The sequence below is a fragment of the Xiphophorus maculatus genome, chromosome 4 (genome assembly GCF_002775205.1).
Source record: "Xiphophorus maculatus strain JP 163 A chromosome 4, X_maculatus-5.0-male, whole genome shotgun sequence".
NCBI classification, from domain to species: Eukaryota; Metazoa; Chordata; class Actinopteri; order Cyprinodontiformes; family Poeciliidae; genus Xiphophorus; species Xiphophorus maculatus.
Window position 1 is genome coordinate 16,887,702 of NC_036446.1, and position 72,089 is coordinate 16,959,790.

Consider the following 72,089-nt stretch of genomic DNA (forward strand, 5'->3'; position numbering starts at 1 on the left):
GTACTGGGTATTTAGTTGGTTGCAATCTGCCTCTACATCCTGCCCATATCTTGCAGTAATTCAGTGTAGAGTCATGTAAAACAGATACTTTTTATTGTTCAAAGACACTAAACACAGGAACAAACTCATATACTATTTACCACGTTCTCTAAGTATAAAAACCCTTGTCACACCCTTATCAGTATTTTGAATTGGGGGTTGCTTAACTGTGATGTGGCATTGCATGACTTTAAATTCACCTATTGCATACTTGATGTAGTTCACTGTAATTCCCAAGTCTGACCCATCATGGTCTTTCCCCAAAATTTTCCACCATTAATGTCCCTTTGTTATTTTCTTAAAATGCTTGAATGCTAATTGACTGAGTATTTTTAAGGATTTCTTAAATTAATAAGTCCTGTTTTAATTTCATTGAAAGAACTGAAAAAAAGACAGTTATTTTGATTTCTCCTGCATGTACCCACATTTCGGTGTACCTCGGTTTGCAGGTAACCCTTCCTGCCTCTGTCTGATTTGTCTGTCGACTCCTGAAGGTTATATCACGTCTGGACATCTAATCAGGGCGGGTCTTCTGGCTGAATATGCTTTGGCCCTCACCCTCAAACTCTGTGCTTTTTATTCTTTGGCCTGCTGTTACATATTCAAGTCTTTGTCCTGTCTCCGCCACTCATCATGCTGTGATAAATGAACATGACCTTAGAAAATAGGAAGGTGGGAGAACAATATAAAACACTTTTTATGAATTTATTGGTCCGATGTAGGACGAAGTTCAGTAGAAACCAAAGTTGCCCATTTAAAAAACATTTTTATCTGAGCTTTTAAAAATGTGGGTGACATTTTTATTGACAAATATGAACAAAACATTTATAAGATGTTCTTCCTTGTGCTGCTTAAGGTGACCAAAGTCTGATACGCATACTCATTTTCGTAGAATCCTGGTGACGGCAAAGGTCATAGCATCTTATTAATACATATGTTTACTCATCCCAGAAAGTTGATTATGCAACTTCCTGGTGTTCTTGAAATGTGTGTATAGTTATTCTGGAAAAAGACTCTCCTCTGGAAAAATAATACTTCATCTCACAACCAACATTATTATCATACTCGGATCTCTCAGGATTACCCAAAGGAACCATTTAGGCATTTAGATTTCAGAACTGAATGACAAAGTTGATCTGTTAGAGTGATGATTGCTCCTTTGCAAGCATCTGTGGGATGAAGACTTTTTCAAACTGTAGCCTCAGTAAATACCCATTAAAGTTGATCACAACTAAATTTCATCATTTATGCTTATCAGATCACTTAATGCTCCCACTCTATTTCCTACTCCATATTATCCATGTGCAGTTTTGTTGAATTATAGTGGGGAAATTCAGGGTTACCAGCATTAGCTAAAGGTAAATGGAAACATGTATATTCACATTAAGGTAAAAAGAAATATATAAGATAAAAATAAAAACAAACAGAAAAGTAAGAATAATACAGTAAGACCATACATCAGCTCTTCTCTGAAAGTCATACAAATGTTTCATTTTCAAGTAGCTGTATTTCTGTCTAAGTGGATAATTTGCTTAGAAGACAGAAAATATTTGAGCTTCAGAATAAAGCTTTCTCTACACCTCTTCTCTTGTACCAGTAAGTCTGCAGTACCCATGTCTGGCCAGTAGATGGTGGGCCTAATTCAGGTTTCCCTGGGTTCCGGTCACGGAACGTTGCTTGCTCACCCGTGACTTGTGAAAGTGCTTTGGGGTAGGCCTCCCCAACCTATCATTCTGCACCCCCTCCCTGAGCCATAACCTCCTCGTCCCCAACATGCACCCCCACCCCCTACACCCCTCTGAGCACCCCTTCCATCTTTGCCATCTCCCCCATCCTTCCCCCTTCCCTCTCCATCCAGGGGGCAGAGTCACCGAGGTGGCAGTTCTAACAAGCTGCCGGGGACTGCACTGCTCAAATGAGCCAAATCAAAGAGAAAAGGGGGAGCGGGATAGGTAGCGCCATGAGCCCCCTGCAGAGAACAACCACTCTGATGAATATGAAATGAATTTGTATTGCTCTACATGATAAGCCCAGGGATAAGACTGTGCTCTGCCGACATCTGCACCTTAACATCCTGCAGACATTAACAGATTGCCACAAAATTATCAACAAAATAGTATTGTGCTAACTGACAATCTTGAGATTATTTGTTTGTGTGCTCACTTTTTTTCCCCCTTTTTTGAGGTTATGGCTGCTGAGAGTCGCCTGGTGCTTTTTTGACCATTTGTATAAGAACTCCAGAAGGATGGATGATGCACACAGTGCAACAACACAAATATTTGTTAGATTCATTGACTGCTGGGGATGGCATTAATAAGAGAGCAATCCTGTATTATTTTCTGTTTATCTGTCAAATTTCGATCCTGTTGTCCCCTCCTGCCTTCCGTCTTCATTCCCTCTGCACCTCCATGATGCCTCTTAATCTTTTGTGGTGAAGTTGCTTCTCTTCAACATTACTTGTATTTGTCTCAGTTTGTCTTCCTAGATTTGGTGTTTGTTATAAAACTGCATCACATCTGCCCAGATAATGATTGAATGAATAAATAAATAACCAAGCACCCCCCCGGTCTCCCCAAAACAACAACAAACCACTGTCATGGACAAAGTAACACCAAATCGTGTCCTCCCCCATCCTTCAGCTTTAGTCCATCATTTCCAGAACCCACATTTAAACATGTGTGAGTGACCACCACTTCATACACACACACACACACACACACGCACACACACACACACACACACCCCACGCATGTGTGTGGACAAACTCTCATGTGGCAGCTGCACACTTCATTTAACACATACAGATGCAGCTGCTTTATGGTTTTCTTCAAGCCAGAAAACAAGGAAGTGCACAGAAATCGTAAAACCCGGTGTTATCATTTCTGTTCACAAATGCTCTTGGCATGGAAGAGGAGCCATTGAAATTGCCCATCCAAGAGAAGGGAATAGAATACGTTATGTGTAATAACGTGCATCAGTTTTTTTTTTTATCCCTGCTTTGTCTGAGTGTGTGCAGTGTGAACCCAGGTTTTACAATGATTTTACAATATATAAAAATGTAATGCATACAGAAAACACATTATCAGAAATGTTTCTTTCTTTTCTTTCCTTTTGGTTCCTTTAAGCACTATGTGAACTCAAAGAATTGCACAACCAAAGTGTCTTACCTGCAGTATAACTATTATTTCTAACAAGATGTTCTTTTGAATGAGAAAGTCCTTGTTTTCTAAAAGTAATGCAACATACTTGTGTGTTCTTCTCTTATAAAGCAGTAGAACTGATAATTCTGCTTACATATGAATATTTTAGTACTCTCTATTAAGTTTTTATTTATGTGGCATCAAAACTTTTAAAATTTTATTCTCCTTATTGATTTTTTTGTTATTCTTTATTAATTGTTTTTGTGAACCTGATATTTATTTATGCTTATTGTAAAAGTAATATTTAGTATTCAAATATTTTTTTAAAAAATTACCTAAAACGTTTTTGAGGATAAATCAGGAGGTGTGATATAGGTTTGATGGATATATTTTATTTCCTTGCCTGCCAGTCCAGTTTTAGATATGGCCCTTATGGCTCACTGCCCAGGGTGTCTTTGTGTCAGGGAGCAGCTAGAGAACGGGTAAAAAAAAAGGAAAACTGTTATTTACAACCCGAACAAGTTTTCTGTAGTTTACTGTTATCTTGATTCAACCTGAAGTGTGTGTCCCCTTGTCTTGTTCATAATGCGAGCAGTGTAAAAAAATATTGATATATTAGTACTGGTGTCTAATCTTCCTTTTGGTCCAAAATAAAAAAGGTTGTTTTAGTAAACTGTGTTTGAGCTGCGTAAATTCATAATCTAAGAGATGGTGAAACCTGATCAATAGTAGATAGTTGCAAACCTTTATTCTGTTTGTGAAATTACAAAGAAGTTAGTCTTTCTGGAGTGGTTTTTAATGAGATAGAAGATGTATATGTACTGAGTGTGTTTTTAGAGACTGGAATTTGTGAAACCAATTTGTAAAAAAAAAAAGAAGAAAAAAAGGGTGCGTAAAAAAAGATTATTTTTGGATTAAAAATATTGTTAGGGTCTTGTCTCCTGTATTTAATTTTCATTCAACCCAAATGTGTGTATTGTACAGTGGACACAGAAACAGCACTCTGTTATTCCTGCCTGGTCAGTGCATATGCATTAGCCCTCATGTGAGAATTGATGATGTTGTTTGACTGATGATTTTCTTCTTTCCTCTAATGTCCTGTTTGAGTACAATCATGTTCAGCATAATGCACCTCGTCATGCTTTAAAAAAACCTTTACCGGGAAGGAGCAACATGTGTTGACATATTCAATCTTAAATTCCCAGATATTATTTAGAAAAGCAGAGCAAAAGTGGCACATTGTTGGCTCTCTAATTCTAGTTCGTAAGTCATTTCCTCTGCGCTTTTGTGAGCATTGTCTCTGGACTAGATGCTGGAGGTGTTTTTTTTTTTTTCTTCTATCTTTTTTTTTGCTTTTGGTTTTCCTGAGTGGACACAATAAAAGCAATTTCTCTATAAAGCCACTCAAATGTGGAGTGATCGGACAAAAGGGATTGGAGAAAATCTGGGCCACAGCAGAATCCAGCGTGCCCCTCCGCTAACCTCCGCTCAAGCGCAAACAGCAGCCATTTCCTCCCTCTGTCCCTGGAGCCCCTCGCCACTTGCTGAAGAACCAATTCAGGGCTGCTGCGGCACAGGTGTCGTGACGTCTGCCGTTTTTACCCGCATTTACAATGTGGTGAAAAAGCATTTTGTCACAGCATGTTGGTAACATTTATATTTTGTGGGCATAACACTCTTATTACTGTTAATTGAATTTAAATGTGCAGAAGCCATTGTTAAAATAAAGTCCACAACCGGTAAAAATTTTCACAGAATAAAAAGCAAAAATATAATATATGACTTGAACAAAATGTACTACATTTTTTCTTCTTTTTGTTTAGAAAACATGAGACAAATTTGATATAGTTTTAAGCTAAATATTTACATGTTTCTGAGCAAAGCACGAGAGCGGCACAAAATATCTAAACTTGGTTAATTTGTGCTATCTTTCTTAAAAAGGGATTCCTCCCCTCTGTTTTAGCATTTACTGTTTTATTCACACACTTTCCCCCTTGGCTGAGAGCAAGGCTGTATTTTATGTACAGATGCATCTGGTAGGAATCAGCCGGCAAAGCTGAGGGAGCTAAAAGTGAAAGGGACTGTTGTGCTTTAGCACAGGTCGAACTGCAGAAGTGACTGCCCGAACACACTAAATCCCTGGCGTGGCAAAGAAATCAAGCATGGAGTTAACACTGTGTACCACCAAAGAGGAAAAAACATGGCCACCAAAATAAAACCAAACAGCAGAAACCCCCCCAAAACAGATAAAGCTTTGAGATATTCTGGCTTTATTTACATAGAGTCCAGAATCCCTCTCACAAACCCACACTTTCCTGCATATCCCCCTTAAATAAATACAATGTATGATTGAGTTTCTGGTTAAAATTATTTTTATAAATTACATAAATAATAAAAAAATGTTTGTATGTTATAACTGAAATTGATATCATGCATTAGAAAAGGCAAAAATAATTAATGTTAAAATAAAAATTAGGAAAAAAAAATTTACAATTAAAGAAAGAAAAAATAGAAAAATTAAACAGAAAAAGAAAAAGATGGTGCATTTATTCATTTTCTTTTTGGATCCTACAAATCTGAATCCCTATTCTCCTTTGGAAGAAATAGAAAAATCTTTTTTTTTTCCCCAGAAAATGTTTTTTTTTTCTTCCTTTTCTCCCTTTGCCATACAATTTTCCTCTACCGCTCTGATGGCCATGAATCTTGTCACTCATATTTTTCATCAACTCATGTCCATGGAGCGTGCTGCAGCTCCTGAAGATGGCCGCTGAAGCGAATGCAGTGGTCAGAATACGGGAGTCATAAAGCAAACAGGGGGAAAAAACACAAATACACCCAAATAATAATAGTAATAAATAACACTGTTTCCACAAGATCAAGCTGGAGACCTGTTCTAGCACACAAATATACCAATGGCAACAGAGGTTTGAAATAAAACATGACAGTAATATGTTTTCACGTCTGTGAATAACACGAGCGTCTGTGTGAAGTGATTTGACTGAGCAGACAGAAACTGGAACAGTTGACAAAAACACTCATTCGTACGGACTTTAGCTTCTCCTATCAAAATATTTGTAAGCCGTGCAGGAATCTGGTAAGAGGAAAATCATGTTTTCTTGTGAATGCTGGTAAAAGACGGCAGAAAACAAGGGAGCGGCGCGTGTACGCTGGTTTCCTCCAGGTTGGATTCTCAGATGGCAGGAGCCATATCACCGGCTCTCCTCTTTGCATCTGGGCTCTGCTGCCTGTCAGCTCAGCTGCTGTTGGGTTCATATGGGTTCACATGTTTCTTTTGGTGCAATTCTTTCTGCCTTCCAGATTCTTTGTTCTTTCAACCTGAAACTGACATTGTTTTCCCTACTTATGTTCAAGGCTAGAATGATTGGCTGTGACAAAAGGGCTCTTTCCCTCCATCTTCAGAAAAGAGTGATGGCCTCTCAGACAGCTGTCATTTACTATTAGTCTTACACTCTCCCCTTTATCTAATACGATTTCGTATTGTTTTTAACTCCTGCAGAAATGTGTTTTTCATAAATAATACAAAGCACATTTTGCACAATCTCTTATCTACCCGTTAATGCGTCTGCGAGTGGCATAATCACTTGTTCTTTAGGCGTTAATTGTGATTTAATTGCCCTAATTACTTCATTATCTCATGCATGGTTAAGATAATTAGCCTAGTGTTAAATACTGTGACTTTTTTCCTGTTAGACAGGATGAATTCCCCTTGATTATTTAATGAGATTAATTACTCTCACAGATACACCAGGTATATCAGAGGAAATTCCCACCTGTAATTTAATTTTCACTTCATTAATGAAAATTATGTGCGAATAAAGATATACATGTGTTTTTTTTTTATCAGTTAATTAATTACAGATAATCTCTCACACAGTCTAAATGTGAAATTTGGATAATTCATATATGGAAGAAGGGTACATTTATTCTCTTATATAAATGAGGTATTTCTGTGTTTTGGATAAAATGTTTTTTATATATATTTATAAATATATAAATGTATTTTTATAAGCTTCATACATTTTTCAGATATCTTTGCCCAAACTGGATCTAAATTGTAATTGCTTGATAAGCATGAGGCTGAGTTTGAAAAGTGACCTGATATCTGTCTGCCTGATGAGTTTGGAATTGATATTAGGCCTGTTTCACAGAAACTGTAGCTTGAATAAAGTCAGCATGGGTTGAATAAGACTGAATCAATCAGCATGGTTAGCCTTTAGTGGAATTTAGCAGTTGAAAGAAAAAAAAATAACAGCCTAAGCTGAATATTGGATGCAGCTGCAAAATCTGACGGAGAATCAGGGTAGCAGCTTTGTCTGCCTGTATTTTTCTGTCTCTCTCCACCCTCCGTGTCTTTCTGTCTGTGTTTCGGCACTCAGTGGGTAGACTCAGTTTTACTGTCACTACCTGTGAAATTGCATTCCATGAAGATGGATGCTTTCTCTTATATTCATGACACCCAGGGAAGCACAGTCACCTCTAGAGCTGTTTAATATGGATGCTGTTACGACGGACACGTATACTCACGTTTGCATATGCGAACACGATGCATGCATGCGCATCCACAGCAATGCATAGGCAGGAAGTTTCTTCTGCAAACCAGCATGCTCACAAACATAGCTAGTTTTTGCCCCACATACGATGTATGGCTGGTGTTTTCTTCGCCTCCTGATGATGAAGAGTGGTAGTGACAGTGCCGCTCTCAGTAGGGTTGATGCATTACAACAGAGTGTTGCCATGTTGCGTAAAGTCTGTGTCTGCTCATGGAAAACATGGCGGTTTCTTATCTAGCATGGGGCACTCTACTCTTCTAAAGGATTATCTCTGGGGTTTTATGTGAACATTTAGTCTCTGATAGTTGATTACACATTGTAATGAAAGAATAGTTTTGCTTTTTGGCTTGGATGTGTAAAGGGCAGCACAGACATGGTGTTAAAGCCACCTGCAACCAGCTTATCTTACATAAGGGTTGACCAGTGCACAGGAAGCTACACAGGTTTGCTTGAAAACTATATTTTACACCTTTATAGTTTTGGTAATGTTGCAACCTGAAAAGTCAAGGGCCGTTTACATCGGCACGTTGTGCACCAGCTATGTTGGCTGGGAAGTCGTTTTTTATGTTCTACTCAGTGTACTTCAAGAAAAAGTGGTTATGTGAGCAATAAATAATATCAATCAACAGGCAGTCAATTAAAGTAATCATGCTTTGATTACTGTTCCTGTTCTGTCATATTTCAAAAGAGTGAAGGGACCCTGGAGCTGATTCGCTGCCTGCGTGCCATGCGTGTGGTTGACTATTTTTGTATTTATTTGCACTAAAAGAAAGGACAGAGTGTTGGTGGTGCAGATGAATGGGTGGTCTGTAGGTCAAGAGAGCAGGAGACTCATGGTTAAGGGGTTTGTGGGCTACAGCCACAGAAGTGTGCAGATTAATAAAACAACACTAAGCACAGTCCAGGCCTCTTAGGGGCACCAGCAGGCCGTCTCTTCCCTCCCTTTTTAAGCTAACCCTCCCCTCACTCTTCAACTACTACCCTAATATAACCAAGACATGCATCCCCAGGAGTCCTTGAGAGTGGGGCTGGAGGTGTGGAGGTGGTGATGGGGGAGCATCATTATTTTTCTTTTGGGCTTTGTTTTCCCTCTCACTGTTATTCTATAGTACATGTCCCACACCCTGCTCCCGTATGCTCGAGGCCAGTCGGGCCGTCCATGTGTGCAAGTTTGCTCTTCACCCCGGACCCTCCAGTGTTCTCTCTTGATGCCCTGATACAACACGACAGTCAGCCGCTGCTCTTCGCCGAAGTAGATACAGAAATACTCGCGCATGTGGGCTCTTTCAGGAATATCTCCACAGAGAGACTGCCTGAACAGTTACAACGCTGCAGCATTTCATTCTTTCTCTGCCCCCTTTGGAAGAGCTGTTGTTGTAGAACTAAACTTAGGCGATATGCAATAGCTGCGGGTTGTGTGGAGTTTCTACACCTTGTTCTTTGGTGTGGGGGAGGAGAGGAATCACAGAGTTTGTAGGAATAGGGTTCTGCTCAGGGGTTCAGAGGAGAGGTTTTTGTGTAATCCTATGCTAAATTCAGCATCAGATCTTTAGGGGAGCTGTGTAAAACCAGTATGTTTTTCTTGTCTTTGCTTTTCCGGCGCACCTAAAAAATGATGATAGCACATGGCTTTTCAGCTATCTCGCCCTCAAGGCAAAATGTATAAGGCTGCTAGGCGGCGTTAACTCTTCCTCTTCCTAGAGACAGCTAACCCCCTCAAAGGATGCTGATGTCTGGAGAGGGAATGCCTATGAGCGGAAATTTGGTCCGGGGAGGGGGTATGATGGGTTTGGGTAGGGTGAATGAAAGAGAACAAGGAGGGAGGGAATGTGTTTGATTCTAAAAGGAAAAAAGCCGAATTTTGTCCGCCTGTTCTTTGTACAACATTTAGCTTTGACCCTCCTTCTCTGCTCCCTCCCACCATAACCCCCCCCACCCCTGCTCAACTCTTGCACACTAACGGACAGACGAGGTCCAGAAAATCTGCGGGATACCACACCAGCAAGCCTTTTTGGTGTCCTCTCCACTGAGATGCAAGCATCGTGATACATATCTTCACAGTATAGAGTGTGTATATGTCCACACTGTTGCAACAGGCAGACACTAAGGGAGGAGAGAGGGAAATACAGAGAGAGAGAAAGGGAGAGTGACAGGAAGGGAGTGAGGGAAGAAGAGAGGTGGAGGGAGAATCAGACTGAAAAAGGAAAAGGGAGGGGGAGAGCTTTATATGTTGGTTTCATGTTTATGATACAGGAAAAAAATATAAAAAATTTGATTTTGCTTTTCTTGGGTAAAGTTAGGGATAGATTCAGAATGTTTCCTATATTTCTGGCGAAGTTGTCCACATAGCTGCAGCCAGAGCTTCTGACCAGACCTCTACTTGTGCTGAGCAGACTGGAGGCGACCCTGGGTAAGTTATGGGCTTCTTTCTTTCTCTCCCTCTCTACGCTGCTGATTATGATGCTGCTGATTGATTGGTTAGAGGCTGTGGATTATCACGGGCCGCTCGTCACCAGGTACCTGATGATGAGAGGAGAGAGAGACGAGAGGGGGAGGGGGAGGAGGGGGATTTAGAGGGAAGGACGGAAGGAGGGGTGGAAATTAGATGAGCATGGCCAGCGCCCGCATCAGCCAGATCTCACTAACTCCCCTTCTGATTTCTGTTTACTCTGGCATTGCACATTTGTATACAGAGAGTGCAGAAATTGATTTTGTGCATTTGTGTGTGTTTGCGTATCATCTGGATGTGAGTGTGTGCTCCCAACCGGCACACGTTGCGAGCCCTCTTGCTTTTCCCTTAGTCAAACCGGCGTGTGCTGATGAGGCCGTGGGGAGGGGTTTGCTGATAAAGGGAAAGCCAGAGGGGCCTTTTTGGTAAATATGCAGATGAGGGGCATGTATAAATGGGAGTGGGCTCGACACAGGCGCGTGCCACACGCTTTACTGTTTATGTGTTCTCCATAGGGAGCCTGAACCTCAACAGATGCTGCCGTTTGGTGTGATCTTGCCACTGCTTTGTTTAGTGCATTCACTGACAAAGATAGAGACAGCAAAGAGCAGAGTCAGAGTAGGAAAGATTGAGGAAATACTGAAAAAAAAAATGTTAGAGCATGAAAGAGATCGGGGTGGGGGAGAGGGGGTAATGGTAGAGTAGCTTAAGGGCATATTTTCACCCCAATGACAAGATGTGATGATTGCTGCTTTGCCCCATCCCTCCACCCCCTGCTTTACCTCCCGAGACGTTTTTCTAATCCATTTGCATGTCAAAGCAGTGGAGGCCACTGCACAGATTAGTATGAGATGACATAATGATGTAATGAATTAAATACTCCTGTTTAAGCTCTGCGCTTAGCTGTAGTACCAGGCAAGGACAGCGGACTACTGGGGGCAAGAAAGCAGCGCCTTGTAAGAATGCTGATTGAAGTAACATTTTTACTTAATTTGATTACTGCTGCTTCTGTGTTTGCAGTGACCTTAATCTGGTTTACATGTTTTCGCTGAACGCGTGCTCCTTGAATGTCACTGCCTCTGCTAAAGTGTACAGCTGTTCATCTTTTCAACGTATGTCCTTAAATAAAAATTTTTGCATACTCAAATGTAAAATTTTGTGCGTAACAAATTGTTTCCCATGAAGTTTTGTCATCTTCTGGCTGTGATTATGATCACTTGTTTCAGTCTTACTGCATTAAAGAGGTGGAACTAATTTTATTTACGTTTTTTCTGTTTGTAGTTTTCAAACTTATTCGAATAGTAGTAATAAAAGTTTTTCCTCAAAACGTTTTAAGATAAATTTTTATGATCAGCCTTTAATTTTGGCTTTTATCTCTGGAAGGTGCAATATAAAAAAATATTTTTTCAAAGTGAATAAAAAAATCTATCCATCCCACCAGTATTTCAGTATGTTTGGAGATGTGACCTCATTGTCATTACTTTCTCTTTGAAGGCTATTGATTTAAAGTTTGTCTTTTTCTAGCTACATAAATGTGATCTACATAAATTTTATCTCTTAATTTTATTTTTACTTTTTTTGACATTCACTTTAATTTCTGGAATTGAAATTGATATGCTTAGCAGCTACAAAGATGTATGAGTGATACCACTGAGTGATGTATGAATGAGGCAGTTTTTTCTTTCAGTCCAAGAATATTTAAAACCTAATGCTTGAGTTAAGGGATCGCAATGTATCAAAACTATATTGAGATGGCATTATCAGGGTGTGCAATATTAATATTGCCATGGATTGTGAGGAATGCGGTAATTACTCACTGATAAATGTCTCATAAGTAGACACTTAGCATGCCAATAATATATTCAGCCTGTAGGATTGGAGTTTCACTGTGATATTAAAAATACAGTGTCCAAGACAATAACATCACAGTAAGACCTGGAAACACAGTTCAAAACAAATATCAGCATCGCATGACTCTTTTCACATTGTCTAACTCTAACTTGGGTCAGTGTGGAGAAACATTTCAGTCCGACAGAGGTGAGAATTTATCACTTTTGACACCATAAACAGACCCCACTCACACATTAAATGGAATAAATTTATTTAAATACATTAAGATGCTTCTTTCCAGTATTACTAATTTAGAATATATACTTCTGTTTCTTTAAAATGTTTTTTTCCCTACATGAATTTTCCCATGACACTAGCAGTCGTGCTACGATTCCAACATGATAATGAATTTCTAAGCTTGTTTAAAAAAATAAAAAAAAGTGATTTTAAAATAACATTTAATTGTATGACAAGCAAAAATATATTTTTGCGCAAACAATGTTTTCATTTGGACACTTTAAGACATTGTAGCATCTACTGCTGATCTTGGGTCAACAATAAGCATTGTTCAAATATACTTTGATACTTTATGCATAGATACACTCCCCTGCGTGGCCCCGGAGCCATGTCCAGGCGGGCGTGGCTGCGTGGAGTCAGCTGGCTGGTGCAGAGGGTAATGAGTATGCACTGTGACAGCTGGGATAAAGTGTATGGATGTGTTTGGTGGGAGTAATCAGCTGCCGACCACGGGGTGCACCGGGATGATGTGAGGCTTTATGACTGCAGAGTTTACACCAATACACACACGCACGCCCACATGCACACGCATACATGAAGGTCCGTTGGGACTGTATGCTTCGTCTCACCCTGGTACTGCTGGACATATCCCAGTTTCTCCTTTTTGGTTTTGGTAGAACGAGCACTCTTTGTTTTTTCCTCCCTATTAATCATTATTATTTTGCATGGCAAACATTGAACAAATTTCTCAAACAGCAATAAAAAAAAAAAAATTAATAAAGTTCTGTTTTAATCTGAATTATGATGTGGTGAAAATATGCAAAGCTATGTTTTGTGAATGAAGACGGACTATCTGAAAGTTAACAGCAGAAAAATATTGAATTTGCATTTGGAAACAAATGATTTTCCAATATTTCAGAAGAGTACAAATAACATGCCATTGTGCATGTTTTTTTATTTTTTGTTGGTGCTGTGGTGTAATTGTATTACTGAACAGATTTGCTTAGTTACAAACCACATCTCAATACAGTTGTTTGGAGCATGTGTTTTCAATGATTTGCAAAAAATTGGTATAAACTGGACCCTCATGATAAGTGACACTGAACACCTAATAAATATGTAAAGGAAAAATAAATATTGACGACCACGTGCATAAGAATGTGCTGGCTATGATTTAACTGTTATTATTTTCATGGCATTCAAACCAATCTCTTTTAAAGTTTGGCTTGCTTCGATTTTGCCTTTTTAAAATAAATTCCTGTCTGCACTTTTGAATGCGTCTGTAAAACATTGATTGCACAAGTAAAAGTTAGCACCCTTTGACCTGAACTCCTCGCCCCATCTACTGGCTGGGGTTTTACCCCATTCTTCTAGGTTTTCCATCGTCAATGAGCAGAATAGGTGGGAAAGCGGATTATTGGTATTGATCTACCCAGGAGGATCATTAGGCATCACTATCAATTCCCAGCTCCAAGCGCACAGCACCGGCCCGCACAGACATTGCCAATTTGTCCCTATTAGAGGTCCCGTTTTCTGTGTAAAGGCTGTAAGGGGCTGCTCTGGCCACGCCATGGAGCAGCCGTCCAGGCCCTGCTTTGGCCCTGACCACTTGTTGTGATTGATATCCAGAGCTGTAACATCTCCAACTGAATGTACTGCTTGCCCCCCCACCCCCCACCCAGGAAACAAAAAACCAGAAAATTTTTAATTTTTTTTTTAGACACATTCCACTTCCTGCTAGTGGCTTCCTCTACATGCCCATATTATTTACTGAAGGGTAATTGGCACTGTAATAGAATACTTCAGCGAAGCTTATCCAGCCTGGCCCACTTATCTGTGTAAGCTGGCTGTTCTGGAGACTAAAGCTGCTAGATCTGTTGTCGCCGACTTTAACCCTGTGCTGGATTCAGGTGTGCAAGCTGTGCTGCCGCTGCATATCGTGTTGGGTGGCAGGTAGCACAAGTCACTTTGAACAAATACACGAAATCCATCAGTCATACAAATAATAACGAGAAAAATAATTATGTAATTACGTGTAATTCACAACTATTTTCACACATTTTGTGTTCCTTTTTATTTTCTCAGTTTGATATATTTATGAACCCAGCATGAACTGCTTATACTGTATGTATGAATTTGAATCCAAAGGCAGTTGCACAATTCTCTGTATACTGTAAATGGAGCTGCATTGAACAACATTGAGAAACACACACCCGTAGTCGTACCTGTTGTAGTGCAGTTGAACCAGAGAAATCCACATATACATATTTCATTATAGACTCAGACGGCACAGTTAGTCACTGGTTCATACACTGCAGAAAAGAAGAAAAGAACTTAAAAAATGTAGTGATTTTTCACCCGAATATCAATGCTCTGTTGCTAAGAGAAAAATTACTCAAATGAGGAGAACAGCAGATCACTCCTTACTGCGTTTATTATAAACAAGCATCAATGTCTTTCTCCTGTGCTTGTGATCGGATGTATCTTTAAGCGCTGTGTTTTGCGACACCCTTTAAAAAAATCATTTTGTCGGCTCTGTGATGACTGCAGATTTCTTGTGGACTCCACTGGGCAAGCACAGATGACACAATTTACCTCACAAATCCAGCTTGCAGGGTTTAGTGGACAGGAGATTGGACTGGGATATTCTCCTGATGACATTTCCTCCCTGGTTGCATACAAACATCATCACAAATTTGGCTGCGAAAATGGATCTTAACCTTTGACCTGACAATCTGGTAAACGTGCTGGTCAAATTGTGTTTTTTTTTTATTTTTAGTTTTGTTGCGGGATCTATTAAAAATAAAATCTGTTATTTCCAAACAAAAGCTCCAGACAGTAACATGTCTTTATTGGATTGTGTCCTGATTACTGAAAGGCTTTCATTTTAGACTCAGTCTGTTATTTCCTTCTTACAACTGGTGCAAAATGCTGGCACTCAATTTTGTTTTGCTATATCTAAACTTTAATATTAGCATCCTTTATCTGCCAGCAGCAGTGTTACATTTCTGTAAGTCTTTTTACAGAGTTGCCCCATTTTATCTGTCCAGGCTTCTATACACACTTGTATGATTATGTTCCTTCAGGTGAGGAGACTTGATGCTTTTGAAGTCTCAAAACACACGATGCAAACTCAGAGGTGAAACAAAGTTTTGGCTTTCTTCCCCTTTTAGTCTCTGACCTATTATGTTTTTCTAGTTCAGGTTTAATGTGTGGCACTTTAATAAGTGTTTTTGTTGTCTTTTAAAATGTGTTACACATAAATTGGCATGGTAAAATTTGCAATGGTTTGGTAACTTGTGACATTTTCTTTAGGAAGACAGAGGAGGAAGATTGGTTCAAATTGGGAGAATTTTTATTTTTTCTGTTTCCAGTCTTATCGGTATGTTAAATTCACATATTAAGTTTGTTATTTTGCTTACCCCACACTTACAGTTCTCCACACAATAAGCTAGACAAAGCTTTCCTTTGACCAAGTGGGTCGGTAGCCAGCAGGTGATTTTCTTCCTCATGCCCTTTAGCTCCTTCCTGACTACTCTATCTGCAGCCTAATAAAACCACAGTTATGCAGAAAGATGAGCAATGACTGCGCCCCTGCTCCAGACAAATATAGTGTGGATATGTTTCAGATAGTACACTTAGGAAAATCAAAGCCAAATCTTTGACTTTGTAAACAGTATCATGCTTAGTGGGAACAGTATCAGTTCACACTGTGGTCTATTAAGGGGTGAGCTGTGTGTGAAGGACATCCTGCAGACCTTTTAAGTGCTCTAATAAATCATCTTCAACACATTCAAAATTCATCAGCGCTAGCACTTTGCCCTCTGTCTTTCCGAAACTGCTCCGTGTATCCAGACAGCCAAAACCACATGAACACACTTAGTAGAAGCTGTGCTCCAGGGGAACAACACATTGGACTTCAACCTGAGGTTTTTGCATATGGAAATCAAAGCCTCACTCGTAATGACTTCAGTCTGTGCGATGTGTGGGGGTCCCGTTTGAGCCGGCTATTCCCCAGTCATATCCCGGCTTTCACACATCCTCATTCACACGCAGTTCATAGGATACTGTTAGGCTCTGCTGGGTTCGGTCAGCGACCACACAAATGACATATGGAGCCAGCTTTGAGTTAGCCAGTCCATTCAGTCACTCACACTCAATCAACATAAAAGCCAAGGAAATACTTGTAAGGCTACATCATTAAGAAGTAACAAGAGCTGGTTATAGAGAAAACATAAACTGGATAAGTAATAAAAGATGGAAGGTGACATTAAAATTAGGGATCTAATTGTTGTTTTATATGCTCTAAGCAGCAATATTACGGAGCTGCCAAGAGAGGGCAGTGTGGCCTGCCCATCAGCGTGGCTGGCAGCTGCAAATTCAAGGTTGGAGGATTGTGATCACCTGACACAAGCAGACAGGCGCACACACACACTTGGGCTTCATATGCCCCGTCTTCTGCCTGGTTGCTATAAACATAAATGATGTACAGACATCCATAGGTCTTCTCTTTCTTTATGGTGGTGTGTTGAATCTTTCTGATCTTCACTGCGACTCGCATGCCTGCTTTATAGATTATAATCATTTTAATCTCGGTTCATTTTAAATCGGCATTATCCTGGGTATGAAATATCAAATGCTCAGCTGTCGTTGAAAAGCTAAATCATTTATTTACAGCATTTGATAAATAACGACATCTCTTGGAATATCATTAGAAGAAAAAGAGCAGCTGCATTTGTAAATTTAACAGACTATATTTGTGTGCCGGTTGTATATTCTTTATGTTTTTATGAGACAATGGAGGCAGACTGTCTGGGAGTAATCACATTAAAACAAGAATCATTCATGATGCTTAAAAATGTATAATGAAAAATAAATAGATCACACTGAGTAGGTGGGAGGGATTTTCCTGACAGGGTCACTCGTTGGTAGATCTCACTGATACAAAGTCCACATCCTCTTGATATGTTTTTCCTTGTAAGTTTTGTTACCCATAGATATGCCTGAGTAAGAGAGGGAGAGAAAGAGAGAGAGAGTTTTCCTGGGTGAAGGGAGAGGGTGAGTGTGTGAGCAAAGGAGAAAAACCTTAGAAAAAGGAAAAAGAGATGGATGAGGGCAGTTCGGGGGCCCTGGGTGTTTTAATTATCCACTGCTCTGTCGTTGGGTCAGAGCTCGCTATCTCTTCCTGGCTTTATCCCTGTCTCATGATTTGAGCAGTACCTTTATCCCTAAGCCTTCAGCTCCTCTGGCCAAACAAAGAAAAAAGGGAGGGCAGAGAAAGGGTATTAAATCAGTAACCATGCCACATTTACCATTAATATCCCCCGATCTCCTCTTTTTTATGTAGCGCAGAGCTGAGTAACCTCAATAAAATGACCCTACCGAGGCCTGGTGGTGTATGAATATAGCTGTTGGGATGGAAGACCTTCTTGCACTACAGGGAAGAACCGGTCTAGTTCTGCTGAAAAAGCTGAAGCTAAGTGCTGGCATCCTTCTAAACAAGCAGGGTGAAGGAGCAAATTTTATTTTATCCTCTTACTTCCATCGTTCTTTCTCTTTTTTTTTTCTATTTTTGTTGTGGGGAAAGATCGTTGAAATGCCAAGCATTCCAGGAACAGTGTCTGATAACACTATTGGCTGAGGAATGGCTACTGTGGATGGACACTGTGGTCACATGACATAGTTGTCGAATTTCCCTGAAGCATTTAGAGATCTCTGCCAAGCACTGGAGTCGATTTTTCTGTCAATAACTTTTTTTTCTGGTTTATTTTCATTGAGAAGACTTTTCACCATAAGTGCTAAGATGTTAAATAGAAAAAACTGAGTTTCCACTTCAACAGAAAATGTTTTTTTTTTATACTTACACCCCCTTTGTGCATGTATTTTATTGCTGATCAAATTTACCCTTTAAAATAAGAGAAGTAAAGAAAATATTAAGCATTCACAAAATTTGCACATATATATGTATATATATAATATAATTTATGTCATTTTTGATGATGAGTTTTTAATAATTACACCAATCTTTACTGTTGTTCCTGAAGTCTGAGAGGCTGAAAATATTACCAACATGTTATTTTCAAAATGGACAAGTTGTTGTTGCATATACAATGTATATCTAAAAAAAATAAATAAATCTGCAAAGCAAATGTTTTTTTATTGGGGTATGCATAAAAGCTTGACAGTTTATAGTGTATATCAGCTTCTCTGTGCAACTCTGTAATTTCTGGACTCTGCTGCATCTCCATGACAACCTGGTTTTGATGTGGGTTCTCTTTTTGACATTTCCCCGTTTGGGGAGGCTCGTGAATTGCATTGCCTCTCCTTCAGTCAGCATGTCACATTAAAAAAATGTGTTTGGGGTATGTGTGTGAGTGGGTAGGGTGGGGATCCATGGGGGTGGGGGTGGGGGGGCAGTATGAGGAATCTAATGGGCGTCTGGTCTGATTGTCCTCAGCCGTGGCAGAAGAGACAAAGCAGATGAATTGTGCAATGGATTCGAAGAGATTGGAGACAAGTGCATGTCAGCGGCTCCTCCATCTCTCCTCCTTTTCCTCCCCCCATCTTCCTGGATCCCTCCCTCTCCATCTCTTCTCTTTTTTTTTTTTTGTCTGACATTCAGAAAAAAAGCAGGCATGACAGCATTGCTCCGCTTGAGCAAAACATTGAAAACAAAATGCAATCCTCACCCATTTTGTTTTTGTATTAGGTATTCAGTCAGACAGCCAGTGTGTCGGACTCATATTAATTGTAAAGCACTGCATGGGAAATTTTTTGCAATGTTAATCACTGAGCAAACATCAAGGACATTTTTGATTCATGCCACCTCGAGTGCAAGAAATAAAGGACAGCATTTTTAGGAAACATATTTAGAAGATAAAGGCATTTATCTAATCATCCTTAAAGAGTCACAGTGGGCTGAAATCTGATAGACTTTTTCCCTTGCATGTCTTTGTCTCATTCTTACATTTTGAAACGCTTTTTTTTTTTTTTTATGACGTGTGATCCCATTTCAATCTCTGTGTTACAAAAATGACTACACAGTGTCTGACTAGAATAAACTCTTTTCACAAGACTCTAAACTCCAGGAAGCTCTTATAGCACAGCAATTCAACCTTTGTATGATCATTCTCACTATCTTTGTCATAAAAGGTTTTGGCCGGTATCACAGCTTCAGCTGAATGTTTTGTGTTAGCTGCATAGTGTGAAGATCTCCTACAGTAAGTTTGTTGATGTATTTCAGACAGCTACTGTAGCTTTGAAGTATCAAAGATGAACCACTCAGGGATCACTTTTCTTCTACAACACATGTTTTGTGGTTGGGTTAGCTGCGCTTTATCTTTTCAAGATGTTAAAGTATAAAGTAAATTCAACCAGAATCTCTAGAAAAGAGTGTTGAGGCTTAAATTTAATTGGTTTGGTCCTAAAACTCCTCAACGCATGAATAGACATGCAGACGTTTCCGTGAAGTGACCACAATGGCAGCACTGGTCTGCCAGCTTTTATTTTGTGTTGACTGTATTTATTATTCATCTTTACATCACTCTGTGTTTTAATATGAATAATGGAGGAGGTATCAGAGGAGGAATAGGGATGTGAAAGAGGGGTGGCACACAGCATGTGTCCTTGGCTCCTCTCCACTTCTGCGATACTCAGAGGGGAGCAGGTGGAAAAAGGAGCAAGAAGAAGAGGGGATGCAAGGTTTTGAGTCTACCTGAAGGGCTCAGATTCTGAAGTCTTGCTCTTCTGCTTCTCCTACCTCACTCTGCCTACTTACCTGCTTGTCTCTCTTGTTTGGTTTAATAACAGTGTATAAATCAAAAGTCTCCTGTCACCCACACAGCTTTCATTAAATTCAAATGGCGAACGTTGCTCTTTGGATCTTTGTTTTTAATAAAACCAGATGATCAAATGTGGGTTGAAATGTGGGTCATTATTTTATGACTCTTAAAGCTTGTTGCCATTGTTTTTTTTTTTGTATGCATATTTAACATTTTGGAGAATAAGACCACACATACGGATATGCTGAACTCGACTGTAAAACATTTCTGCAAGGGCATTTCTTTCTTTGTATGCACACACTGGAACACACAATACATGTTATTTTCTTGTAATAAGCCCAGGAAATTCAAGAGCTTTGTGTTTTCCATTTCTTTTTGCACTGCACCATAACAGTTTTTTTTTTTCAAAGTGAAGAATATTCATCCTTGAAAGTATTTCAAGTTCACAGAACAGTGAAAAACAGAAGTACTTCTGTTAAAAAAAACCACACACACACGCACACGCACACACACACACACACACACACACAAAAACCTCCATTTTATTTGTCAAAGAAAAAAAAAATGTCATTAACATTTCAAAGTGTTTAGGGTTTTAAAATTATATACAGGATAACAAAGGTCAAACTTACAGTGCCATGAAGGTCAGTTCTTAGAGCTTATGAAGATAACTCCCTAGTGGCATTTCTTGATATGGGTGATATGCCTCACAACTTCTTGACAAAAAATTCTAATATATATATTTTAGATTTTTACTTATCTAATAAGATAAGTAAAAATCCTTTTACTTATTCTTTTCTTTTGATTAAAGAATTATTTAATCAAATTCTTTGATTAAAGAATTTGGTTCTTTAATCATAACCAAATTCCTACAACGTATTTTTTAATCCAATCAATGGGGTTTGAGCTGCACTACATTGAGTGAAAAATACAGACGTTAGTATCTGATTTATGGCATCGGATTTTACACTAAAGCAAGACTTTATTCTACAAATGTTAAAGGAATCTACACTGCAATTATTCCTCAAATCAGAATCTAAGTTACTCAGTGATCAAAACCTGAAAAAGGATTATTCTACAGTGGATACAATTTTTAATGCATACTTTATTTGGAAAAAAACAAACAAACAAAAAAACACCACACAAAACAAAATTTTCGATTGCTTTGAGGCACGGGATCCAGAACCAGCTAAAAGCATGAAAAACATCTTAGTTAAACTTTAACCAAATTATGCTACACCAATTGTACCGCAAAAATTGGTTAAAAAATAATAAATTAAAGCATCAATATCCATTATTTACCTCACTAAGACTCCTCACCTCAATCTAGGAGGATGAAGCCGTGTCCAGGTTGTTTTTATTTGTGGACCATTTTGCTTAGGGATGACTTGGAATACGGTTTCAGAGTCAGAGACTTTCCCCGGGTACCAAAAAGGACCAATGGCTTTGTCAGCAGCCGTTGGGGATTTTTCCAAGCAGTTAAAAGAAATATGAAAAATTATGCAAAAGTTTTACAAATCTGCATGTCATGAATTCAAACTGTGTGCAACTTTGTTTTTTTAGTGTATTAACAAGACTTCCACAACTTAAATAATATAAGCATCTGTTTCTTAACTTACACTTGTCGATTTAGTGTGAAATGGGACAATTGTGTTAAGGCTCCTACTCTCGCATATCACACAAAAATGCATAAATAATAATGTAAATCAAGAACCACACAGGGAAAACAGCAGCACTTTTGTCCAGTGGCAGGTGGATTAGGGCTTTTTGTTGCTGATCAAAATGAATAAAACTGTATCATGCAGCTTGCAAGCAGAAGAGGGCACTATGTGTCGGCATTGTGCATTCTCTTATGTTTCTTCTCTCTCATCTTTTTTTCCTTTGCTTCGCTTCTCTCTGTCTTCGCAACAATTTGCCATATATGCTGTATTTCAAAGCCACATGCTGCAAGAATTTATGTCAGCTCTGGAGGAAAGTACATGAGATCATATGCAGTAAAACATGGGTTAAAAGTGAAGATGATTAATAGCAGATTATACTCTTATTTGATGTAGTGATATCTGTGCATAGCCTCTCTGGGTAGTTAAATGTCCACATGTTCAAATGTCATATAATAAATCTTTTATATAATATTGTTCGGTAATGAGTATCTTATTTTAAACTAAATTTGCTCTCAATTTAATGATGAGCAGGTCCTCAGAGTATTTCATGAAAGCTTTTTAGCCTCACAATTCCTTCATCATCCACATTTTGTGACGCTGTCCTTCACCAATGTCATTGGTGTAGTTTTGAAAGAAATGTTTAGAACGTAAAATATTTGCTGATAAATGTTAGATTTGTTAAAAGTGGTATTTTGCTTCTCAGCCACTGATATAGGAATTCCATTTATTTTTTATTGAACAGTAACAACAGGAGATCAGCATAAAAACACTCAGCTGAATTTAAAGCGACTTTCCACATCAACACACTTTTTTTTCTTTTTCTGTTTGTTGTCAATCCTTTGTTTGAGTGGAGAAAGAGCGGCCCTTTGAATATTTGTCCCACACAAAAGCCAGATAATCATGGCGCCGATACCTGAGTGCTGTGTCCTCTACAGGCAGGTCAGAGTAGCTCCCATCACCCCCTAGTGCGTCTGCCTCCTGCCTCTCTTCTTCCTGCCTCCTTTCCTGTTGCCATCGTGGCCTGCCATGTTAGCGCGGGCCCCCGCTGCTTGGCCCTCTCCTTCAATAAATCTTCATATGTGCTGGAAGGGGAAGGTGGAGGGTACAGACAACAGTAACCACCGGTACTCTCCATCAAAGGGTTATCTGGCTTTCACAGGCGCACTGACAGACTGCTCTCTGACATGAAGCTGAGACCAAGTGCTATGTCCCTGAAAGAAGGAGGTCATTTATATAAACGCAGCACAAAACATCGAAATAAGCCAAATTAAAAAGTTTGTGTAATTAAGTCCTTTAAAGATGCACTTTTTTTTTTGGCATTATCATTACTAAAATCTTAAATGTGTAAGAGCTTGTTTTAACTTAGGCTGACGAAAACCGTTCTACTCGTGAAGTAGATATTTAAATTTCTACGTTGAGTTGCAGTGGTCTATTTTTCAGCGTTGTGTTATTGTGTCAGCAGGAAGTGCTGTTATGAATTACCAGCCTCAAATTTTGCAACTTAAAAAGTGGGAATGAGAGTAAACCTTTTGTTTATGTCACCCATCATCTTGAAATATTTACCATTCTGCGCCTCTCAGCTCCTTGTCTTCCTCCAGTGTGATAAAAGGTTGCCGGCTCCCAGTCTTAACCCCTTCCTGCTTTATCCTGTCTCTGGATCCAACATCATACAAACCTCATCTTCCTGCTCAAATCTGCTACCTCCAATTCAGCCCCCCCACCCCCCCTCCGTTTTCCGTCTTTCCCTCTGGAGGAAGTAGTTTATTCAGAGTGGTTCCTTTGGGAATTATGTGAGCATTTGACCAGGTGTCTGTGTCACTTTTCAATATTTTATTCCAGAGCATGTTTGTGTGTTTAGTTTGTGTATTTGATTTGTTAGGTGTTTGACTACTCAGTTCGGAAAGAAGCAATGCACTTCTGTGCTTATGCTCTTTGTACTGTATTGCCTGTGCGGTGTGAGGGGAAGGTGTGTGCAGTGTTTCTTTCTTTTTCTTAGTTTTAAGAGCAAAGGAAATGAAATTCAATGCTATATGAATTATGGAGTATGTATCGTTACCTACTGTGTGTTGTTCAGAGTGTGTCGGTGAATAGAATTCACGTATGAAAGGTGCAGAAATAAAAACAGAAAAACTGCAGAGTGTTGTAGACATAGTGCCGGGTACTGTATGAATTGCCTGCGGTTGCCTTGCAGGAGTGATACCTCTGAAATCCGACATTTTTCTCCATTCACTTTCAACAAAAACATGTCCCCCAGCTAAGGTGCACCTTCACTGTTTTACCACCACTTTTTCAAGAGAAAACAAAACTGTGCGGAATGGCAGCCTGATTCTGGGTTTTGTAAAGATGTTTAGTGAAGTTTTCAAAGCTAAATTGGCATTGTGCTGGAGTAACCTTCCATATATCACTTGTTTTCACTGTCAGAAGCAAACTGATGACACCAAAAATTACTGCACATAACCGCCGTGGAAGCCCTTTGTTGAGTGAAATGATTGTTTCACCAAGTAAAGCATCTGCATGTTTTTCTAGAAATCTCATGTCAAAAGAGGAAGATTTCAATGGCATTTTCTGTTGCAGAAACTACTTGAGATGTAATTTTGACAGAGGAATTAGTTTTGTTACTGTCATGAAATGCACCTACTAATAGGCTTGTCTGCATCCACTAGACAGTTTAGTGTGTGTTTGATCTTTATATATTTTTAATCCTGCCTGACACCTTTCTACCTTTGTAAATAGAAGCAAGTGCTCATGTGAACGCTTTAAACAGAATCAAAGCCTTAAATATCAACATTTAGATTTATTGTCATTAAAAATAAGACAGGTTTTAGTGTTTCTAGTTATTTTTCGTCTCTCCTTTATATTCTTCATATCGTAGTGACTCCCTTTTGTTTTTAAATCCCATTCATTTTTTTCTGTTGGATGGTGGGAAATGGTGGCCTCTTTGTGGGGGTTATATCAGGAAAGGTGATCATAAATTTTAAGAGCTGCAGGGAGACAAAGGGGCTAAAATGGAGAGGTTTGGCTGAATGAGGGGACCTGGCCATGTCATGTACCTCAGTCATTTTTCTTGTGCGCTTAGAACTCAGTCAGGGGTTTAATTGGAATCCAGACTTCAAAGAAACGCTTGGTCCATCCAGCAAGCCCCCCACCTCCCCATTCTCCATCCCAGCTCCACCCCTGCTCCTAGCTCCCCTGGCTGGATGGATCCGCTCACATTCACAACACATACACACAGAGCATGACCACTACAATATCAGACAGAGCATCACCATGCACGACCTCGACTGAAATTGACTTTGCTCATATTTACACAGGACGTTTGGGTGTGGGGCCCTGATTTGTGTGGCCTTTGTTTGTGCGTCCAAATAGATGCTCCCAACATGGCAAAAGTGTGTTCATTTTTTGATAACCTTTATGAAATGTAAGAAAAGCAAAAATAAAAAAAAATATTTTATGTGTTGCATTTTCTGAATAGTGTGGTAGAATTTAACAAGTGACAGCCTTTAAAAAAAAATCATTATAGGCTTTTTGTCAATAATTGTGATAACAGATCTTGATTTATTTTTTTTTAGCTATTTTAAAATAAGTATTAAATAAAATTGTAGCTTTGATGTAGGCTTACCAGCTATAGTATGAGACAATTTAAGTTTTTACTTCTGTTACTTTTTATGACTATGACTCGCATCTAATGAGAATTCAGTACTAAATAAGACCAATGAAAAATAGTTTTAATACAATTTTGTTTCAAACCATTTATAATAGACAGTGACTGACATTCACCACAAACGTAAGCCACATTGCGTCATTGCTGTAGAAGGTGCTTGTACACACAGATATGCATACAGCATTTTATTGGAAGATCAAGAGGAAAGACAAAAGTGTGGTAGAAAAATATACACAAACAACAAAGATAAATGCTTTATTGAGATCATTGTGAAGCAAAGCCCATTTAAGAGTTTGAGGAGATCAGCAAAGCATGGATTGTTGCTTGAGTAAGTTTCTCAATGTCCACTGGCGTACTGTTTATAAGAGAGAGAGTACAAGTGCTGTATTTCTTAAATGATTTGGAAATGGAGGTCCCAGAGTCAGAAGGAAGTCTGGAGAGGCAGATATTCCGACATGTCTGAAGACCAATCTGAATTTTCCTCAATCAGTGATAATTTGGAGAGCTGCTGGAGTTGGCCTACAGTGATTTATTAAGTCCAGAGTCATAGCAGCTCTATGCCAGGAAATTGTCCAACACTTCTTGCTTCCCTTTGTTGAAAAACTTAAGGGACTTTTTTTTTCATTTTCCAGTCGGACTGGGCACCTGTTCTGTCTGCTAGACATACAAGACCTGGTTTAATGAACATGAGCTGCAAATTCTCCTAAACCACGTGGACAATCTATATAATATTGTCAAGTGGAAGATGAGAGACGCCAAATTCTAGATTGCAAATGAGCTAATTATTGGCTTCCTAAACACCTCAGCAGAGTCACCATCTGATCGTCCCCATGTCGCATAGTCATTCATGCAAAATGAGCCCTGACCAACTGTTGAGGTTATTTACTGTAATGTATGGACATATATTTCAAACGGTCAGATTTCTGTGTTACAGATCTTTTATATTGGTCTTACATAATGTGTTTTGAATTAGAATTTTGGGTTTGCATTAACTATAACCTGTGATCATAAAAAAAATAACGAATGCTTGAAAGGTGTCTGTAAATAAGTTATCTACATAAGTTGAGTTTCATGTTTTGAATTGAATTAACTGAATCAGTTTACACTTTAATTTTATTCTAATTTATTAAGAAGCACTTGTCTAATTAGTTGAGAGCTGCAGCCTAGCTGTTGTCCAGATAATCACTGAAATGAAGTTTGAACAGTCTGAACTTTTATTAGCTTTAGCGGTCCTAGGTCTGCTCCTCTTGGAACAGCTCTAAGTTTTTAATGTGAAAATACACAATGAAAACACTTAAACAGTGAGATATTTCATCTTTCAGTGTGATGTATGGAAAGAAGACTCACAATGTAAGCAATCTCAGCTTTGCATTAGGCTGCGTTTCTCAGCTCTCGAACTGCTTGAGTCGACTGTCAACGGAACTCTTGGGTTTCTGTTATTACAAGGTTCATTCTGCAGAATTCAGAATAAAACCACGATCGAGGTTTATTCCTCCGGTAATATAATGCAGTAACTTGTATTATGGATCCTGAGCACAATACAGTGAGACAGCGGACTTGTCTTCCCAGTGCCACCCTCCCGAGCAGCTGGTGAAAAGAAAAACTGTTTGTCACAGTCCTTTGTCTTAAGGTCCCCATGACTAAACAGAATTTCCTTCCTGAAACTCCTCCTCTTCCTGCCGCTGGAAGCAGAGAGGGTTAAGTCAGTGCTTTGTTTCATCAAGAAGTTATCCCAGCCTCCAGTAGTTTTAGTCCTTTATGGCTGGAGGGACAGCACTGCAGTATCTGAAGTGAATGGGAACCAGATAAAATCTTTGTCAGAGTAAATATCATGAAAGATGCCAACGCTAGAAAACAAAATGTATGAGAAATACACTGATGAGTGTAAATTGTGCAGCAGTTGTGTAAACCGTACACAGATTGTGCTATTTCTTTTATTGTGAGTTGTAAAATACTTTTCATATGTGGACATAGTTTACACTAATTGTGATATTCTGTTTTTATTTAACTTGTGGATATTATGTATTTCTGGCAGTAGAAATACATCATATCCAGCTAGAAATCATGGTTGTGGAGATGCTCCTGATGGTTTCTGCAGTGAGAGAAGCTTGAGAAGTTGTACTTGTAATTACCACTATATAAAAAAGCATAACGTATGCATGAATAAGCAGTTTATGTTATTAATATAAACATAAAACAGTGCTATTTAAGAAGATTAGGAAATAAATAATTCAGGCTTAATTGTTGATTGTTATTCGGACTTTTTATTGGGAAGAGTTTTCTTATTGTAGTCCTTAAAATATTAATGTTATAGAAAGTCATTCATATTATTTTTCTTGCTGTATAATAATTTCCAAAAATGTTGAGTAATCTGACAAGTGCCACAATTTCTGCTCTTTTGTTCTTTCAGATTTTCTGAAATGTGTGTATATATAAATATAAATAAATATATATATATATGAAAGTGAAGGAAAGTTAACTTAATCACAAGGCAAACCTATAGAAAATGGGCAGAAAAAGAAATGAATATCAGAGACTATAATTAACAGTGGAGCAACAGGAGCTGATGGGCTGAAATACATGGCTGTGTAATTAAGGTTTCAGACTGGTCTTTTTGAGTTTCAGCAGGCCTTGCTTGCAACAGTGCTGAAGATACAGACTGTAAGATAATATGTTTCCAAGCTGTAATTATTAGAAGGAAAAGACGACCTATTTTCAGACCTCTAACAAATCACTTTTTCCATTACACCTGGTAAAGGTGTTAATGACTCCTTGTCTATTTGATTCCTCCATTTGAATTATGAAACAGCCGTGTCATCTAAAACACAGCAAGATGAGAATTTAAGTCACAATTTTTTTTTACCAAAATGCGTCTTGAATTTTAAGATACCTTGATTTTTGTTTTATTTTACAGAAAGACAAGTTCAGATGGAAAAAGTGGTTATAAAGGGATTCGCCAATGAGGTAATTTAAAAACAAATTGACTTAAAGAGGTCACTTATAATGTCAAAACTTCAAAAGGTGACGCAGAATTTTAATCTCAAATCTCTTGTCATTGCACGTGTGCAGTGAGATTAAAGAGAATATTGAATATTTGTGTATTCAATACGTGAATATTGGGAAGGAAAACAATAAATTCTAGTGCTAATTCTAATTATTTTTAAACTTATTGTCTTGCCACTAAATAGCTTTTTCATTTTTGTTTATTGAGACAATTTGACAACTACTGTTAGTCTTTTTCCTCTGAATTTTCTGTTTACACATCAACCCATGAATACAAAAGATTCAGCTTGACCTGCCGTGTCAGTCGGCCCAGTCAACACGGTAAATGTAAGTCGGTAGATCAGCTTAATGCAGAGGAGCATGTAAACAGTTGGTGGTTGCAACGGCGATGACTGATTGTTGTTGAAAAGAAAACAAAGATGTCTTTTTAACCATCCTGCTTTTCTTTCCAAAATTAATAAATAAATAAAACGTATGGTAAGCGTGGGCTGTGAATGACTAATAGACCTGCTCATACAGAAGAGTTAGTAATGGAGGTGTTAATGACCATGTTCCTTAAAGGTTACCTCTGAGTGCTGTTTTCTTTCTGCCTCACATCAACACCTTTATGCTCCCGCCAACGTGTTCCCTTTGTTTCCTATTATCGGCTGCATTTCCAGCACAACCTTGAGTGTAACTGCAGCATCCAGCAGATCAAGGGATGACAGAATCAGATGAGAATAAATACAGTAATGAGGAAAAATGGTGCTGTGGGAGAAAAAAAGTGCTAAATCATATAGATCTCAGCTCTACACAGCTTGATTTAGTGGGACTTGGGTGACTTTAACTTCCTTGGCATGATGTACTTCTTGCAAGAGTCTTTACTAGGTGAAGCCAACCCCATAGTGAATGTTCTCTGCAGCCACACCATATAGAAATCATCAAATGTTTGGAAATTCAGGGATTGCTGCTCACAGCGGAGCCCCAAAATTGCAGGACACAATGGAGGTATATGTGAATATTGGGAAGGAAAAATGGGGGGCAAGGCTTTTTTTGAGAGGCAGATGGAGGTCAGGGGTGCTGTGGGGTGCAAAGAGAGGTGGTAGTTCTGAAGGGGCCCAGCTTTTATGGTAATTGCATCTCAGCATCCCTTTATCAGTTGACTCAGTGGTGGGTCTAATTTTGCAGCAGAGGTTGTTGTGTGTTGTACTCTGACAGGCCCGACTATTGTCATATCCAGTGGGGGTACAGGGCTCTGCCACACATTTAAGCTTGGTCTTTATTGAGTTCTGGAGGCAGGTGAAGGTTGGGTTAAATGGATGTACTTGCCGAGAAAATGGTGAACATTTGAATAAACTGATGTCCTTGACTTAGAACAGGTCTGGTGGATGTCGTAGTTGTCAATGGACTTCATTTTGTGTTTGTTGTTTTTTTTTGCATGTCAAGTTGTCACTTATGTTGTTAATTAAAAGCTTTCGTATTATAATGCAACAGACTGATACAGTAAGTACTGTCACAGCATAGAAATAATCCAGCAGCCAGGATATTAAGCCAGTCTACTGGATGAGAATAGAAATCACAAGTGGCTGGCTGCATGGCTTCATTCAAAGACTTTTTTAGTCTTGTCATAACTGTCTGTAAAATAAGCAGGACTCTGCAAATTTGTAACACTGTCCTCTAATATCAGCTTTTTGTCTTTAATCTTTACCTAGAACGATAGTAAAAACATAATCTCCTTCTAAATAATCATGTGTACTGTAGAACTATCAAGCTTTATGTCTGTTTAGGTTTTTTAGCTCTGCGTACACCTGTAAAAGTAGAACAGAAAAAAATGGAACCGCTTTTAAAACAGCCTTGGTCGTTAATGTTTTAACTCAATTGGACTTTCAATGTCATTACAATGCTTGAGACTCAATTAGCGTAGAAATTTGATTTTAAAAGAATAGGAGTCTGTTATAATCTATTTCATAAATAAATATTAGCAAGTAGTTTATGTTACAAATGTTTGGCTATTGTGGTCCAGGTCAACGTTTTGACTTTCATACTTATGTCACAGTTTATCCAATAATTTCCTTGACAATTTTAAGTTTCTCAGATCCCCAGTTAGAGGAGATTTTTCAAGCATTAGATTCAAAATGTTTTATTAAATTTATGCCTTAGGTCTGAATGAGTTAAATGCAAATTCTCCAGTTTTGTGTGTTATTTGCTGGTAATAAGTAGCGATGTTTACACACCATCTCACCTTCTGATATTACAGACGTTTTATTGGGATACTTGATGGAAAATCTCCCACATAGGCTGTGGGATAATGCTGCAGAAATTAGCATTCTCATGCGCCTTCCTTCTGGAATATTTCATGTGTGTGAAATGGCTTAGCCAAGCAAAAAGGATGAAACAATGTTGGTGTTCTGGGTGCAGACTCAGAGTTAGGTTAGAGGTGCATCTACTGTACCTACATGATCTATTGATAACAGACCTTAGCCTAAACTTACAGAGAGAGTAGACAGAACACAGCCACACTTCTCCGCCTGCAAACATACAGTGAGAAAAAGAAAAACAGCTACACCAAACAGCCTTAGCTGCCTCTTGGCTGTGGTGCAAACAAGGCTCCACTGCTTTATCACTGTGGGGAAAACGTACACAAAGCATATATATGTATATTTATAGGCCCCTAAGCCTTGTGTTTGGGCTGAGCCCACATAGATGCTTTTTTTTTTTTTTTTTTAAATAAATGTCAGACAGAATATCCCACAGCACAAAATCTTACAATCATAAATCTGTCTTGATCACACCTATGATGATATTTAAACACTGACTGTACTGCCTATGCCAGAGACGCAGTGGAATTATATTTGTTTGGCCTTTTGCTAGTTTGGTTTTAAGGGTGCAGCGCTCCAGCCAGTGCGGAAAATTACATGGCATATATTTTTAAATGACTGCTGTAAATGCAAACAAAATTATTAGAAGAACTTTAATAGCAGATTTGAAACTTTACAACACACATTCATCACAGTCTGTGAAACTGTCATGTAAAGTTATCAATTGGTTTGTAAACTGGGACACAATTTATATACATGGCGGTCATCCAGGACCTGAGTTTATGTCTGGATTGACCCAGTGCTTTACCCCCTTGCAGCCATGCAGTCCATTGTGACTGCATGGTCACAATGGACACACACAGGCTATTATTTAATAGCCTATTTGTAGGCTATTAAAGATAACTAAATGTTTTATTTTAGACTGTTTTCTTTATTCCTTCTATTTCTAATTACTTGTAGACATCAAGAGCACACAGATTTGTTAAAGAAAAAAGTGTTTGAAATTATCTGCTGTTTGAATCTAATGTTTTAGTTTTGGATGAGAATGCCTGACCTGTCATTAAAAGAAATGTAGAAATTTTGTTCAGTGATCCTTAAATTAATCTATTCTGACATTTTAAACAGCAAGTTGTGGTCTTGTTTAAAAAAGGAAATTAGTATTCACCTGAATACATTTTCCTTTGGAAATGTAGCAAAAAAATTTAATTAAAACAAGGCTTAACATCTAATAGACACATTTTGAAAGAAATAGGACTCTTTTTTTTATCCCTTTTTGTGCACAATCATTCAACTTTTTCCATCATGTATTTATTCAACGTCTACTCCCATTTTAATATGACCATAACATTTCACTAAAATACTAAAATAAAATAGATCAACTTTTAAAAACGTATGTTGGCTTGCCAATGTACACTTGTGTGGACGTCTTAGATACTTTTGTAATGACGGCATGTTCTCAAGTCTGTCGAGGCATCCTTTGTGTTCCCTGCTGAAACCACAGGCTGAGCTCCCTCTGCTGCTCCTGTGGTTCTGTGTGGTAACAACCTGCAGGATTCGGGCCGCAGCCGAGGGGATTAGACCTACCAGTGGTGAGAAGCAGAACGGAGGCTTGTATTCTTAACGTAGGAGTGATCCTCTCCGCTGGTGGCTGTTGTGGGTGGGCTTTCTGAGACGGTACTGCACACTTTAGCAGTACCATCGTAGCTATAGACCTCATAAGGAAACGTCTCTTGTTTTCTAAGAACTGTGGCTTTCATTTATTGTTAAGATACCACAAAAATGCCCCTAAAGTCTGCAATATACTTACCGCAAAGGATGGTGTGCAAATGAACTCAACCTTTTCATGTCTTTGTGTTTTGCTTAATACCAGCATTTCTTAGCATTTTCCTCAAAATAGTTGCAAACTTGAAATGAAACAATTAAAATCTAAAATCCCAAACATTTCTACAGCAGAAAAGCAACGTGCCAACAATCCTGCAGCAAAGCCCTGAGTTCAATAAAAGCCTTTAATTGGTCTTCTAAACATTACACTGTAATTGACTGTGGTGAGCCTGGAGAAATCTGTAAACACTCTGTATGTGGTGTTTTTCTCAACCCTCTCTTTTGACTTTCTTCTCCTTACATCTCCTCAGAAGGGTAGAAACATGGATTGATTTTAAAGACTTGAAGTTAAAGAATTGACTTGTTTTTTGTTTTTTTTTTTACTTTCACTTAAAGGAAAAATGTCTGTCGTTCTTATTTAAATGAATGAAATATTGTGGTGGGAAAAAGCAACTCTTTATTTTTATTTCATTTTATTTTATTTTATTTTATTTAACTCATAACTGCTATATATTGGGATTTCATGAGAAAAGGCCAACACAAAGTGTCTTTTTATCTGATACCTTAAAATAAAATGTATTTCATTGCATTGCTTTCAGAAGACATCCGGTAGTCTGCCTGTTGACCTCAAGACAAACCCAGATTTTAAGTGAAGGTCTCAGTGACTTGTTAGAAAAGCTGCACAATTTTTTGAATCATCTCTGTGTAGCACTGCAATCACAATGGACTGCATGGCTGCAATATTTTGTTGGGAATTATGTTTCATGCATTGCAGTTTTTCATATCCATATGCTTGACTAGCTGTATGGACTCTAATATGGACATTGTGTAATTATAAGAAACAAGAGACCAGAAAGTGTGGGCTTATTGCAGTAGTATCATAATTAAATGTTTCTTATATTTTTCATACACACTCACTATTGCATAACTGTCCTCTAAACTGACAGCTAAAGAGGCTAAAGAGAATATCAATCCAAGAAGCAACCAAGACCCCCATAGTAACTTTGGGTGACATTCACAGTTTAGACAGGGGAATCTGTTGACAAGACAACTTTTAGTTTTGCATGTCACAAATCTGGCAAAGACAATGTTAGAAGAAGCCACTGCAATATTTACAATATTAGGGACAAATCATTGTATGTAGAGAAAGGCACTTGGGCCTGATGACACCAAAAATTGTAATTTTTGGCCTACACCATTTGTGATGAAAAAACTAACATAGCACATCACTATGAATATGTGTTCTCTACTTTAAAAGAAACTCTAATAAACTTTATCATGCTGTGGGGAGGGAGAAGATAGCTGGTTGAAATTGATAGAAATATGCATAATGCTAAATAGAGGATTATTCTGGAAGACAGAGGTTCATTTTCAAAGATGACAGCAACTGTAAACATACTAGAATGACCCAGTCAAATTCACGATCCAAATCCAACTGAGAAACTGCAGCACAACCTAAAAATAGAGTTTTAGGTTAGATTGAAAACCAAAAAAAACTTACACTTTTACTTTCACTATAGCTTTTACTTAAAACTTTGCAGATCCATATTTTGCAGCTTTTACAGCCTTAAATCTCTTTTGAATATCATGCCACCAGCTTACTACACTTATATTTATGCAGTTTCATCCACTCTTTGCAGTTCTTCTCAAGCCCCATCAGGCTGGATTGGAGTGAAGCCATTTTCAGATGTCTCCAGAGATGTCCGGTTGAATTCAAGACTCTGGCTTGGCCATTCCAGGACATTCACAGTTTCTGAAGCTGCCCGTTTGAGATCTTTGCCATGTGTTGTGGGTCATTGTCCTGCTGACATATGAAGGTCTCACCAGCCTGCTGACAATTACAAATAGTCAGCATATGGTTTTGTGTGTAGAATTTTGAGGAAAGAAATCAATTTAATAGAATTTAATAGAATTTTACTTTAATAGAACATAAAATCTGGAAAAAGTGAAGTGCAGTGAATACTTTTCAGATGCACTGTACATTTCCAAAGGCACTGTACACGTGGTTCCATATGTCACAGACTTCTTGTTAATACCAGACCCCATTTGTACAGTTATGAGGGTTAATTCTTGTAGACCTTGTCATGAAGAATTCAACTCATTTGAAGGGTAATATAAAGGAAGTGGGGGAAAAAAATCAGATGCAGAAGGTGAAACCGGTCTTGGTTCGGGTCAATCAGTTTTCGTCTGGTCCCCATCCCCCTGACTCTTTCACTGACTTCATCTATTTTTCCCTCTGGAGCACTGGAGAGAGTCACAGTAGAGTTGAAGTTGGAGTTCAGAGTGGAGGACACAGAGAACAGGTGACACTTCTACTTTTAATGAGAAAACTTGGGATACTTATGCCTGTTTTTACCTGTTTCTTCAGAATTAATAGAGCCTGATTCAATGCTAGAAATGAGAGGACAGTCAGAAAGTAAAAGCCCCTATTACTGAGAAAATTAACTTGAAATCTCGGTCTATATATGCACATCCCAATGATAATGTAATGTATGTACATATGCATAAAGGCCCGGATTCTAATTCATTTGTAAATAAACTACAAATTTTAAGGCAATCACTTTTTCTTGCCGTACCTTTGTGTCATGTTTCTGCACCAATAAATCTGGCGCAAAGCTACATCCGCAAACAGCAGCAATGAATGACAAGTCGCTTCTCTTGGCTCACTGGTGGTTAAAGATGCTGGAAAAGGACTTGGCCAATTTGAAGTTATTCAAACTTAAAATCATTTCAATGCAAAAACAGAAAGGACAGACACCCCCAATGCTAATGCCACCATCCACATTTCAAAGTATTTTTAAAATGTGGATGGTGGACGGCTTTTTATGTGGAAAATATTGCTTATTTGTTCAATATGGTCTTTGATTAAAATGCGATTAAATGAGATTAATTAATTACAGGTGCTTTGAGACCTTTTTGGCCAGGAAATGTTTACAGTATGAAGGAGTCACAGATGAGGATGAGCTTTGTAACGGAACAAATGAAGCAATGAGCAGTTTCTCATCCTGACATTGGATGGATGGTGTATAGAGATATCTTAGTTGAGTTAAAGCTGGTTGTCTAAATCACTGATCTTCACTGTAGAACAAGTAGCACACATGGTGAGGTGGAATCTGAACGACTTTTGATGTTAGCTGTATGTTACTGTCTTTGGCAAGACGTAATACTCCATGCATCTTTACCAGTGTATGAGAAGTGATAGCCCTGACATTTTCATGAAAAAATTGCCCTAATATGGAATGCATGAAATTGCCAAGCTGAAACATTGCCAGGTTTTTTTTTTTTATTATTGCTCTTGAGGGTTTTCCTTTGACGCAGGTGAAGTGGTGTCCTGTTCTGTTATTACACCCAGAGAGCTGATGCCTAATGTAGATACGCTCTGATAGAAGAGGTTTATCACAACATGCCGCAGCCACGCCGATGGATGCACACTCCCAGTGGGTAGAGGTGCTTATTATGCATCCCATACAGAGGCACGGTGTTTGCTCATAAAAGCCCAGTCTGGATAACGATGCTTGAACACTCGCTCTTATCTGATTTCATCTAAAGACTAATGATGAGTTTGCCTTCAAACTTCATTTCCTCTTAGCGTCACGGTGCTGCCGGGTTTTGCCCGATGATTAAGCGCTATAAAACTACTGACGAAGTATTTGAGCTACAATGACAAAATGAGGTGTAACTAGTCCAGGTTTTTCATGATGGAAATAATTCTTTAAAGTATTCTGCTGAGCTTAATTTGAAGTGATTTTGTCTATTTTCCATTCTTTGTTCTTGTTCCTCCACTTTCTGTGTTTTTGTAAACCAATAGGCGACAGCTCGAGTCTGTGGTTTACCTTTGTATCCTTAATGTCACACTGCCTTTAGATTACTGCTGTCTAGTTAGAGGTTGATTTACCCTGTTATAAAAGGCTATAAAGTTTAGAAAATGGACAAATATTCTTCCTATAGCACTAAAGGGCTTTTTTTAAACTTATGTACTTCTCTCTAAGTGAAGTTCAAAATAAATAAAATAATAATTTAAAAGATTGTATATTTAAACAGAAATAAATAAGACCGCTGTCTGTTTTATTTTTCCTGATTGTGATAATTCATGTCTTCCATGTTGGAAAGAAGTTAAATAGAAACATAACCGACTATATTATATTAATTAAAAAAATAGATTTGTATGGAGTTGAATTTTCCCTAAACCCTCAAGACACTTAAGTCTACTGTTTTGTATAACAAGTTGAGATATTCTGAAACATACCAATAATTAACTGATCATAAAATTATTCTGTATAAAACATTTTTAATTTAATTTAATTTCCCTTTGGGATTAACAAAGTATTTTTGAATTTAATTAGAATTTTTTTCATATAAAAATGAAATAGTTGTTTGCATATGTATATAAATGGACAATTCTGTTCAGAATTGTGAGTTTTCTGTCTGCATAACTGTAAATTATATGCATGTCAACTTGATGAATGCTTTTACCCCCTATTATGTGTTCTCCTTTAAAAACACGCAAGGATTCCTGTTTCGGTAAATCATACTTTTTTATTCAGCAAGCTGAAGAAAATTAAAATGGCACATATTCATATACATTTAAGACTTTTGTCAATATGTTGTAATATATCTGCATTGTGTCTTGACAGAACATATAAACCAAACAGCTACACATGGCAAAGGTGTCGTGTATAAACTGAATACCAGAAATAAGGTGAGACCCCAAGCAATAAAAACTGTTGATTACACTCTTTCCTTTAATTGTGGACTAAGCATTTTATTTTGTGCTGCAGTTTCAAGCCACCCTTTCACAAACACCGATCTTACAATTCAATAAATAATTAAAAACAAAGTCAATTCTATTGTAAAATATCACAACAACTGCCCTTTTATGGCATTCCATTATCATATTTATGCCTAAAGCCCTAATTTAGGGTGTCAGTGTTTTTTCACAAGAACTATTTGAAGGCTAATTTCAAGACACTGACCTTTACCAGGTTGAACATATCAAACAATCAAGCAAAAACAAATACTTTGCAAATTCGTGAACATATTCAGATGCCACACACATATCTCTTTGTTTTATTTTAGAAACACACATGCACACCCCGACACACAAACAAAACAAAACCAAAAAAAGGCAGAGTGTTTGTTTATTTTGCTCCGGCAGTAAACTGCATCTGGTCAGCGAAGGCTTGCAGAGACTTCACTGAGACGATATGATGCCCCATCCCCCCTTTTGTGCTCTGTCCTTCTTTCAGTCACATTTGAATTTAATATTCCATGAAATAAAGCAGCCCATCAGGCTATTGTGATCACATCAGGTTATTAGAAGAAGTAAAATTATTCTTTCTTACTTGCCTCTCCCCCTCCTTGTCACTTTGGGAACCTTATTTCTTCTCTCTATCATGAGTATATTTGAAGGCGAAATGTGCCACAGTTTTTTCTTTCCTTTAAAATTCTTTATTCTGCCTCTCTGAGGGTTCTGATAAATGTAAGATTCCATCCTGAATGGCAGAGAGAGTTCCTTTTAAGCGTAATACAATTGATTTTTCACTTTTCATAGGATGTTTATTTTTATATGCATTTTGTTAATTTTTATTTGTTATATTTCTGTTTTTTGTTTTGTTTTCCCCAATGTTTATTTTGGAGGCCTAGCTTGTACACACACATAGATACACATGCCCACATGAGTGCAGTCTGTGGGTGTCAGCCTGTCAGGGGTTCCACATGTCATGTAATTGTATGTATCACCTGCAGCATTCCATCATTGTAAAAGCATTCTCCTGCAGCTCCGTGGCCTGCTGATTTGGTGCGACGGTGCAATGCCATACATGTGACACCCCCACACTGCTTCCATCGGGCTCTTTATTACTCCCATCTTACCTCCATCAAGACCTGGTCTGCTGCCATTATGTCACCTGAGGAGAGAGGGAGGGAAAGGAGAAAGAAGGAGAACAGTCACACTCAAAGCAACATATTCCTGATGGACTGTCTTCTGGACAGGCTAGAGACAAAAAGTACTTCTGCTCTCAAAGTAGCATTTCCCCTTTATTGTGTGACACCTTTTTATTTTAAATAAATATCTTTCTCGTATTTCTTAACTTGGAATTTTCTAGTTTTAAAATACACGCACTAAAAAACAAACGTGTGGTGAAAGCTATTTGATATTTTAGGAGTTAGCTGGCTTATGTTTGATATTGTTGATAATGTACGGTTTTTAAGAATTCAGAGCAACAGCAGCAAATGATCAGATTTTAAATAAAAGTTTTGAGCATTTCAAGTTTTAATCAATTTTATTTATCTTTCCCAAATCTGTCGTATTGAATTTATGAAACCATTTAAAACCATTTACAACTAATAAAAAATTAAAAGAAACATTTAATCAATAACTTCATGTTTGTTGTCAGCAAAGTTTAGCATAATAAACAATAGACTGAACGTGTGCACTGAAGTAAACAGTTTTTTTGTTGTTGCTTTTTTAATATTTTGTATTTCAGTGAGTGCAAAACTGAAAAACATATGGACTTAAAAATGACTGAGAAGAGATATAAATTTAACTACCTTTTAAGAAGATTTTAAAATATAAAATAGAACTAACATAATATCTAATTTGTACTTCAATTAAAATACAAAGAAAGTGTAGAAAAACTCAGGAATGTCAAAGTAATGAAAAAGATATACAGGTTTACAAACATCTGGAATATTCATCAGTTATGAAAAATATTGCTGAAATTTATAAATCATTCATTTTCAGTCGAAATATTTTGATTGTCTTTATAATTACTTTTCTGTTAGTACTTCTGTGATTCCATTTATTTGCATCAAAAAATGTGATGAGACATTTAAGTGTTTTGTAGTTTTCTTTACATGTCACAGCAGCATCATTTTACTGCTTTTATTCTCTTAGACACTGAACAACTGAAAATTTACTGTGGATTTGAAAAAGTTTAATGTGTAATATGTAGAATAATTATAGCACACATCATATGTGATAGCAGTAATGAATCTGATGATGCAGATGATTTAGATTTGTTTCAAACACAAGGACAAGAAAGCTGAATTACTTTGTGTTTTTCAGTTTATAAAGATGTCTAAATATTTGCAAAACTATGAGATTTATATCCCACTCATCAGTGCAACTATTAAAAGTTAAATCCATGTTATAACATTTTTGCCATTTCACTTTCTATGAATGTATTTTAGCATAGAGCAATTTTAAAACATATTTAAGTTATAACTCAAAATTATTAGATATTTTGTTGCGCTAAGGTCCTATGATTTCGGCTTACTTGTGTATGTCATTGCTTCAAACAATACAGAATTTATAAATGTAACGCATCAAAGTAACAGTATGTTTTCTGTGCAGGTTAAATAATTAGTTAAAAAATTTTTAGTTAATTTTCTACTTTAACAAAATACACAAACGTGCAGTTTTTGTATTCTACCGCTGCTTTTTGCAGAGTTTCCATTTTCAGTTTTACAGTTTTAATGTAATCTTGCAACTTGAGTGTTTGTATGGGGGTGGAGGCGGGGGGTAACGGAGAAAAGGGAGAGAAGGGGTAAGATGGTGCATGCTGATTTATAGCAAGGCCAGAGAGCAAAGCCCTGAAGCAGCAAATGCTGTGGTTCAAATAGAGATTGCTGGCGGCCTTTGGTGTGATCGGTGACCCAAGGTGAGGCACTTAGTGATTTATCTCCTACATATCTCCTCATCTCTCTTGCTCTCTGGTGGTCTGGGGTGTAGGCTAAAACATGTAGCACCTCACTTGGCTTTGGCCCTGGCTTCGGCTCTGACTGACTCAGAAGCGGAGCCTAGCTTAGCCTGGCAAGTACAGCCTCTCATGTTAGGGTTAGCCACATATTTTGTCATGGGTCAAAGATGGAGGACAAGAGTTGCATGATCTCTGAAAACTTTAAAAGTGATTGTTTAAAGTTCTTTTGTTGTAATTTGATTGGTTTAGCTGTTAAAGTTTTTACATTTACAAATGTTTAGTCTTTGATAGCCATTATCCTATTTCAGTAAATGCCATAATATCTGCTGTTTCATGTAAGCAAAACGTTTCATGCACGCCTTTATACGCCATGAGTAGCCCTGAGTATCACAGTTGTCTAAACATGCCGCTGCTTAATAAGGAAATATCTTTGCAGTTGAGTGGTCTTAAAGTGTAAAAACTGCAGAATCAATTTGTACACTCTTTCCCTTCTTTGTTAAAAGTGCATATATCCTATTGCACAATGTACAATGTGAGAGAATAGTTAGCTATATGTGGGGAGAGTTTTAGTAGTCTGTATTTATCCCAGACCAAAGGAGCCGCACTAAACATAAACCATTTGCCTGCTTGGGACGGAGTTTGACACATGGCCTGGGTCAGTGGTGCTTCTTGCATCAATTGTGTTGTGGGTGAGCTCTTCCTTTTACTATGACAGCAGAGTTTGTAAAAAAAAAACCTTTTCTTTAAATTTTCCTTAATTCCTTAATATTGGTTGGGAATTTCTAAAGCTAGAGCTCAGACACCCAGCTAAAAGAGAAAAGGCCACCAAGTAACTTATGTCTTATTATACATGTGGGTTCTGTGTGACTGACAGTAAACACAGCCTGATCTTCCTTTTCTGAGGTTCCTACCTAACTGATGGGGGTGCCAACTCTCTATTGACTGCACATGCACAAAAATTAAATAAGACTTGTTCAGACCCTGAAGGACAGATAAATAAGTCAATTTTTATGCCGCCCTGAGAAACTGCCCATATCAAAACCACCATTTCCTGGGATCCTGTAGGAGTGTATTAAGATTGATTTTCCAAGAAAACATTCCTGCCAGCTTTGACTGGTAGATCTTCCCTCTGCTTGGATCCTATCTTCATGACAGAGCGGCTCCTATACAGTAAAAGAGGCCCATCTCCAGCAGCCACATATAAACCAGAGAAAACAACAATCACTGACTCTCCTTGGCTATGAGATTGGAGTAGTTGCAGTGGCTTACAGCCAGGGTCGCACATGGTGCTCAGGACAGGAGGGCACTCACAGGCAGCCGAAGGTGATAATGAGCCTCTGTGCTGAGTGTCAGTCACCGGTATGTTCTCTCTTTGTGATGTGTGAGGGTATATAGGTGTGCAGTGATAGTTTTGCTGTCGTAATTGGAGAAGCCAAGTGTGGAGGTGCAAATGACAGCATTGCTCCCTGGTAGGTGATCGGGTGACGTCTGTGCTCATATGTTGTGAGTTGGAGGATGTTATTCTGTCCAGCTTAATTATGCCAAATCTACTGAATTATTGCAGCAGATACTTAAAAACATGCAGTATATTCAGACAGTATTACAAATATTACTATCCTCAGTTAGCCACTGTTCAATTATGTGCTATGTTTGTTACCTTTATGAACACAAGTCTGAGGTTTTGTGTCTTCAGCACCATATATTAGATTAGTCATAAAAAATGTCTTGAGCTCTTACTGCTTCATGTACTGACAGTTAATGAGAGATGGACAGTCTGCTGCACAATAAAGCCACTCACCAACATCGGTGGAGGAACCTGAGTAATAAAGAGAGGAAGGGTGTTGAGGACAATTTGATCTCTTACAAGAAGTGTATTACCTCTTCAGCTGCCGTGTCCGTGTGGCGTCCATTTTAGCTGTCGCAGGGTAGATGGGCCAGTTAATGCACCGGCACATGTTGGAGCAGAGAAAAGGTGCCGTGCAGAGATTCAAGCACTTCTCGCTAATTTCACACGTATTTCACAGAAGTTCAGATGAACATTTCTGTGTTGTGCCGCCGTTTCAGGAGATTAAGAGAAAAGAGACTTTATCTCTCTGCGAAAGAGTTTCTCTTAACTCACACTCTTGGTTAAATGACCAAGGGGTCATGCTCAGTGTTATTTACACAGGTTAGTTAACGTGTTCATATTTATAATCTATGCATTTTCAAACAATAAACTTGATTTCCCAATGTTTCTCATCTCCTTAGAATTTAACTACTGTCACTTTATTCATAAATTTGCATGAGACATATTTAAAATACAGTGCTAGAATAAACAACTTAATATATAAACAACTTAACAACTAAAATATTACTAAGAACACTACAAACTTATAATGTGGAAATCAAATGCAGTAGATTGTGCAAGATACATGATTTAATAATGTGAAATTTTTGTGATGGTTTTCATTGTATTTTTATCCTATTGAATATTTTTCTGTCCACTAGCCACATCAATACAAATGTTTTTTTTATCAAAGGCAAATGCTGTATCTGCAGGCATCTCAAAGTCACTCATTTGTTGTTTTACTCAAAAGAAACCAAAATCTTCAAAGACAACAAACTCAAAGACATTGTGTAAAAATGGTACATGGAGTGAACTCATGAAATGGTTATAGATGTATTGAAAACTGAGAACTTTTAATAAAACAAGTCACATTTGCCCATCCACACACTAGCATTGGAAAGCAACTTTGGGTTCAATGTCTTTCTCAATGATTTTTCGACATGCAGTGTGGTAGGAGTGCTGGAGTTGAACCCACATACTTCCTACTGCCAAAAGTCATGGGTCATGGGTGGTCTTCCTACTGGAGGCAACAACCACACCATGATGATGGGATCCATGTTTTACTTTGTGTTGTGGCAAAACCAGATGGATGGGTCATGTTTTAATTTGTTTTTCTGTTTAGAAATATTTTATATTACAAAATACAAAAGCAATGTACATAAAAACACAAATGCACACAAATACTAATTTATGAGAATATTTCTGTCACACTAATGTTTAAGATAGTCCACCTAAACCCTCCAAATACTATCAAATTCTTCTGCCCTTGCTTTAGTTGGACAGGTTAGTTATCTAGCACAATTTTCTTTATTAGTATTTACTTTGAGCTTAATTGTGATGACTGCTGCTAAACTCTGGCTGGAAATTGTATTAAAATATTTAATCAAATAGCACTGTTTGTACAGTGCCTTGAGAAAGTTTTTGTACCTCTTTAAGTTCTTCACATTTTCCCAAATTACAGATAAACCACTGATAAAAATCTAATGGTTTTATTGTGCATTTGAATTCAGCATACTTTACTGCACTACCCCTAATTAAAAAGCTATGAGCATTTCACAGAGCAATGTTAAATTCATCCGTCCATCTATATTTTCCTTTTTTTCCCCATAGATGCTTAACTCCTCAGGATACGGAGGAACAGTTAATCTCCAGCAATCAAAGTACACTCTGGACAGATTGACAGCCCATCACAGGTCTAGTACAGAGACTTACAAAAAAGATGTGAAAGATGTGCATTATCCACTGTGGACACAGGAGGAACAGACTCATCCCACAAGGTCTGCATGTGTAAAAGCATGGAACGGTGTCCCCTGTTACCTCTGACAGCTCACTTCTACCTGTGCCCTTTACAATCACAGCAAAGCAAAGGGAGGAAGCATGTTAAAACCTCTCGTGCACAATGTCACGTTTATCTGTCAAGGTTGTGATTAGCATGAACTATGATCTGGTATCCACACGCAGAGTCATGGCCGTGCAACACTCACTCCTGTCTTCCTGTCTTTTATGCAAAGCACCTCCAATGTTCACGCACTTACTCTCCCTCCATCACTCTCCTTAGTTCGTCACGCAGTCAACAAAGGAAATCAACTGTTTGGTTCCCCTGCTCTCTGTCAGTATTTATTCTAATGTTGTCTGGCATTACAGGAGAAGCTCATGAAGAGTTCTGATAAATTAACGGTTGTATTGTTCAGCTGCCATGGTCGTTCTTGATCAGGACACCAATTATGGAGGGCAATTTTCTTACTCGCCCGTTTTCTTCCATATGTTCCCAACAAAAGAAGGTTTCTGCAGGGTGGATCTAGTTGACACATGGTGACAGATTCTTTTTTAAATCTTTTTTTTCCTAATAATATTTCAGTGTTATGATGGCACTTACTGTATTTTTATAAATGCTTTCCCCCATTTTCTTCTCTTCCTCAGGGGTAAAGCACAAAATACAGCTCATCTGATTCAATTGAAAATGTCACCCAAGAATCTTTAACCTGAATAGAATAGTTTTGACTCTCCTTATGAGATGTGACAGATGAGGACGCAGCCTGTCTTTATTTGTAAAGATGTAGTCAGACAAGTATGCCTATGCCTAACTAGTGCAAGTCTAAAAATCAGTAAATAAACTAAGATGGTTGAAGGCAGGTGAAGGGAACCTTTGCTTTTTTCATAAACAATATATGAGGGGCTTTTTGCAAGTCAAATCCTTAAAGATTTACTCCTAGCTGTGCTTTCAGTGCTTTTTAAAGAGCGAAAGCGCATGCATCTAGAATGGGGAGGAAGCGTAGAGGGGGCAGGTAAACAGAAAAAGGATGCACTAAATAAGAATCACTGAGTAATATGAAAGTTGAAGGAGTTGGACCGTATTGTGTCCCCCTTTAAATTTTATTTTTAGTATGAACCAAAATATGTTTCTATCTGCCGCCGTCACTCTGAGCTTGCTGAAATGTGTGATGACAATATCGTTTCAGGCGCAGTCTCTGCAGCCCAGTCAGTCAGACAGACAGTGACCAGTAATTAAGAGGTTTGGTTTCCCACTGCATGTTATTGCCTTAATAGTCTCCAGGGTAAGATGCTTTTTGACTGCTGGTTGTGCAGTGACCTGTACACATCAAGCTTTTCTCTGCTTATTGGGTTGTCTTCTTTCCACACTAATGGCCATAGGGGGCTGCGTCCAGGCTTCACCTGACCACTGCTCACAAAGCTGGGTCTCTGGAACCGACAGGCGGAACGGAAATCACATTAACCCGACTCAAACCAAAAATAAAATCCTACATTCTCTTGCGCTATATTCTAAACAAAAACAGGAGAGTGTCTCTGTTTTCCCCTTTCATCAGCAGCATGTGTCAGTTCGACTCATTGTTGTTTACTGGTGCTTCATGGAGGCCGTCTGCCACCCACACCTCCTTTCCGAGGGCACTCGACAAGCACCTTGTGAGAACACAACTGAGGTTGAAGATCTATAACACAGAGAGGGTGATCCAGGGGGTTGACCCCTCTAGTCAACACATGTTAATTTTGTCTTTAAAGGCCTATAATTAAACAAGCTTGTTACCAGTTGATTTCAAATCTCTAATTCAATTTTTTTTCATTCAAACACTCTGATGGCTGTTTCCATGACTGGAAGAATCTAGGCCACTGCAGTCCAGCACATCACATCATGCCTGTAAGGCTTAAAGGCAAGAAATTGAAGGTGAATTAAAGCTAAATTAGTTATCACAGCAGCAAGATTTTTTTTTTCTTGTTAAGATTGTGCTTGTTTTTTTTTTTTTTTGAGGTGAGTCTCCATGTCTCTCATCTTTCATCTGTGTGCGCAGCTCTGTGTCCAGAAGGCATCTAGACTCATTTCTTTTCTACCCTTTACATTGCACCTCATCATAAACTCCCCCCCGCACGGACAATACTGTGGAGAATAAATCGACAATATTTCACCGCTGATGCTCCCTGCCCACTCTCAGTCCTTTAAAGGGGGTGTGCAGATGCACTGGCAGTTTGTTGTTTTTATTTAATGTGCTGCTATTTCTATGTCATATTTTCTCTCTTTAATTGATGCCATGCCCGTGTTGTTGCCTATTGCACCATTGAGAGGATGCTTTCTCCTAGCAGGCCCTTATCTTTCTCTAATAGGCCTGGCACTCCTCTGAGGCCTTCAGCTGTGTCAGGCCACTGCTGCCTCACCGCACCTCCGGTTTGAGCTGTTGCCGTGCTGCCCATTAGTTCTCTCGCCAGACCTTTCTATTCCCTGCGCTCATCCCTCTGCCACCTCGCCCCTACCCCACAGCTTTCCCATCCTCATCTTTTACCTCTGCCTGCTCTGCTATCTCCTTTCTACCCCGCAGTGTTTCATCAACTATAATATGAGCTTTCACAATAACTATTTTCCCTCAGACTTTCGCTCTGGCCCACAGGGTTAGACGCAAAAATTAATTGTTTTTGAATATTTGGTTAGCGGGCATACAGTCGATTAACAGCGTTAGGAATCAGATATGATGTGTTCAAAAGTGTAATAAAGCACTAAAAATATTTACTTGCCAACATTAGACAACAGGTTGTGGCAGTTAAAAGTTAATTAATGAAATTAATTATGTAATCTGGAAAAATTCTACTTCTGAAAATATTTTGAACAGTAAACAATACTAGTTTATATTTAGGGAATGCAGAAGACTCAATCGAGAAACTCATCACATAGCAGTAAATGTCCCTATTCAATTATATTTATTTTGTATTATCAGTCTCATTAATCCAAATAATCTAAAATAAATGAAAGAAGTACATTTACTTTCCTTGGAGCCTTCTTATTGCATGTTTTAAAGAGAAATAAATAAAATACATTTTGTCTTATAAAAATAAACTAAATTTGAAAATTGCAATATTGCCTCTTCAAGTTAAATTTTAATGCTGGAACTAGTCACTTACAGAATCAGCAGCCAAGCTGTCACTAATCACAATCATATATAGCTATGAGTAATCAATAAAAAAGCAAAGCATAAGCAAAACAAATCCAACATAAAACTAATAACTATTTAAAGACAAATTCTGATGAACGCTGAGAATGAATATTTGCTAGCTGATTAAATGCTTAACATTAATAAAAGTTTACTTTTTCTTGGCTATCTCTAAAACTGGATGGTTTGGTCGCATATTTTAGAGTTAATAACTGAAGTTAATAATGGACTCAGTTAAAAATTAAAGTTTGGAGGGGGGGGGGGAATGAAAAATTTAAATTCAAAAGAAGGAACTAAGACATCCATCAGTTCCGAGAAGAGTACACCAGAGGTCATGTTAATGGGTTACATCATTTTCTGTGTCAACTTGGATTTCAGATCCATGTAGCTTTAAGCTCCTACCTCTTTGAAGAAGGTGTTATTTATTTTTGTCTTGGTTGTATTACTTTTTCATAAATAAAACACTATCCCATTAGCTTGTTTCGACTGGTATATTTTCAAGACTTTGGAGAGGATAGACAGACGATTTCAGTTTGTTTTATTGTTGCTATGGTGGTTTTCCCATTTCATAGTTTGCATAGTTCAGTTTTACTTTCACTGTTGATGTTGTACTCGAGGAACTGAGCATCAGCTGTTTATCATTTCACTGTTTCAAAGTGTGTTAAGAGAACCACACACAATTCAACCTCTGTTTATTATGTTTATTTAGCTGAATGTGATTACACACTATGTGGTTCCATGCATGCTCACAGTGATTGAGTAATCCATAAAATTTACTGGAAACCCTGCATTAAGAAATTGTTCGACCTCCTTGAACTATGTACATCTGGGGAGTTGGGGTGAGGCCTGTGACAAACTTTCACAGGATTTTGTTTTTATTATAAGAAACTGATGCCTATGATAAGTTTGTAAAGCTTAGTGTAGAATAACTTGAAACTGGGTGTTTTGTTTGTCTGCTTGCACTGCTTGGTCTTTGACAATTATTTATTCCTTCCAAACCAGCTTATTTTCAAAGCCAATATATTCTGATTAGAAACATTAGAACTACAATTGTAAGTCCTTTGTCAATAGTGATAATGTAGCTTATGATTTCCTGTCATTACATTGCAAATTGGTGTGAAAATTTGAAGTGGACTGTTTCATCTGCTGTAACATCGCTGTAGTTCTCAGCTATCTTTCCAGATTGTGTGTTAATTAGTTTAATGCTTGACGTATTCTGCCTGTGCCTGTTGGTCTAAAAGAGAGGGAACAATCCTTTATGTCTTTTAACTAAAAATGGAAAAGATACTAAATTAATAGCTAAAATCTGATCTGTGTGTAACAGCAGTATCCTTAACTTTTGACAATTTGTCAAAATGAATAATTGTGCAAGACCAAAATGTAATTGCACCAAACAATGTGCACTTTATACCTTTTTTACATTTGCGTTATACATGGGCTCTAGTTATGGAAAAAAAATTATCTCATTGTTATCAGACTTTTAAAAAAAAAACTTAATTCATAACACTGAATTTTTAACCTGTGCAGTTTTGTGTGTGATTATTTTTTTTTAAATTTAAGCTCACCAACATAAATCCACTTGCGAATGTGATGACCTTCTGGTGACCCAAGCCAAAGCCATCATCATTAGATCAAGTTGAACAGCTTTTAGCCAATCATATTTCAAGGTTTGATCACATGACATCAGTGGGTTGGGCAACAATGCCAGTGGTGACTCTCTCTGGAGTTAACCATAACTTGCAAGCATTTGTACAGCTGCTATAATTGATGATATACCAGTGGCAATAGGAACAAACGGATTTATTTTTATTCTTTAGAGCATTACTAAGAGCATTCAATACTTGAAGACTGTGTATAACTAAATTATTAAATAATTTATTAGCAGTGAAAGAGAGAGTTCAAGGTTTGTTAGGGTTTTTCTTAAATTTTGGTTGGATATTATTTTATTTAATCAACAAATAATCACTATATTACTTATCTTGATAGCATTCTATTGTGTACATTTTGTAAATTGTTTAAATAATTATATACAATTGCACTTTTCTTTGGATGGATTATGTTATTTTTAATAACTGCATATTTTATGTTGTGAATTTACCCTTGCTATACAGTATGCTATTTTTAGTTGTTTTTATATTTTTGTGTAAATATGCATTCTTCGACTTACGTGTCACTTTGCTGCTGGTACACCTGAATTTCCCCACTGAGGGACTATGAAAGTTATTTCTATTTTATGTTAGAAATTTACACTATAACCAGTTCAATTTGGATTATACAGTTAAAGAAGAATCATTTATCAAAGTCAAAATGTTTGTCTTCATTCAATAATGTTTTTATGAAGTAAAGCACTTTGAACTACCTTGTTGCTGAAATGTTCTATACAAATAGATGTGATTGATTGATTGATTGATTGACTAATTAAGAACAGTCAGTATCAATAGTAATTTTATTGCAGATTTGATGGCACCCCATCTTTGTATACATCTTAAATTATTTTACGTATTCTTGTCCTGTTCAGGGGATTCCTTATCCTTCAATAATATCTGAAGAATACATTTTATATTAGATTCAGATTTGCTAAATGCTATGACATTATGATAAAAATACATTACTCCAGGTGCTTTGATATTACCCATGTCCTTCTGAGACACTGACTTGTTGGTTGTCTTGGAATGAAAGCCCGTATAGGCATTGATAGATTGGCAAAGCTGTTTGTTCAACCAAATTTAACAATGATATATCATTATCACAACTTTTGGGAAAATCTATAAAATCAATGGGCCTGCAGGAGGAGCAGGATTAGAATTACTAACACACTAAGAGAGTGTTAAAGTGCTCGAGTATGGATCTCGGTTGTGGCTTGGATCAATGGCATTTGTGGACACTAAGCTCAATAACAAGCCATCTAAGAACTGGTTAGAAGAAGAAAGAAATAGATGTGGAAAGCAAATTTGCTGCTAGAGAAGCTAATATTCTGTGCGCGCGCCTGGCTGAACATGAGCTGCGCAGCTGCTCCGAGAGAAAAAAGTGAAGAAAGCTGAAGAGGAATCGGTCCTGCTGCTGAAACGATACAGATACAAATGTAGATGCCTTTATTGATATCCCTCCATCACTGTTATTGGCAGCCAGCAGTGAGGAATGTAGAGATGCATTGATCTTAAAGTGTGGAAAAAATGCATTGAGTGGCACAATTTAATTTGAACATTGAGTGTTTTCAGAAAGACAACTGATCCTGTAATATTTATTGAAAAAATGTATAATACATTACTGTAAGGTTTTATTTTTTTGAAAGAGTTAATATATTTCAATTGGGCCTGAATTCCTAGTCTGCTTTCTGTCCTCCCTGGTCTGAGTTTTATATCACTTAACAACAAAAATAACACAAAAAAATGAAATTGTGCTTATGTTATCCACAGTTTAAGAGAAAGTGATCAAATAGAGGTTACATTTAAAGCTGATTATGTATCTACATTCAAATGCCAATTAGACACATATAGAACAAAAGTAGAACACTAGAAGATACTTTTAAAATTAGACAAGGTAACTTGTTAAGCCCCTTTTTTGTGACTTTACTCTATTGCATAACAGAGTATAGTATTCGTGTTTTTATTCACCAAAATTTTTAAGTGAAAAATACTGAGTATAGGCTTCAAAGGTTTCAACTCTTTAGGGGACTCAAACTTCCTTTAACATCTACAATCTGAACTATAGAGCATAGTCCATCCACCTGTCCATCTGTCCGTGCATCTGATCGCAAGGCATCTCCAGGTCAAACAGAAAAAATGTCACCCAGCAGGGTTTTGGGTCCATGCCTGTTGTCTTCTCCCAGTGCAATAAGATCCATACCTCAGCACTCCTGGTAGATATAATCCCCAAATTCCCCATATCCACAACAACCAAGTGGATCTGACAATGAAAAGCCCATGACACCTTTAACAATTCCTACTAAAGATCAAGGTCACAGTTCCACAACCAGGGTAGGAGGCACACTGCTCCTTCTGAATTTGAGGTTTTAGATGTCTCCCTGCTTTAACACATAATTGGCATTAGCAGGATGCAGTAGAACATTACATATTAAAGAGGCATTTAATCCAATGGAATTGGGTATACATCTAAAGGATACAGGACAGCCTTCAATGACTACCTTTTCACATCCTTAAAATTCCTAGAGAGACTGAGATGTGGGAACTGGAATCTCTGCTCTTCTTTCCAGATAGATGGACAGATGGATAGGTGACTATTTTAGGTGAAAACATTATTAAACACATATATTTCATTAGCACCAAAATCTACTCAGGTTTTACTTTCCTTATCTAAATTGAAACAGGTGTGTGCTTGTACTTGGTGATTACATCTGCAATGAAGACCAACTCTGGTTTCATGTGAAACAGTTGAGAAGGTAAAAAATGGTGCTTGAGCTATGGTCAAAGAACACAAGTGGGTTATCTATACAAAGGGCTGGGAGTAACAGCAAGACGCCAACACAACTTATTTGCTAGGAGAACAACACAATGGTAAGAATGATGGACTGAACAGAAAGAAAGGACTGTTGTGTGAAACACAAAATAAGGACAGGTATAAAAGGAAGGCAAGAAGTGAAAAGGCAGATTGTTCCAAGTGGAGGATGGATGAAAACTGACCGTAAACTGGGAAGCTTAGACTCCCTTTAACTAGTTTGGTTCTACCGCCTTGATGAACAGTATGAGAGCTAAATGGAGTCAGGTACAAATAACGCATAATCGAACGGCTTAATGAGTTCCAGCATTCTTTTTTTTTTTCACCCTTGCAACTATTTTCTAACTGGAGGCCTGGTTTGGATGTAGAAAATCTTCTCTTTCAGAGATGTCAAAGAAGTTTCTGACAGAGCAGTTATCACAGCATGTCAAATTGCTCCTGCTCAAGAAATAATTTGGATTTTTTTTTCTTTTTCAGAGAGTGCTGCAAAACAAAAGCCTCTGCCCCTCCCTAATTTGCCTTGGCAGGGTCCCTCTGGCTGGGGGGTCCGCATGGAAAGAAAGGGTTTTACCAGAGGATTATAGGAGGAGAGGGGGTGAGATGAGATGAGAGAGTATGGATGTGTATGTGTGAGTGAGATGAGGTGTGGTGGTGATGGGGTTGCAAGCAATTTTATCCAAAATGCTGCAATTGTCCCCAAGATTGTACAGTGCAGAGCGGTAGCACTCATTTTCTAGTCTATTCATTACCTCCTCTGTATTTACTTATCTTTGTCTCCCAAGAAAAAAAAGAATCTGTGTTAAAAGGGTTGCTTTTATTCGGTAGAGGGTTTTTAACAGAGCTTTATCCTCTGACGTGGTTGAGTTAACCTAAACTGTAGCTATCTTATGAGAGTGGCATGAATAGCAAATGAGTAGTTTTGAGGTTTCCTGTAGTAATAGACACTGTTGGATTCCTGATTTCTTCAAATTGCATTTTCCTGCTGTCTCACATAATGTTTTCTTTTCAAATGGAATTGCCAATTTTGTTGGCTCCAATTAGAACAGTGAGAATTATGCTATTATTTTGAGACAGGAAGACATATTTATATATAAAAAATTTACTGCTGTTTTTATATCCTGTACAATCTATGGTAGTTTGTGATTTTAGTTTTCTTTGAAATGTAATCCCCTCATAAATGATTCATATTTGGTGGGAGATCATATGACAGAGAATAATAAACAAGTACTGGCTGTCATATTTACATTCAAATAAATGCAGGCAAAGGAAGTTCATATGAAAAGATATTTCTTCTGTTTTTGTTTTCCTGTAAAACACAGTTGTCATTGTCCCTCTCAATGACAGTCAGGGTGGATTTACAGTATTGTTGTGTCTGTATCTCAGTTTGATATAATGTCATTAGTTTAGATTCCGTCAACGTTTTTTTTTAGTACATCTTACGATTCATGTAGAAATCAGGCTTTTCGTTTACACTAGATCTTCAGAAAGACTTACATTTGGGTGATATGTGGTGTAATCTCAGTTTTAATCCAAATTACAGAACTCAAAACTGCAAAAGAATTAATAAATGGTGTGAGGAGAGTAGATTCTTAATAATAATTTATAACACTCATTCATAAAAAAAAATCTGCATTTTTAAAAATAACACAAAGTTGTTGTAGCTTTTGGACAAAACACGGACTATGACTGTAGCTACGGCATTAGTGTTTTCTAAATATTTAATATTTAAATATTGGAACTAATGAAAAACAACCCCTGGATAAGAACCAAATTGATCTTTCTTGACAAATTATTTCAAAGCAAATTTTAGCTATTATAGTTTGCTGTTCAGTCACATGTGGGGGGCACAGCTCATTGGGAATAAGTCCCAGTGTTGAAACATGTTAAAGTGTGGTTACTGATAGTGTGCCAACACTTCATTGCAGATAAAGTAAAGTCTGCAAGAGAAATAACTTAAAGAAACATCTCCTTAGGGCACTCAGGCTAACCAATCTCTTTGGGAGAAAAATGTCCTATTAAAAACTCCTGAACAATAAGATTTTTTTTTTCCTCCCTTCCAACTTAATTACTGATATTTCTTTTTAATAGGTGGCTGATTTGAGGTAGATAATTAGATGGGATATTGAACTGGGCCTCCAGGGGGCTCAGGTCTAGTGGATCAGGCACACAAAGATGAGTGTAGACGCCATCTTTTCAAATTATTCTGGGAGGCCAGTGCTCCCAAGCAGCTTATGCAGCTAAGGCTGGGTAATTAAATTATAATTTAACCTGCTGAGGGTGGAATGGCAGGACTGGACTGAATTTGGGGGTAGAATGGCACTGACAGGATTTACACTTAATGAAATAATAAAGTAACACTAGCAAGGAAGCTGGCAGTGAAGTAACAGATGTATTGCCACTTGGCTTTCTCTTTATCCACTCTAAAGCATTGAGAGAAGGTTCAACCGTAATGAGTGGTTTGCTCACTTCTTTCCATTTTCTGCTTGTGCTCCTCCCTTTTCTTTAGCATGTTTTCGTCAAGTGGATGATGTTACGCTTTAGACAATATAAACAGTTTTATGGTGTTACTTTTTTCTCCATGTATTTGCTATGAGTGTGCTTGAAACCCATGTTGTTGTTTGAAATGTAAAGAAACATTAATGTTTACACAGGTTTATAGGATTTTGACAGAAAGACAAACAATGTATATAATGTACACAGGCAACATCGACGTGCTTTATGTTAGTTTTACACTGTGTTGTTTTGAAAATAGACTTTATTTCTTTCTCTGCTTAATAGGCCATTGTCAGTCATTTGCAGACTCTTTTTGGTGACCACGTGGCATGCATCTTGTACATCCAGAGGTTTGTTCATTTTCCTTCATATAATAGTGCGATCTCAGTTTTATTTGATAGAGATTATCTCTTAAAATCTACTTTCAAAGCTTGCCACAGATGCTCAATTAAAATCATTCAAACTCAGATTTTGACCAGGCATTTTGAGCACATAGATGTGCTTTGATCCAAACCATTTCATCTTAAATCTGACTGTACGTTAAAGGTCATCCTGCTGACAGATAAACATCCATATGAGTTCCACGTTTTCTTGCAACCTGTACTAGGTTTTCTCCAAGGGTTGCTTTGTATTAAGCTCAAGAAGTGCTCAAAGCAAACACCTCCACAGCCAACTTTTCAGTGTGTGTTTAGGTGATGTGTAACACTTTTCCAATACCTCATAGCTGTATGCATGTAGGCGAGAACACAAAGGTTGTCTTCCTGAAATATATCCACAAAGACCAGATTTGTGGAGAGCAAAACTAAACTGCTAATTTCTGCAGCTCCTCCAGAGCTACCGTTGACCCTCTTGGCTGCGTCTCTGATTGATGTTTGCCTTTCATGCCATTCGGTTTAGGTGGAAAGCCATGGAGGTGTGGCTTGAGATATTTGGCATCACATTTCAGAAAAATGTAGTTAGACAACTGATTGTAGCTTTAACTAAGGGAGCAACTGTCTTTTGGCCAAGGTGGTTTGAAAATCTTTCATCCCTTAATGAAAGTTTCATTTGAAAACTGCTTTAGATAGGTTTGCAGTAATGGCTTAATCGTTTGCTCTTTGATGATGGATTAATCAGTGGTAGGTGAGATTTTACAGTACTTGGAATATTATTTTGTAAACTAATGCTGCTTTAAACTTCTCCATAACTTTAGCCCAGGACTATGTGTTTTATTTCTTGGTCTTCATGATGGTATTTGTTCAACAATATTCTGAGGCCTTCACAGAACAGTTGGATGTAAACAGGTGTATTTTACTAATAAGATGTCTGCTAGCATAGTTTTCACTGGGATTGATGCAGGGCTGATTAAAAGCAAACGTTTACTTTAAAAATATTTATCTCAACATTAAGATGTGATCCATAGCTTGAGACAGCAAATCTATTTGCATATTCCTATCAGTACCTATACTATACCTGTGTCAGTCAATTCTTAAATAAACAAACACGATGCACCTCCTTCACCTTCAGACAGTGAGCTGGATTACATTTCATAAAGTACTCTCTCAATTCAGAGCTTTTATATAAAATGCATCAGGAAAACAGTGGGTGAATTAAAGAGGAGAAGGAAGTGGAGTAGAGTGTGAATTGGAGAAAGACAAAACCATTAAATAACCGTGAGGACAAAAGAAGTAGGAAACTTGACTGCTTCTGTTTAGGGCTGCTCCATCTTCTCGTATTCCCTTCTCTCCTCTTCGTCCATCTCCGCCGCAGTTAAGATGGATGCATCTCAGCGGAGGCAAGAGGCAGGCAACGTTCCTAAAGCTCCTCAATGCCGCGAGCTCATTACATCCTCCCCTTCATAATCACTCCCACCCTCGTCCGTCCCCGCTCCCACCACTCACCCGAGCCTAAATCTGCCCGCAGCCTCAGCCCGAGATCCAGCCCCAGCCAGCATGACAGACAGGCCCAGTTAACAGTCCCTGTAAGCAGGGAAAGAAAGCCAAGCATTGAGGTAAAATGACTGGACCGCAAATGACAGGTGTAGTTAAAATAGTGAGGCGCAGAAAGGCTTGAGGACAGAGAACCAGGGCAGTGCTGTAATAAGCAGGATGAAGGAGCTCAAGCATTGCCTGAGTTTTCCTCTCTCATCTACTAACATCTTTCCTCAGGCAAACACAGGGAAAATAAGAGAAAGTTAACTTTTTTTTCCTTTTGAGACTTCTTCTCTTCATTCAGTTATGTCTCTTATGTTAGTCCTGTCTTAAAGGAAGGACGCTAATGAAGCGTGATTGACATAATGCGGGATTTTTCCATCAAGTTCAGTCCACCCCAATTTCAAAAATATTTTTGTTACATCTTGGCATTGGGCTGCAGGGTGGCTGAGCAGTTGACTGGAAAAAAATAAAACTAACTTAGAAATAAGTTGAAAGGCATGGTGTTAGACCATCACTGAATGACAATTTTGTATCTAAGTGAGTTCCAGTCTATGAAAAACATATTTTAATGAACTCACTCATTAAAATAAGTTTGATAGAAATCATTAAAGGTTGATTATGTAAAGATTTTCTATGCACAGATCACAGAATGTGTAAATTGGCGCAATGAGCTAGTCTTTTGTTTGGCTGTGTTTTTGTTTATTTCTGTCTTTGCTGGAAACCACAGGATTAGTATAAACCAAAAAAGTTATTGTAATTTATTAAAATGCTTATTTTCCTGCTAACAGCTAAAATATAAAACATTTTGTAAATACAAAGTACGGTTTATGAAGATTTTGTGCCTTCATTGAAAAAGGTGATCCAAACCAACCTCAACTTGTGTGAAAATATTATTCCCCAACTTATTAAGTCAAATGTCATGACTGAAAAGCTGTGATTAACCATATTTTTGTTGCTATTTTATTAGCTAACCTTTCTGACATGAAGGAAAGACCTCAAAATCATCAAATCATATCTCAGTCTAAATGACTTCTCGAACATGTAAGAAACGAACAAACCGGGGAAAACTGAACAGGGGTGTGTCTTCCCAAAAATGGGGGATTTCTCTAAGAGCAAATCAATGACTAACACAAGTGGTCACAGAAAAAAAAATCAACCTTGTTGTAATTAATGGAACCATGAATTCTGCTCTCCTGCAGAAAATCATGAAATAGAATGTCATTAAGTCATGACCTTAAGCTCAAGTCCACTTTTGCAGGAAAATGATCCAAGACTCACCATCTAGTTGACTGAACTGCACAAAGAATAAAATGAAGGGTTTAAAGTGATCTATTCCAAGTCTGGATTTATATCTGACTGATATGCTGTGGCATCACCTTAGACAGACCTCTCATGCTTGAAAAGCCTCCAGTGTGGCTGAATTAAAAAATTCTGCAAAGAATCAGAACAATGCGAAACTGATCTTTAGCTATTATTGGGTTTAACACACATACCGGTACTTTACATGTAGCCCCAGGTTGGTCTAGATAGTTTCTTGCCTTGAAAAGACTTAAAAACAACAAAAAACAAAACATACTGTATTTTGTATATGCTGAAATTGTACATCTTTATCTAAAATCTTATTTGACAATCTGAAATACTTAGTGTGAGAGTAAAAACCAAAAAAAAGATTATTTCTCCTCATTCATTCATAAATGTCTATTTAAAACAATCCCCTCAAGATGACTGGCAGTAAAGTGCTGTGATTTCTAATCCATGAATGAAAAATATTACCGTACATAAGCAATAAATATCCACCACTATTTATTATCTAAATACTTCCAAAGTCCATGGCATTGGGCTGACTTAGTGTCTTTGTTTTGTTCCATCAGCTTCATTTGATGAGTTGCTTTTTATTATTCAAAAGTATTTTCTTTCTTATCCTTTCAATTGCCCTTCCCAAAACAGATTCCCCTGTCTGTCTGATTGGTATTAGCAGGATTATCAATGCTGCAGTCATAATGAAAGCTAATGCACCACAATTACTGATATAGATCTGAGGGATTAAACTTCATAACACAGAGTTTCCTTTGGGGTAATAAATCTAATGCGCTTTGATCATCGACTTAGTTGATATATGCGTGCTGCTTCTGTTTCCACAATACTTAGTAGATGATCATTATTGGCTCTCAAACTTGGCTTTGAGGTTCCCTTGTATTGTACAAGAGAGTCAATCATTCTCCTGCCATATTTGTAGTTGATCTCTTAAAAAGGTGATGTCACAGTTAAATGACCATAAAGTAGACATGCTTCATATTTACTTCTTTATTTATTTATTTAGAGCAACAACAAAAAAAAATCATAAATGGTATGATGACTGTCCATCCATGCTTTGTCTGTCTATAGCTACCTATCGTTGTAGAACCTAAATATACAGATTAACTAACATGTTTTTGGACCACTGTATAGAGCCTTAAACTGAATTTGATTTGGACCACTCTTCTGGTTAAGAACAACACATTGGTACAGTTTTGGTGGAATCTGGGAAAGAGAGGCCAAATTGAATTGTAAATGACAGATGATTGGTTATTTGTTGAAATGTATCTGTGAATAAACTGAGCTCAAACACAAATAAAAGATTAAACCTGCAACATTGGGTTGCATATATGTTAATAAAAATATCAAACAATGGAGATTGCTCTTTGCACTTTTACAAAGTAAACTTGCCAATTACTCAAAATTTTAAAGTCCGGGCAATATGTACTTTACAGTCACATTGCCATTTCATGACATAATCCAGTAACTCTGTTACCTTCAATTGCTATGAAAGTGCTGTATACATAAAACATAGCTTAAAATAAATTTAGCTTCACTATTTGACACCTTGAAATTGGCCTTTGTCTCTTTAAGAAGCACCTTCTCTGTCTGACTCTCTGCTTTCAGGATGTTATCACATTGCTCTGCTATTAAGCCATTTACAAATGTTCTTCAGAGCATTGGACTGAGAAGCAGTTCGTATGATAAACTCAGCTGATGCGTAGTTCCATCAGCTGTTTGCTAATTGCTGCTGCCGCTAGTCTGTACGAGTTGTGTGGGGAGCTGCTCTGTACGTGCCTGGAGACTGCAGCTCCAAGAAAGAGCTTTCTGTAAATAGCTGGCACTTTGCTTGAGCAAGCGTTTGGCAACCCTGAATGGCTGCCACCAAAGATTTAAGGACTTCTCAAAAATGCATCAAAGAATCAATGCAAATTCAATTAAATTCAGTTTAAATTCAAGCATTTATGCCAAGCCCTGATGGTTTGGGGGCACTAAGCAGCAGCTTAGTTATTTTATGGCTAGGATTGGCTCTCGTTTGAAGTACCCGGCGAAAACTTGGACAACATGCAAACTCAATGCAGAAAAACCTCAAGCCAGAATTGGAACAAAAGACTTTCTAGTTACAAAGCAATAGTACAAACAGCTCCACCACAATGCCTCCCAAAACTACGAGAGAAACAATAATGATAAATGAAAGTAGGAATTTTGGTGAAAACTCTAGTTATATTTAGATCTAGTGACTCAGCATGGTTTTATGTTTAGCAACATTCTTGGATGAAAGGACCTAAGCTCCTTCTACACAAAATCTGAATTACAATCATCTTTCAGCCCATGTCTGCACAGGACATGTTAAATATGACCAATGGCCCTGTCTTAAAACAACATTTTCACAAGGTCTTTGGCTGTTGTTAAAGGGTCAGTCTTCATATTTTGCATTATAACATGTTCATCTCTGGCACAAAAAACTCAGCATGATGAGTTTCCATCATTACTTGTGTATAATTATGTGAAGAGGTAAATGTGGTACCTTCAAGGATCTGGAAAATTCTTCCAAAGCTGAACCAGAGTTATGCAGCTTGGCAATTCTCTAGATATATTATCTGTTTTTTTCTACTTTTCTGTGATGTCAAGTAAGAAACCAGTGTGTAAGAAATGTGGCCTTAAATACATTTGCAGTTGTGCCTTGAATTAACTGCAGATGAGTCAGTTAACCTATCAGAAGTTCCCAAAGCTATGACATCACCTTTTGGGCTTCCCCTCTTTTTCTTTTTTTTTTTAAAGAGATAGTAATCAGTCTGTATGTAAATAAATTTTTGATTTTGCAGACATTCATAAATAAATCCCTGACATTCTCTTATTTTTGTGGCATGTAAGAAACAAATAAATTCTTGTTAATTCTAACTGACTTAAAGCAAGTTATGCTTGACCCGTTTTAACTTCAGACACTTTGAAAAAATAAAGGTGTATGTGCTTCCTCTATTAGGTGTGTGTAAGGGCCTGGTTTCAGCTTGACTTTCTAAAATTACAAGCAAATTTGAAGGCTCTTTCCAGGTCAGCAGCCATTGTTTTGTTTTTTTGTCTCTATGCTTTCATGGGACTTTCTCTCAACAATTTCTAAAAATATTCCTCCCTGTCAGAGGGCCTCAAAAGAGTTGGTATTATCTCTGATTGAAAATAATTTCTAATCTTTTTAGAAATTCAACCACTTACGTTTATAGCACACCCTCACTTGTTGAGTACAAATCTGGACAATATTTTTTCCTAATAAATCAGAATCTGCTTTGAAGTTCATAAAACTAATTACACATCTATCATAAAATCAGTAGTTTTTCCTACAGTTTATCTTCTTTATTTCCTTCCTCTATTTTCTTTGACTCATTATGTTGCCTGCTCTTATGTTTCTGCTCCTCCACAAGCTTGGCGTCAATCGATTAAGTCTGTGGTTGAGGTTCTTCCCCTTAGCGGATGCGTTGGGTATCCATAGTTTGCGTTTTGACTCTGGTGCGACCCCTTGCCTCACCCCGTGGCTCCTTCCGAACTTTGATGGTAGTGTCCATATCCATGTCACCAGTCTGACACTGTCTGTACTACATCAATAAACATTTAGGGTGGGCAGATTTTTCGAGGCTGAATAATTTATAGTGCATGATTAGAAACTCTAGCCTGACTGAGGGGTCTGGTTGCTTGTATGTTTGTCTTGGATCTTTACAATAAAACATGACCCAGTCTGATTAGAAACTCTGTGGCTTCAGAGATCGGTGTATTGTTGTGTGTCTGTGAGCAAAAATACCCATGAGAGACAGAAAAACTGGGGTTTTAAAGGATGACTGGAGAAGCCAATACAGCATAAAGAAACTCCTGTTAAGTCTTTGATTTTTCAGTTGACTTTGTCTTTGTCCTTTTGACAAGGACATCCTGCTCTGGACTCATTTGGGTTTGCCAGCTTACCTTTAATTGTAGATAATGGTAATTGCTTGACAGCAATGGGATAATACTTTAACATGATTTGAATAATCTTCTGTTTAAAATGTGGTACATGTAAACATTGAGGCAAACTGGAGATTTTCTTTCATCAGTGGTTTACTTCTTACGACTGTTTCAAAAAGGCCACATTTGTGAAGAGCATGACCAACAGTTGTTCTGTCAAACTAATTCTCCCACCTGAGCTGTGAGTCTCTGCAGCCTCTTGAGTTACATGGTCCTCTGTTACTTAAAGGTCTGCAGGCCCAGCCTGTCACTTTAGGAAAATGACAATGTTTTAGTAAGTCTGCAGTTGTGGAATAAGCCCTCAACATACTGTACATCTCCATGTCCGTGTATCTTAGATGCTTAGGCCTTGTGCCACTATTCATACTATTTTTAAATCTGCTGAACAACCGCATTCTACTTAGAGATGAACAGTTCTCACCACGGCCTCTTCAGCCATGACAATGTGTTTGTTTAAATATTGTCTTCTCAGAGGAGAAAGAGAAGAAAATATCTGTAACAAAGAATTAAATAATTTCTCAAAAGAGTAGCAATGCAGTTAGTTATCATTGTCTCTGAGAGATGAATTATCCAGATAAAAAGAAAAACAGAAACTATCTCCTGACTGTTTCTGAAAAATTAAAATTTTTCTCAAAAGTTGTTTTTTTCTTCTTCCAATCATAATCTGATCAGTTGTTTTCTTTACCTGCTGTGTGTTGGGCACCAGCCTCTGACTATGGGACTTAATGGTTCTGTCAGCGCGTCAGCCAACTGAGTCACAAAAATCTGGGCTGCACATGGACATTGGCAGAGTCAGCTGGTGAAAATTAATGACACGCACACTTTGCAGTTGAGCATGCAGTAGAGAAGACGAGGAGATATGAATTTGGCTATATTTTTTTCAATTTTGGCATGATGGATTCAACATCCATCATTTCGTGATGGATGCCATGAGATAACTTGGGATATTGTTCTATAACCTTACCCTCTTTAAATCTTCTGAAAAATGTAATCCCTGAACTGTCTGGTTTGTTGTTTGGTCTACAAGATGGTATTTGATTTCTAGCAGACCTCTGGGACCTTCACAGACCAGCACAGTAAGTTACTTTGTAACGCAGCTGGTTGCTTTGAATACTATGAACGTATAACAGAGTAAACACAACTAAATTGAAACAATACTAAATTGAAACTTTTCTCCCAATTTGTTTTACAATTCAAGTCTAAAACAAAATCATTGTAACATCCTTGTTAAACAAAAGTTATGCACAACTTTTTATTGTTGTGAAAACTAAAAGAAATTACAATATGTCAATTGAAATCTTTTGTTCCAAGAGTGAATTACATGCTGACACAAATTCTAAAGCCCTAGTCTTTACCTTCAATACCTGACTTTAAAAGTGATGCACTTGTTCCATTCGAGCGCTCACATCAGTTTTTACATAATACAGAGAAATATTCTGCATGTTCAGAATATGAAAAAAAGTCTCATTTTCATCCTGCTGATAAAAGCAAACATAAGCAAGTGTCTGGGAGGCATTTGTGTCCTTCATGCGGCCCGCTTTTCTTTGTGGTTCAAAGGGACAACGGCGAGAGCTCATCATGGACATCTCATCATGCAGCATCTCAGAGTCTGTGTTTGGGGTGGGTAGAAGGGTGTTATGTTCATTAGCACAGTCAAAAAGCCTGGGGGCATACGCAGAAGAGGAGTGAGTGAAGGGGAGCAGAGAGGGAGGGATGGCTTGTATGGAAATTGACCAGTGTGCTGTAACTGTTCATCTGGTGTAGGCCTTTGAAGTGAGCTGTTCAACACTGCAGCCGGCCTTGTTCTTGATAATTGCCTAAATGATCTCCATGGAGCGTGGGCTTGTGTTACAACTGAACTAATCCAGGGGCAACCCGCTGATTTGACAGAGAGCTCCTCTGTGCCCACCCTGCACACCCACCCCCTTCGCCCAAACAACCCGCCTGTCTTCCATTCTTTTTTGTCTGTTTATTGGACTAAAGCACCAGGGGGTGTCATGCTTGTGTTGCGGGTTCTGGCAGTGCGGGGAATGTTGGCGGGGGCTGGTGATGTTCTGTTTGTTATGGGGTTGAAGCCCTCAGTCCTCAAGGTTAGGCACACGCTTAACCCCGCACTCCTTGACATACCCTTCTCATGCACATTGATATGGAAATGCACAGAGGACCTTATTTGCAAATCAGGGAGGAATAATTAGTCAGGAGCACTTAGTAACAACAACAATATAACACAAGCCTGATCCAGGCTGAGCTGCTCTCTCTTTGTCATTTTAGCAGCTTTTGGCAATCTGACAATCTTTCCTTCACCCCACACGCCTCTCAGTTGCCAAAAACGCTTGTGGGTGACGGGGCATCCACATCAACTACAGTGTTTGGCCTTTTGGAGCCTCAACAGGGTTTAGGAAGCCAGTGGACCATGGAGGCCAAGCAGAGCCCTAGGCCAAGAGCATGGACTCTGGAGCAAAGCCTGGGTTGGAGACCTTTCTGGGAATCAGCGAGGTCAGAGCACAGAGCAAAACAGAAAGGAAATAATGTGGATATCCAGAGACCTGAGCTTTACAGGTCCTGAAAGAAGAAAGAGCCTGATCATTTAGGTCCATGAAAAGACTTGTAAAATGAAAGTTCAGTCAAAAGTAAGAGACATACTTTGCTAGTTGAAGTTTTTCTTGAAGAGCATTAATAAAGAAAGAATTACCGAAAGAAGCTTGAGAAAAACAAAGTGGCCAATGAGGGGGTAAATAAATAAATGGCATCGGTTTCAAGAACATGAGGCTGTGCCTCGACTGAGAAAAATAGATTATTATGTCCAATTTACATGCAGCGATGGTGCTTCAAAGAGCGGGTGTCATGTTAGTGCTCCGGTGCCAGGCGTAATGAAGAGCCCCCCTCCCACTGTCCCAGGACAGGCCCGGTGGCGCAGTATCAGGTAGACGGAGGTCCCGTATAAAAGCGGCCTCTATGAATTATAAATCATAGGCCACTGGAGCCACAGCCTGTGGGATACAGAGAGGGTAAGATGTACCATATTCCCGGAACAAAGGACAACAATGGGTGGGGGTAAGGTGGAGAGGTGGCGGCTTGTCCAGTAAGCTAAGGAACGATTTTGTTGGCATAATGTTTGTCTACGATGAAGAAAGCTATATTTTTGGTCATAGGCACTAGACATATAACGAAAGCCACATGTTCTACCTTAAGGTCCATGCTCATAAAACAGATTTCAAAACCAGCAGGAGTTTGGTCCTCCCCACTGGTCACCAGGTTGCAGGCCTGGTTCAGTCAGAAGTGATTGAATAGAAATATTGTTTTTTTTTCTTTTTTTTGTGGGGTGGGGGGCATACTGATGAAAGGTTGATTGATATGGTGTCGGGCGCTCTGTGATGGATTAAATTGTGTGTGCAGACGTAGTGGCCCTGGCCAGTCATGGCTGTTGCTGCCTTTTCCGCCAGCTACCGCTGCGGCGGCTTTAAGAAAATTTGATTTTCGCAGCTCAGAAACACACGGCAGCCCCTTTCTCTCCGCTGTCTGACTTCCATTTAGTTTGAGAGTGCACAAGTGATTCTTTATTGGATGAAATCTGCACCGGATTGGATAAAGTGTTAGAGCGCTGAGCCATCTATCACTATCACCGCCCAAGCTCCAGTTTCATTTAAAAAAAAAAAAGAAAAACGAATGAAAGGGGAAAAAAAAGAAAAACAGACAGCCATAGGATGTTGGAGATTTGAAAATTAACTGTGGCAAAGAAAAAAGATCTATCCTCCAACCACTAAGCCTGTTTCCTCTGTTGGAGGATACCAAGGTTTTCTCTGTAGAGATGCCTCCATGACTCACGAGTTCACCAAGCTCTCCTGTCTCTCTGCTCTCTTAATGTCTGCTGACTACCTCACACTCACACCTCTTCACATCCTGCTCTGTGGGTCTTGCTCCCTTCACACCATCCTTATGTTTGTTTTTTTCCTATTTAGTAAATCAGATGATTACAGCAATAAATAAGAGCCACTTTTATATTCATATTTTCTACTTAAACCCATATGGCAGCTGATCTAAAATGTGAACAGGTAATAAATATGCCAAATTTTAAACATCTCACAGAAATGTTTAGTTCATCGTCAGAAAATGAAGTGTTTATCACCAAATGTGGAAAAGTTGAAAGTATGCTTTTGCATGCAACCCTAAAATAAATTCTCTATTGACCAATATGATTAAATGCCATTCGTGATTGCTAAAGCGTGCAAATACAACCTTTTAATGCAAATTTCAAATTAAAGTTGTTTTGTATGCATATAAATTCAGCTTTACTAGAGCAGACCTTATGATTTCCTTTATACTAATACTAGTTTAAATTTACCTGAAAGAGGTTAATGTTACATTGGTTGGAATCTACCTTGTAGCCAAACACAGTCCAGTATATTGTAGGGTTAAGAATTAATCCAACTTGTTTGTTTGCTCACATCTGGCCATCCCGATTCCATCTATTTTTAAACACTGTTACTTATGTCCCTCTGTCTATCCATTAGTGCTTTGCTGTATGAAGCAAATGGCCGTACATTTACCTCGAGGCGATGCACACTAGAGCTCTGAATGGAGGGGAAAAGAAGGAGCTCTGGGCAAAAAGTAGAAATAAAAAGTCGGTAAAGAAAATGCAGGACTCCTATGCATTTCATTTCATCTTACATAATTCAATATGATATGCATCTTGGATGATGTAAATCTGTTCAGAGGCACCTTCTGTTTCAAGTCTTTACCCTTAAATGTCTCTGCGGTTGAAGTGTCCTGAGGCGGTTTGGACCCACCAGCCTTCTCCTCCTCCATTCTTAATAAATCATTATGGCGCAGGGCTGCACTTATCAAGCTGGTCAGAGACCTCTAATGAGCACAGAGACCCCGACTCTGCACAACCCGAGAAATATTTTATTAGGATCACATTTAAACAGACACCACGCACTGAGGATGTGTAACCACACTTGTGAGTATAGTATCAGCATCATAAATAACTTGCCATACGACTCCAGAGTGTATGTAGATATGGCCATTATAGTGTAGCTGATTTTCACTGAACCTGACTTGTCAAGTGGGTAACATTTGGCTGCTCTATTGAAATGTTTTTGGATTCCAATTACTAGAAGGGGGTCTTATGACCTTTGCTCCTACAATCTTTTTGTGATGCCCCAATGAGTCAGAAATTGACTTGTATGTCATGCTTCAGTTATCTTTAAGAGCAAAGTTCTTCACTTGGTCCAATAGGTAGACATATAAATATTTACCAGAGCCAACCCCAAGGTTGTATTGAGCACTAAGCAGAATTTGATTCAGAGGGAGCACTTCTATTAAAGTCCATCACACCGACCCACACAGCATCACTGATGCCTGTCTAATGTTGTCCATCCGTGATTATCTGTGCATAGAGGCGATTGTGGCGATGTTGATAGGAGTTTGTCCTGGATTCGGCTGGTTACCTGTTTGATTCCCGCTCTGTGTTGTTGTGTCTGATCACCAGCAGTCCTTGCATTTGCATTTGCACTGAATTGGTTTCTCTCCACCTGCATATAAAGTGTGCCAATGTTTCACATAAGTAGGATAACACAAATGAATCAAATTAAACTTAATGAGCAAAGAAGCATCAAAGTAGAGTATGGGGCTTTAAGAATTGCGGTTTGACCTCAGTTACCCTTTGGCTTTTGGTCCCACTGACTTGCTGCCTTGACTGAATTCCCTTTGGGTCTTTTCTGGCATTCTGTCCTTGTTTCTGATAAAGTACTGCTATATTCTGACAGAATAATGCCATTTTCTCACTCTGCCCAGTGAGTATCTATGGTGCCCTTATCAGAAACATATCTTCACTGCACCATATTTACCTTCCTGGAGTTTAGCAGAGGAAAAGCTTGTATCTTCATCAAACAGCAGTCAGGAGAGATAAAAATTGTGCGCCTGCTCTATGCATTATTAAGGTTAAAATCTTTCTTATATTACCTGTCCTTTCCTCCTTCTACCCCTTTTCCTCCTTTTCTTTTTGCTACTTTCACTTGAAATGTTAAAACATTTATACCCTTCTGTTCCTGAGTAAACGAGCTCAAGGCCCATTTTCTATTAAAATTAAAAGTTGCACGGGGGAGGAAAGAGAGACGGTATGTAGAATGGTCGGTTTTAGCCATCTTTAATCAGTCTAGTCCATGTGTGCTGCAAGGGAAGGAGTCAGATGAAACAACCTAGTAATTATTTTTTTTACTAGTTTTCTTCAGTCTTGGATTTTGAAAACTTGAAAGGAATGTAAAAGAAAGACTTTCTTACCTGTTATTATTACTTCCAGCGAGCTCTTGCTCATTCTGCTTTTGTTCATTGGTCTAGGCAATTTTCCAACTTATTAATAAAATGAAGCATTAACAATGTACTTGCCATTATCCTGGGTCAGGTGTTTCTGAATGGAGGATTCGTTGCTAAGAGCCTAAGCATTTCTTTAATGATAGCCCACCTATATCAAAGAGACTGGCCTTTTACCTGTAATGTGATCTTTTTCTGCTTCTCATTTTACCTCTAAATGCCTTACTGACTGGCTTAAATTGCAATAATTCATTAGGAAAAAATAGAAAAGCTAAAGCACATCAGGTTTTTTTTCACAAGTACAACGGCAAATGCTTCAATCATACAATGAAGGCCACAATCCTGTCAATCACAACAGTGTTTCAGCTAAAAGGATGTTATAAAGGATAAGATTTTCAAGAGTAGTTTAATAACTTTTTTACTTGTACTATTCACTATTAAAATAATTTGTGCTTGTGGCTAATTTAAGTTTAGAAGTCTTTCATCTCAATGCTGCAATTTTACCCGAATTTGAAAAAAGGATAGTCAAAGATTTCCTAACAGTCAAATAAACTTATAAAACTGTTTTATCCTAAGTGATCATAACTAATTAAAACCTACAAAGTAACTGATGTGATTCAATGAAAACATTACTTTTTGGTTCACTTGTTAACTGTAAAACAAGTATTGTTTAAATAAGTGGCTTGTACTTGTACAGCTCTTAAACAAGTCGACAGGACTCTAGAACTTTACACTACACGCCGTCAAAGTTGCATTCAGATCCAATTACATACAGTTGAATTTTAACCTAATTAAAATAAAGTGCAATCAAAGTTATTTAAGAAATGTTCTAGTTTTGAGCTTCTAGTAAGCCACAGACCTACCAACTTATTTGGCAAATCTTTCCATCTCTCTTTTTGTGCATTCACTCATGCTCGTAAAAGCCAATACCCACCTCAAACAAATGTAAAACTTTTTTGCGAAACTGTTTGAATTTTGAATTTGGCCATTTCTGTCATCCTTTTCCAGTGAGATACTTCGAAATGCGCTCACAAAAAGCAGTGGTGGAAATATGACCATTGACGGTTAAACTGTCTTTTGTGGGAAATAGAAAAAATGAATTACTCATCTCTTTAGGAAGTAAGGAAGGAAGGAAAGGAGGGCAGTTCCTCTGATCCCCTCTTAAGTTGAGGCTCAGCATGCTTCGCAGCACAGCGAGACAAACCTGCAGGTCCCCCAGGGTTCACGATGTGCTCAAGGAGTTCACCTCTGTCAGACTCCTCTGCATAACAGCGAAGGCACAGCTTCTTTTCCATCTCAGTGATCACATCCGCGCTCCCCCCTGACGGACTTGCATGTTGACACTGAGTTTGAGGAAGTGTTCTGTGATAATGTCCCAGTATTGATCAGCTTGCTGTGGTGGTAACTGCTGGGAAACAGACCTGAATTTAATTAGTTAATGAATGTTAATACTAGACACTGGATGGGTGGCTCGGCACGTGGCTGGCCATGTTGGGGGATGGAAGGGGAGGTTAGGCAGTTAGGTCCAGGGTTCACCAAAATGAGCCCCTCCTTTCCATCTGCAGTCTTGAGAGTCAAGTTCAGCCAGAGTCTATGAGGGACAGAGGTCTGGACACCATTTCCATCTGGCTCAATCTGCATGCGCAGGCCAGCTGAGTGGAGCTGTAGATTCTAGTTGGGCGCAGAAAAAGAGGACGGTAAAGTTGGAAAGATTTACTATGAACTCTGTTTATTTGACCTAGATTATGGATATAATGGAAGGATGTGGTCAGCAATGATTTCATTTTAAAATTTGCTAAAAAAAAAAAAAAAAACATGACTTAAAGTGAGATAAACAGTTACAGAAAGCAACTGTTGTTTTTAAAGATGGATTTAAATTTAAATGTCAGTGTCAATATTACTCCTTGAACCACAGATCTTTGCAAATGTTCTGTTTATGACTGGACAATATGCATCTGTGGGTGTGCTTGTGTGAGGCATTCATGAGATTAGCGTGAACCTTGTCCTCCCTGAAGGTGCAAAGGCCAGGCACACTGCTGATGCTCATATGCATCTCTTTTATAGTCTATTGTGTGTAATCACAGTCCTCTTGCCTCTCAGTGCCAGACTTTTGACCCCTTTTATTTAGCTGTCCATTTTCAGCTGCTCCGCCACATAACAGGCATTAGACTGCAGAGCAGATGTGAAGGGGAGGGAGAGGAAAGCTAAAAATGCTAATGAAAGCTTCTGAAACAACAAATCTTTTGAAAATATGTCAGAACTCGAGACGGATTCATGTGAGGGGCAATTTTTGTAAAAAAAAGAAAAAAAAAGAAAGCTTCAGTTTTGATCCAAAGTCAAAAATCAGCAGCGTGAATGCGAATGTGGCCATCCATCCAGGCTAGACAAACCTTGGTAGTTCCACCCTGTCACCGCAGAGGCCTCAGTCTGCGTGAGCATGAGTGTGTGTGTGATCAATCTCACGTGGACCAGTCATGGTGTCAGGGCAGCAGTGGATCTGACTCTCCCTCCCTCTGCCTCTCTCCTCTCCTCGTCTCACTCCCATTTCTCTTCCACTCCTATCATCCTTCCCTTTCCTCTCCTTCCCTTTGACTGTGGGACAGTGGGAATGCCACACCAGAGCATTCCTCTTTGCGGAGGATAATTAATGCATGCTGAGCTGGAGGGCCGATGCCACCACCAGACTTCTCCAAACAGGTACTTTCTGTGGAGCCAGCCTGCTCTGCTTCACTTCATCAAACTAAGCTGACTGACTGATTTGCTGACTGCCACTCACTCCTGCTTTCACTTTTCACATCCTGGCTCTCCCTCCCTCTCTACCTCAGTGCTCTTTCCTTTTTTCCCTCTCTTTCCCCCTCACACACACACACACACACACACACACACACACACACACACACACACACACACACACAAGACACATGCACACACTTGTACTGTACACAAGGTAATGCTCTAGTGTGTACAGTCCCATCACTGAGTAACTTTTAATAGTATTTGCTGGAGTGAGAATACACAGCTCGGCTTCCCTCTACACCGTGTGGGTTTACAGGTTTACAGGTGTAGAGTCAGGGAGGCACATTTTATGCTCTGAGGTGGCAAATGTCATGTGTTTGAAGTTGAAGTAGGTTGTCTTTACTGCTCTGGGCTGTACCAGGCGCTTCTGCACCTCTGATCGCCTCTGATCGACTTCCACAAAGGTTACAGCTCCTCTCTTTACTGTGATTTTTGTGCATTTGATGTGTTATTCCTTGCTGAGATGAAGACCAAAGTATGTGGCAAACTGTGATGATTTTGACGCAGTTAAATCTGTTTGACTGCTTTGCAACATTGTTACTTTGTAGCCCGAAGTGGTTACTGGAGTGTTGCACTTTCTTTAAATAATAATAAATATAAAAAAAAGCCACAGCAAAAGAAGTCGATGTTGTTGTTTTTTTGTATTTTTTTTCTTAGAAGTAGGAAATGTTTTCTGTATTTTTTTTATAGTTAAATGAACTTTTCTGTGATACTTAATCTTTGTCTCTAAAAAGATCTTCCACATGTTTTTGATGACACTGAAACTTTAGCTTAAGTTAACAAGTTACTACAAAGCCGCCTCCTTCCATGTCATCCCACCACATTAGTTTTGATGGACAGAGAGGATCAACTTTCAGAGTCCTTTAGGCATGTAGGAAAGCAACAACTTCACAGATTTGAGAAAAGAGGAAGAGGTGTTTTCTCTAAATGTCACTCTGAGTTTTAGATGAAGAGATATTTTTTTCTGAAGGGTCAGCCGGAGAATTCAGATTTACTTCAGCTCTTGGTGCTCTATTAGGTGTCTAATTTGGAACCACATGACATGGCTCTCAAAAATCCCCCTCCTGCTCAGCCCCTTTACAACAAAAAAGCACACAAAAAAAAAAAAAACTGACACACTATGGGGTTTTGTGCTCTGATATATCTTAAATGCATTCCATTTATTAGATGAAGCTAGGTAACTCATTTAGAAGTTGTTTTAAACTGAATTTACACGTGCATCCACCAGTCCAAAAGGTTAATGGGTGACAAATTAACCCCTGCAGCATTATCTTACAAATGGCCTACAGCATATGATAACCTATAATCAATATTGCCAATTATGTGTCTGACAGAGGCTGTTGGCCATGACCTGTCTCTCACGAAGAGACTTTACGAGGAAACAGGATCTCCTCCACTATGCAGATCAGGGATACTGTCCATGCTGATGTCATTAGAGACACCTGGGACCACCTATCATCCTCTGACCGCATCTTCCCGTCTGATTGTGTTGCTTCACTGCAGACATCCATTCTGCATCTTTGTCTTCACACAAAGATCTGTGGCCCTTTCCTTTTGCTTCTTCTGGGTTCTCTCTTCTAATTTCGTTTGGATTTGTTTTTTGTTTTGCAAGTTTTCTTTTTGCATTTTGATTGTGTCTTTTTTTTCTCCTTATGCAGGTTTTGAACATCCCTACCTGCAGGTCAAAATGTAAATGTCGGTTCTGTTCAAACAAGGAACTCCAGTCCTTGCTGTATTTTAGTTGATTTAGTTGGAATATTTGTATTTGTTAAACAGACAATTTTATAGTTTTATGTTAGATCAATTATAAATTGTTTGATGAGAACGTTTAGATTTGAAGGGAAATGACGTCACTCATTAGCTGGCAGTTTCTGTTATCAGAAAAATA